The sequence below is a fragment of the Urtica dioica genome, chromosome 1, assembly GCF_054948205.1.
Source record: "Urtica dioica subsp. dioica isolate 48M chromosome 1, U.dioica_male_clone48M_v1_H2, whole genome shotgun sequence".
Taxonomy (NCBI): Eukaryota; Viridiplantae; Streptophyta; class Magnoliopsida; order Rosales; family Urticaceae; genus Urtica; species Urtica dioica.
In genome coordinates, this window is record NC_142756.1 from 58,222,492 (window position 1) to 58,294,580 (window position 72,089).

General features: G+C 36.2%; 4 protein-coding genes and 1 pseudogene across 4 annotated transcripts; 1 reads left to right on the forward strand and 4 right to left on the reverse strand.

Moving 5' to 3' along the window:
• Positions 1 to 23,013: 23,013 nt before the first annotated feature.
• Positions 23,014 to 25,102, reverse strand: LOC149408220 (uncharacterized). Its single transcript, XM_089624479.1, has 6 exons — positions 25,069 to 25,102; positions 24,764 to 24,978; positions 24,358 to 24,637; positions 24,207 to 24,269; positions 23,523 to 24,013; positions 23,014 to 23,430 (listed from the first exon to the last, which is right to left on the reverse strand). The coding sequence occupies exons 1-6, from the start codon at positions 25,100 to 25,102 to the stop codon at positions 23,014 to 23,016; spliced, it is 1,500 nt and encodes a 499-aa protein (XP_089480605.1).
• Positions 25,103 to 39,202: 14,100 nt separating this feature from the next.
• On the forward strand, positions 39,203 to 40,694 carry LOC149408221 (uncharacterized). The gene is made up of 3 exons (XM_089624488.1): positions 39,203 to 39,368; positions 40,025 to 40,367; positions 40,427 to 40,694. The coding sequence occupies exons 1-3, from the start codon at positions 39,203 to 39,205 to the stop codon at positions 40,692 to 40,694; spliced, it is 777 nt and encodes a 258-aa protein (XP_089480614.1).
• Positions 40,695 to 43,851: 3,157 nt separating this feature from the next.
• Positions 43,852 to 45,699, reverse strand: CYB-1 (cytochrome B561-1). Its single transcript, XM_089616296.1, has 4 exons — positions 45,372 to 45,699; positions 44,987 to 45,035; positions 44,664 to 44,863; positions 43,852 to 44,281 (listed from the first exon to the last, which is right to left on the reverse strand). Exons 1-4 carry the CDS (start codon positions 45,567 to 45,569, stop codon positions 43,973 to 43,975), a joined length of 756 nt encoding a protein of 251 aa, XP_089472422.1. The 5' UTR covers positions 45,570 to 45,699; the 3' UTR covers positions 43,852 to 43,972.
• A 15,856-nt stretch (positions 45,700 to 61,555) lies between these two features.
• Positions 61,556 to 62,624, reverse strand: LOC149408223 (uncharacterized; annotated as a pseudogene).
• An 881-nt stretch (positions 62,625 to 63,505) lies between these two features.
• Positions 63,506 to 67,852, reverse strand: LOC149408224 (protein decapping 5-like). The gene is made up of 8 exons (XM_089616297.1): positions 67,530 to 67,852; positions 66,699 to 66,799; positions 66,358 to 66,429; positions 65,289 to 66,257; positions 64,564 to 64,635; positions 64,248 to 64,418; positions 64,037 to 64,147; positions 63,506 to 63,960 (listed from the first exon to the last, which is right to left on the reverse strand). Exons 1-8 carry the CDS (start codon positions 67,690 to 67,692, stop codon positions 63,802 to 63,804), a joined length of 1,818 nt encoding a protein of 605 aa, XP_089472423.1. The 5' UTR covers positions 67,693 to 67,852; the 3' UTR covers positions 63,506 to 63,801.
• Between the last annotated feature and the right edge of the window lie 4,237 nt (positions 67,853 to 72,089).

The window sequence follows — 72,089 nt, forward strand, 5'->3', positions numbered from 1 at the left end:
GCAAAGGCTCTCAAGAGAAGCACAACACTCTCTGCGAAGAACAATGGAAAAATATAGTGCTTATTGTCGTCTCATACTGTGCTGCAACAACTCTCCAAAAGCTAGTGAAGCGATCCGAACTCGTTATCTAAATGTGTGAATTATTGCCCCAACCGAGGATCAGGTTGGATTTTTTTAATGTCTTTTTTGGCTTTATTGTATTAGTTTGTATAGTATCTAATTTATTTTTTCAATTTGAGATATATGGTAGAAGTATTTGAATGATTGAACACTTTGTGACGATTTGAGTGTTCTCATGGCTTTCCGATGAAATTTGGAGGAAAAAAATGACACGTGACTAATATTGTGAGTTTTTCTGGAATTTTTTACTTTTGTCTTTTGATTTTGCTATTTTTTGCGATGGGTGTAGTGTGAGCTTGAGAGTTTGCTTTCTTTCTTCCTTTTTCTCTGATTACGAAAAACAAAATAATTGACAAAGACCGAGACTTGGAGTTCTCAAGAAGAGCTAAAGATCCAGAGAGGAGTAGTTGTTCCTTTCGTGGTCACGTCGATCCTCTCTCCGGTCAAGTCGTAGCTCAGCTTGCAAGGCATGACCGTCCTGATTATGGCCGCCTTCTCTCTCACGCTAGCTCATGCAAAAATTTTCTCTCTTTTAATAGGGAAATTATTGCGGCTTCTTCAAAGTTGCGGCTTCTTCAAAGGGGTGTCTACAGCACAGGAGAGAAAAATCGTAGACGCTCCGTGCTTAGTACATAGACACGAAGGACGTGAGGTTTTGTTCTTCCGAGCCCTTTAACCATTTTTTTGCGATGTTTCAATCACAGGGGTTGCTCACTGGTACGATGTTCGGGGGACTCTTTGTTGCTGTAGGGTGACAATTGGCACTTGGAATTGTTGGAATTGATCTAGGGTTTAAGAAAAAGATTAAACGCTTCGGGAAGCGGCGGAATTTTAAAAAATTTCTTTTCAAGTAAAAACAGTTTTTACTAACCTAGACAAAGAAGCAAGTACATGTAATTAAAAACCAATATGAGCTAGAAGTTTACTAACCTTTCTTGAAGCTTGAACTTTGAAGAAGCTTGTGGAAAGTTTGCAACGCTCGTCTCCCCTCGTGGCACGTCTCTCTTTCTTTCCTCGGCACCTCGAGCAACCACGAAAGTTTCTATCACTAAATCACTCGAAAAGAAGGAATCAGTGAGTGGGCACTTTTAAACACTACGACTTAAGAACGAGTCTTGAAGTCGCAGAGCTAAACACTAGGTCGAGTGAGGACCTAGGTGCCAAAACAAGAAAAATCGAAAATAAACTAGAAAGAGAGAGAGAGAGAGGATTTCGGCCACAATGTCTAGAGAGAGAGTCTCTCAATCTCTAACTTGTGTGGGATGAGAAAACAATGAAAATGAGGGCCCTATTTATAGGAGAGGGATTACCTTCAATAAGGTAGTTTCCTCTTCTACAAAATATCACATATTCATGAGCAAAAAACTAGTTTCCTCTTTACCCATGTTGGGCGCCCAACTCATGCCATTAAAGGCTTGGATTTGTTTCCTATTTTGTTCCATTCTCTAGTTGGCCGATTCCCATGTGCATCCATATGCAAATTTGTTTCCTCTTTTTCTTTTGGCAAGTATCTAAATACATTTATGCACAAAATAAACTCTCTTCTCTTGGGTTTGGGCGTGTAAGACTTTCTAGAAGCCTTCTAGATTTTTCTTCATTTGTTCATAACAACATAAGAAAAGCCCATTAAGAATTTTCAATAAAATTCTTATGAAATGAAATTAATTCACAAGGCCCAATGATCAAGTCATGGCCGAGTGACATTAAGTCATCAAATGAACTTGTCAAAAAATTTATTGACATTCATTTCATCCTTTGTCTCAAAAGACAAAATTACCCTTTTGACTATTTTCGTTCTTGTTTTGACTTAGCTTCCAGTTTAACTATTCCTACTCGATGTGATTCGTGACAGTGACCTCATGGACCCAAATGAACAAAGCTTTAGCTAAACACTTGGACTCAAAAGTTCACAAACCTTTTCCAAGTTTAGCTTAATGCCAACTGACTCCACTAAAGAGTTGACACTGAAAAACTCTCGGTTCAAATGAATTTATTTTCTACTCAAGAATTCAACCTAATTATGATGAGCGGATCCACTGAATATTATCTATGTTTACCCTTCATGAATGTCATCAGCTAGTCGGGATTTACTAAATTACCATTTTACCCTTCTAGTTGTTATTTCCTCAACTCCTTTGTCGCTTTGTGAATAAGTTAGAAACAATGTATTGACGAGGAGCTAACAAGTCACATTGTTTCATCCAAAAGAGTCAGGACTCAATTTGGACACTGACCAGTTCATTTATTCACACTCCAAGTGAATAAATCCGGAATTCTAAAAAACTGGAGTTTCGGAACAGCCGCGCACCTCGGAGTAAAATCGCCATAACTGGCGGCTCCAATGTCCTTTTAACCTGAAACCGGTGGCATTGGACAGAGGACAGACAGAGCTTTAATTTGATTCATAAATCATTAAATTTAGATAACTGAGCAGAGAGTTATGCCACTTTTAATGAGGATTTACTCCAGCTTGAAGAAAAAGAAATAATTAAAGCTTGGTCCTCTTTAGGTGCGAAAAAGAATCGGGTGTAACGGAACGTTTTATGAAGGTTGTTAAAGCTTTTATTTGTGTTTGATTAGCAAGGTAACAACAAGGCATAAAAGAAATAACAACAAGCATAAAACGATTCAAGTAAAAATAAAAAACTAGTAAGACAAGAAAACTAGTCACAAAATTTTACTCGAAATTTCTCAAACCTTTAAAACACGTTTTTCAGTATAAAAAATTAAAAACTTTTAGAACATATTCTAATGTATTTTAATAACATCCCAAACTCATAGAAAATCGACATGATTTTTAATTTAAAGGCAAGAGCAATAAATTAAAAAAAATCTAAGATAATAATTCTAACTTGTCACAAAATTAGTAAACTTTCGAAAACGATTTTCAAGCTCATAATTTTAAATACATGTACATGCTAATCTTTGACCATAGCTCTGATACCATTTGTTGGAAACGATCTAGGGTTTAAGAAAATAATTAACGCTTCGGTAAGCGGCAGAATTTTAAAAATTTTCTTTTCAAGTAAAAACGGTTTTTACTAACCTAGACAAAGAGCAAGTACATGTAATTAATAACTATTATGAGTATAGAAGTTTACTAACCTTTCTTGAAGCTTGAACTTTGAGATGCTTTTGGAAAGTTGCAACGCTCGTCTCCCCTCGCAGCACGTCTCTCTTTCTTTCCTCGGCACCTCGAGCAACCACGAAAGTTTCTATCACTAAATCACTCGAAATAAAGGAATTAGTGAGTGGACACTTTTAAACACTACGACTTAAGAACGAGTCTTGAAGTCGTAGAGCTAAACTCTAGGTCAAATGAGGACCTAGGTGCCAAAACAATAAAAACGAAATTGAATAGAGAGAGAGAGGAGAGGGGCGGCCAAGTCTAGAGAGAGAAGCTCTCAATCTCTAAAACTTTGGATGAATGAAAAGTGTGGAATGAGGCTCCTATTTATAGGAGAGGTCTCACCTTCAATAAGGTAGTTTCCTCTTCTATAGAATATCACATATTCATGAGCCAATTTCCCTTCTCCTTCATAGAGGTGCACGTCCAAGACAAAACAAGTAAGTCCTTGGATTTGTTTCCTCTTTTGTTTGCTTCTCTCTTGACCATATTTGGGCGCCCAACATGTTTCCTCTTAGGGGAAATTTGTTTCCTCTTTTTCTTTTGGCAAGTATCTTGATACATTTATGCACAAAATATTCTCTCTTTCTATGGGTATTATGGGCGCCTATCACCTTCTAGAAGGGGCTTCTAAAAGCTTTTCCATTTTGTTCATGACAACATGAAAAAGGCCCATTAAAAATTTTCAATAAAATTCTTATGAAATGAAATTAATCCACAAGGCCCAATTAATCATATTATGGCCGAGTGTTACTTGTCATCAAATGACCATGTCAAAAAATTTATTGACATTCATTTCATCCTATGTCTCAAAAGACAAAAATACCCTTTTACAATTTTCGTTCTTGTTTTGACTTAGCTTCCAGTTTAACTATTCCTACTCGATGTGATTCGTGACAGTGACCTCATGGACCCAAATGAACAAAGCTTGAGCTAAACACTTGGACTCAAAAGTTCACAAACCTTTTCCAAGTTTAGCTTAATGCCAACTGACTCCACTAAAGAGTTGACACTGAAAAACTCTCGGTTCAAATGAATTTATTTTCTACTCAAGAATTCAACCTAATTATGATGAGCGGATCCACTGAATATTATCTATGTTTACCCTTCATGAATGTCATCAGCTAGTCGGGATTTACTAAATTACCATTTTACCCTTCTAGCTGTTATTTCCTCAACTCCTTTGTCGCTTTGTGAATAAGTTAGAAACAATGTATTGACGAGGAGCTAACAAGTCACATTGTTTCATCCAAAAGAGTCAGGACTCAATTTGGACACTGGCCAGTTCATTTATTCACACTCCAAGGAACAAAGCATGAGGTGACATACATTGCATTTCAGCAATCTTGTACATGAATTCCATATCTATGAGAACTTCACAAAGTTACTCATGACATTCTCACAACTTAGTACTTCACCAATAGGCCATGTTCGGAATCACATAGTGAGTCCGAACTCTGACTTTCTCAAATGAGAATACGTAAGCTGTGAAATGGTATGTCTCATTTCATGATTAAGGTAAGCATGATGCAATTCATACATAGTGACTTCGAGACATAAGAGGTTAAATGGTTTGTTCTTATCTTGTTTCTAGAAGTGCACTGGTCAATTCAGTACCTTCGGAAGATACCTAGAAGAACTATAGAGTCTCCAACTCGCAATGCTTCATAACCAGACATCATAGATTCTTCTAACAATCGTACTGAGGTCAATAGTCCTTTGACCCTAAGATTGCGAATATATCGTTTTAAGCAAACTACGAAGAGTTTGTTCATGCAAATCTACATTTGTCTCTTCGTAAGTTGTTAAGTTTGTTTATGGACTAAAAGACTAAGGTTTTATCATAAAGCTTCAAACAAGGAAGATTGAATGAACATTTCAACTTTTGTTAATAAATAAGCAGTTACAAGCTAGAGTCTTCGTAAGACTATATGACATCAAATGTACATAAATAGACACTACTACTCTTCTTGTGGGCCCCATTGACAACAGTTTATTATGAGTAGCTAATTGGAATTTGGAATACACAATCTTAGGGGACTAGAAAGTAAAATTTACATGTAAAATAAAGATCAGAAGTCATTTTGGTTCTATCTTCGAAACCAAAGTGATGAAATGAGTGGCTCGTGATCTTTTAAGTCATATGTACCATTTCTTTTTTTACAGTTTCCGAGAGTTGGTTCCTCTGAACGCAAGGAATGTGTTCGGAGCGGAAGACGACAAGCCGATCCCGAAATGTGAGGCAATCATCCCGAGGACTCTGAACAAGTCGGAGGAGGCGGAGAGGAGCAAGGACAAGAGCTACAAGGTGGAGATGGGTTCCTACCTGCTGGATCTTTTTGCGGCTGAGTACGATGACCTCTTCGACCTTGGCTTCGGTGTCGAGTTAACCCAAGTCCTCGCCAACTGCAAGAACCTCCGCCTGAGGCGCATCTATGGCATCGACTGCTACAGCCACCTCGACTGGCCCAAGTGCTCCCTCTATGCCATGCCTCAGGTCATCTCCTCGAACTCGTCAAAGCTCCGGAAGTCCTAAGCAACTCCACGAGGATCGGGTTCAACACGAAGTAGTTTTCGACGAACAAGACGAGGAAGTACCACCACAGCTTGAGCAATCTTGAGCTGACCTGGACGAAGCAGAGGAGCGAGGATGCAGAGCTTACCGAAGAAATCCCGGACGAAGCTTTCGAAGCAGATAAGGACACTTTCGATGAGAACCCGGACGAGGATCTTGTGGACACTATCATCGACAGAGAAGGATCGAGGTGTGGTGCGAAGCGGCGACTGAGGTATGTGACGATCGTGAGCAAGCAGAAATCCGCAAATGAAAATAAATGGAGATCTGTGTCCTGATACTATCTATATTTCCAACGGTTACAATGAAGCTTTAACAAATGAAAAATTGAAACTCGTTGCGTTTTACAATATTATTTGTTCATCTTCTCTACCTTATTCACACTTTAAAAATCCAATCAAGCTCATTATGTATGGTTTTGTGGAAGAGGAGGTTGATAAAGATCGAAAAATTCTAGAGACGAAGAATCAAAATCTATAATCTCTTACTTAATTTGAATTTTTTTTCTTTTCTATTTTTATTAAGAAATATTTTACTCCCACGATCATGGATAGTACACTTTTATATTATTTTTCAATTGAATTTTACTTTGATGAATATTGATAAAACTTTTTAACAACATGTATTAAGAAGTCATAACACTATTTTAATAATAAATTTACCAATTAATATCTATAATCACCACGTGCTACGTCCTAATATATATATATATATATATATTTATATATATATATATATATATATATGGCTTTAGTATCCACCGATTTTATATATAAATATATATTAAAGTGAAGATATAGTAAATGAAAGATGAAAGAAAATTAAAACTGGATAACTTTTAGAATATTTTGTGAAAAAATTGCCAAATAATAATGTGAAAGATATGTAATATATTACTTTTACATAAATGCGGATAATGGCTAACATGAGTGCTTGTTTGTCGCCTCCCAAATATTATCAGCTGTAAGTGCGATAATTAATTAAGATTCTTAACAAACAGAATTACAAACACATCACGTTCGCTCGGTTTTTTTTTTTTTTATTTTATTTTGTTTTTTTATTATCAAATATTTGCTAGCTGTCTCCTACTTGATGAACAAAAAGTCTTGTCGGGAACGAATCATATTAAAATAAAAAAGCAGCAAAACCTTAGGCCGTAAATTTGAACAATATATGAGCATTAGTCTCATGCACATAAACCTGGCTTACCGGTGTGTCCCGCACGTCCCGCTCCCGTCTATGCCCGGACTCCCGTTAATTGGCCAAACGGGAGTCCCGTCCCGTTAAGTAATGGGACGGAACGAGACTTTGCCTAACGGGAATTCGGGACCCCGTTAGGCATAAAAAAAAAACGTTTTAAAAGAATTTAAATAATTAAATAGAAGGATGTAATTGATAGAATTTTAAACTAAGTGGGTAGAAAAAAAGAATAAAGAAGAATGTGAATTTAAAAATGGGTCTCCTAAAAAACCTCACCGACCCCTAAAAAGGTGCGACGGCGAGGAAAAAAAGCACCCATTTCCTCGTTAATTATTTGAAAATTTATCCCGGACAAGGGCCGGGATATCCCTTAGTTATACAAGTTAGTCTAACGATTTATGTTTACATTTGCGAAATCAACTTCAAAATAGTCAAGAATATCGAAGCACATGAATGTTTCTTGTGCTCGATTTCTATGTTGAATCCAATCCTTACCACACGTCAATGCTTCGACCATCTCCGGTTTCAAGCTACATCTTCTATCGTCGATGATGCGGCCCGCGCTACTAAAATCCGCCTCAGATCACACGGTTGAAACAGGGATGGTGATGATGTCTTGTGCCATAGATGACAAGACCGGGAACCTCCTCGCATTCTGTCTCCACCAAACCAATAGGTCGATGGCTTCGTCATCCGGTTTGACCCAATCGTTCCGATCGTACTCTTGGATCTTCGGATGTGACCGTGCGTCGGTTGCGCTCGACCTCGTCTGACTGGTCCCAGCTTTTTGTTGTTGAGGCGATGGGCTGTAAGCGGGCGTGTTGACGAAGACATTCGTGTATTGGTGTCTTCTTGGATACTGCGTCTGTGATTGAGATGGTTGTGCTCGATATTGCGGTATGAGTTTCGCCTCGTATACCTTGAAAAGATAAAAAAAAGCTTGCACGATCCTCGCGAGATCAAGTGCAATGTAATCTTGGTCCACGAAATGGTTTCTAATGTACTTAAGAAATTTTTTTAAACCACCAATTTTACATCGGCAGTCTAGAATGGCTCCAAAACCGTATAATAATGGAACCTTTCCAGCCCCCCAATATTTTAAAAACTTGGCTGTCATTGCTTGAATAGAATCTAAAAAAATTGTTTCGTTTTTATATTTATCAAGATGCACAGCAATTGCGGTCATAATATGAATACCGAGAAAAGAAGTAGGAGTGTAAACAGCAGAGAGATAACAAGTTTCTTTGTAAAAAATGTCGAGAAAAGAAACAAATGATTCAGCCATCCTAATATCATATTCGGATATAGCGTTATCGCCATGCTCGCTGTTAATGTAAGAAACAATAACATCGACATAATGCTCGGATAAAAAGTTGGTCAACATGAGAAATGTAGAATTCCACCTAATTTTGTTATCTAGGTGAAAGGTGTTGAAATTGATCTAGGGTTTAAGAAAAAGTTTAACGCTTCGGTAAACGGCGAAATTTTAAAAATTTTCTTTTCACAAGTAAAACGATTTTACTAACCTAGACAAAGAGCAAGCACATGTAAATAAAACTATTATGAGCATAAATAATTTACTAACCTTTTTAGAAGCTTGAACGTTGATGAGCCTTCGGAAGGTTGATAACGTTCGTCTCCCTCGCAGGACGTCTCTCTTCTTTCCTCGCCAACACGAGCAACCACGATGGTTTCTATCACAAGAATCACTCGAGAGAAAATGAGTTAGTGAGTGGACACTTTTAAACACTACGACTCAAGAACAAGTCTTAAAGTCGAAGAGCTAAAACGCTAGGTCAAATGAGGACCTAAGTGCCAAAATAAAAACGAAATTGACTAGAGAGAGAGAGAGAGAGAGAGAAGTCTGCCATGCTAGAGAGAGAAGCTCTCAAATCTCTAAAACTTGGGATGAATGAAATGAGAAGAATAAGACTCCTATTTATAGGAGAGGTCTCACCTTCAATAAGTTAGTTTCCTCTTCTATAAAATATCACATATTCATGAGCCAATTTCCTCTTTTCCGTCATGAGTCACACGGCCAAGAGGATCCAAGTGTATCCTTGGATTTGTTTCCTTTTTTTATTTGCTTTTCCCTTGACCCATTTGGCCGCCCATATTGATTTCCTCTTAGGGGAAATTTGTTTCGTCTTTTTTCTTTTGGCAAGTATCTTCATACATTTATGCACAAAATATTCTTTCTTTTCCTTTGGGTAGTGGGCGCCCAACACCTTCTAGAAGCTTTTCCATTTGTTCATGACAACATGAAAAAAGCCCATTAAGAATTTTCAAAAAAATTCTTATGAAATGAAATTAATCCACAAGGCCCAATTAAACTAACTTGGCCGAGTGGGTTTAAGTCATCAAATGACCTTGTCAAAACAATTATTGAGATTCATTTCATCCTATGTCCAAAAAGACAAAAATACATTTTTTGACAATTTTCACAAAACTTGTATCGTTCTTGTTTTGACTTAGCTTCTAGTTTAACTATTCCTACTCGATGTGATTTGTGACAGTGACCTCATGGATCCAAATGAACAAAGCTTGAGCTAAACACTTGGACTAAGTTCACAAGCCTTTTCCAGGTTTAGCTTAATGTCAATTGACTCCACTAAAGAGTTGACGCTGAAAATCTCTCGGTTCAAATGAATTTATTTTCTACTCAAGAATTCAGCCAAATTATGATGAGCGGATCCACTGAATATTATCTATGTTTACTGTTGTCAATGGTGCCCACAAGAAGAGTTGTAATCTTTATATTGTACATTTGATGTAATAAAGTCTCATGAAGACTCTTGCTTGTAATTGCTTATTCATTAATAAAAAGTTGAAACGTTCATTCAATCTTCCTTGTTTGAAGCTTGTCTTTAGTCCATAAACAAACGAAACAACTTACGAAGAGACAAATGTAGATTTGCATGAATAAACTCTTCGTAGTTTGCTTAAAACGATATATTCGCAATCTAAGGGTCAAAGGACTATTGACCTCAGTATGATTGTTAGAAGAATCTATGATGTCTGGTTATGAGGCATCGAGAGTTGGAGACTCTATAGTTCTTCTAGGTATCTTCCGAAGGTACTGAATTGACCAGTGCACTTCTAGAGACAAGATAAGAACAAACCATTTAACCTCTTATGTCTCGAAGTCACTACGTATGAATTGTATCGTGCTTACCTTAATCCTGAAATGAGTTATGTCATTTCACACCTTAGCATTCTCATTTGTGAAAGTCAGAGTTCGGACTCACTATGTGATTCCGAACAAGGCCTATTGGTGAAGTACTAAGTTGCGAGAATGTCATGAGTAACTTTGTGAAGTTCTCATAGGTATGGAATTCATGTACAAGATTGCTGAAATGCAATGTATATCACCTCATGCTTTGTTCCTTGGAGTGTGAACAAATGAACTGGCCAGTGTCCAAATTGAGTCCTAACTCTTTTGGATGAAACAATGTGACTTGTTAGCTCCTCGTCAATACATTGTTTCTAACTTATTCACAAGCGACAATGGAGTTGAGGAAATAACAGCTAGAAGGGTAAAATAGTAATTTTGTAAATCCCGACTAACTGATGATATTCATGAAGGGTAAACACATATAATATTCAGTGGATCCGCTCATCATAATTAGGTTGAATTCTTGAGTAGAAAATAAATTCATTTGAACCGAGAGATTTTCAGTGTCAACTCTTTAGTTTAGTCAGTTGACATTAAGCTAAACTTGAAAAAGGTTTGTGAACTTTTGAGTCCAAGTGTTTAGCTCAAGCTTTGTTCATTTGGGTCCATGAGGTCACTGTCACGAATCACATCGAGTAGGAATAGTTAAACTAGAAGCTACGCCAAAACAAAAACGAGACGAGTTTTTCGAAAATTGTCAAAAGGGTATTTTTGTCTTTTGAGACATAGGATGAAATGAATGCAATAAATTTTTTGACAAGGTCAGTTAATGACATGTTTCACTCGGCCAATATTAGTCTTATTGGGCCTTGTGGATTAATTTCATTTCATAATAATTTTATTGAAAATTCTTAATGGGCCTTTTCCATGTTGTCATGAACAAATGGAAAAGCTTCTAGAAGGCCTTTCTAGAGTGTAATAGGCTCCCGACATACCCAAGAGAAAGAGAGAATATTTTGTGCATAAATGTATGAAGATACTTGCCAAAAGAAAAAGAGGAAACAAATTTCCTCTAAGGGAAATGAGGTAGGCGCCCAAGTTGAGAAAGAAGCAAGGCAAGGAACAAAAAAGGAAACAAATCCAAGCCTCTAGAAGGCTGCCTTGGCCGACCAAATGGAATGGGAAATAAGGGATTTTTGCTCATGAATATGTGATATTCTATAGAAGAGGAAACTACCTTATTGAAGTTGAGACCTCTCCTATAAATAGGAGCCTCATTCCACACATTTCATTCATCCCAAGTTCTAGAGATTTGAGAGCTTCTCTCTCTAGCTTGGCCGATCCTCTCTCTCTCTCTCTCTCTCTCTCTCTCTCTCTCTCTCTCTCTTTCTCTCTCTCTCTCTCTCTCTCTCTCTCTCTCTTTCTCTCTCTCTCTCTTCAATTTCGTTTTATTGTTTTGGAACCTAGGTCCTCATTTGACCTAGAGTTTAGCTCTGCGACTTCAAGACTCGTTCTTAAGTCGTAGTGTTTAAAAGTGCCCACTCACTGATTCCTATTATTTCGAGTGATTTAGTGATAGAAACTTTCGCGCTTGCGCGAGTTGCCGAGGAAAGAAAGAGAGAGTGCTGCGAGGGAGACGAACGTTATCAACCTTCCGAAGGCTCATCAACGTTCAAGCTTCTAAAGAGGTTAGTAAATTTATTATGCTCATATTAGTTTTATTTACATGTACTTGCTCTTTGTCTAGGTTAGTAAAAACTGTTTTTACTTGAAAAATAAAATTTTTAAAATTCCGCCGCTTAACGAAACATTAAACTTTTTCTTAAACCCTAGATCAATTCCAACATTTACCCTTCATTAATATCATCAGCTAGTCGGGATTTACAAAATTACCATTTTACCCTTATAGTTGTTATTTCCTCAACTCCTTTGTCGCTTGTGAATAAGTTAGAAACAATGTATTGACGAGGAGCTAACAAGTCACATTGTTTCATCCAAAAGAGTCAAGACTCAATTTGGACACTGGCCAGTTCATTTATTCACATTCCAAGGAACAAAGCATGAGGTGATATACATTGCATTTCAGCAATCTTGTACATGAATTCCATATCTATGATAACTTCACAAAGTTACTCATGACATTCTCACAACTTAGTATTTCACCAATAGGCCCTGTTCAGAATCACATAGTGAGTCCGAACTCTAACTTTCCCAAATGAGAATACGTAAGTTGTGAAATGGCATGTTTCATTTCAGGATTAAGGTAAGCACGATGCAATTCATACGTAGTGACTTCGAGACATAAGAGGTTAAATGGTTTGTTCTTATTTTGTCTCTAGAAGTGCACTGGTCAATTCAGTACCTTCGGAAGATACCTAGAAGAACTATAGAGTCTCCAACTCTCAATGCCCCATAACCAGACATCATAGATTCTCCTAACAATCGTACCGAGGTCAATAGTCCTTTGACCCTTAGATTGCGAATATATCGTTTTAAGCAAACTACAAAGAGTTTGTTCATGCAAATCTACATTTGTCTCTTCGTAAGTTGTTAAGTTTGTTTATGGACTAAAGACTAAGGTTTTATCATAAAGCTTCAAACAGATAAGGAAGAATGAATGAACGTTTCAACTTTTTATTAATGAATAAGCAATTACAAGCAAGAGTCTTCGTGAGACTTTATTACATCAAATGTATATAATAAAGACTACAACTCTTCTTGTGGGCACCATTGACAACAAAAGGTGCGCTCTTGGAGACCGTTTACTCTAAGGCGTCTCTTAAGTTCATCTACTCTAAAGGTTGAACTATTTATCCAACTAATGTAATTCATAATCTTGTTGATCGAAGGGTCATAACTAGCGGCTCCGGCTTGAACTATGAGGTTTATGATATGGGTAGCACATCGTTGGTGCAAAAGGGTATTGTCAACATTAAGTCTCTCCTTTAACTCTCTAATCATGGCATTGTTGCTTGTGGCATTATCTAAGGTTACAGATATAATCCTATCGGTCAAACCCCACTCAGCTATAACACTAACTATGATGTCTAAGATGTTTTCACCAGTGTGAGAACCTTCTATCCTCCTAAAGGCTATGATACGTTTGTTTAGGTTCCAATCGTCGTCTATATTATGCACTACAACGCTCATGAAATCCATCTTAGATTGACCAGTCCAGATACCCGAGGTTAAGGCTACACTATACCTACCAGATGATATTGTTTGTTTCATTTGTTCCTTTTCTCCTAAAAACCATTTTAGGATATCGGATCTCAAGGCTTTCCTAGACATTATTTGAACGTTTGGAATTATTGAACTCATGAATCTAACGAAGCCTTGAGATTCGATATGACTAAAAGATTGATCGGTGGAAACAAAATATTCTACTAAATCACGTCTAAAGCTTACAGGATCGATGTGACTTACCTGGCTTGACGAGGCTCCAGATTGATTCTCCTGGCAGTGCCTGTGATGACTCCACAATAGCGACGTCCCGACTCTTGTGTTGTGAGCGCTGAAGATTTTGCCACAACTGTGACATTTTCCGTCTTTTTCGCCGTTCGCAATCACCTCCTCAAAGAAAGTCCACAGAACGGACCTAGCACGACGTCGTGGTGGTTGTTGTTGTTGAGGTGGTTGTTGTTGTTGTTGAGCACCTTCATGTTGTTGTTGTTGTTGTTGTTGTTCTTGTCGTGCTCGTCGTTGTCGTCGTTGTTGTGTCTCCTCTTGTTGTTCACGTTGTCGATGTCGTGGAACTTGACTTCGACGTTGAGGTGGTGGTGGTGGTAGGTCTTCTTCTTCCTCCTCCTCCTCTTCCTCATTTGAATTTTGGGTTTCATCGTCATCTTCTTCTTCATTTGGATTTTGGGATTCACGATAATGTTGCTCGAATACTTGAAATTCTTGAAAAGCCATTTCGGATGACGGAATTTGAGCTTGATAAGCTTGTTCGGGATCCATTTGAGGGTAGTATGGCACTTGGGTGTTTGGAATTTCAGTGAATTCCGAATGGCCGAAAGTAGGAGCAACATAATTTGGATCAAAATAGTATTGGGTGGTTAGGTCAGGGGCGTTTTGAGACAAGTGCAACCAATTTTCTTTAAAACGGTGCATTTGTTGACCTCGTGAAGCTCTTCCCCTTCGACCTCCTTGGTTGTGGGATGAGGATGCCATGAAAAATTGAAAGCGGTAAAGAGTATTAGAGATTAAAATCGAGAGCGTTTCGAGAGTATTTGAGATTGAGATTTTAGAAATGAATGGGTAAAAAAAAATATTTCCCAGAATATGCAACGGCTATATTCCAACGGGAAAAAAAACGGCTAGTTTTTTTGGGCCGTTGGATCTTTGATCCAACTGCCGAAATTAAAATATATATATATATATATATATATATATATATATTTAGCAGGACAAACGGGAGTCCCGGTCCCGTTAGTCCCATTAACGGGACTCCCGTCTCGTACCATTATCAGTAACGGGATTCCCGGTCCCATTACTGTTCCTAACGGTAGCGGGGATCCCGTCCCGTCCCGCTACCGTTAGGCCACGTTTACATGCACACAATTCAAATAAGTTTTATCATAGCTATTAAAAGGTGATAATTCTTAAGAGCCATTTGTTAAACAAGAGAATAGGTATCTTACTTTCCCAAATAAATTTTTCTTACAAAATTGAAATCCATTTTTCTCCCTTGAATCGGATCTTTCAATAATATCACGTACTAAACATACGTCTTTATTTTTTGTTCACATAGAATTATGCTTCTTTTTATGTACAGTCAGACTCAGAGTCTTGGGTTAAAGCAACAAATTTGAATTTCATACCATCATAACAGTTATGTATGAAATGAAATATATTTCCCTTCAAAATAATCATTTTGTTTCTATTAATTGTTTGATTTCTTACACTAATTTAACGCGGACGTTCTAGCAGAATAGCCAAATTAAAATATTTAATTTCAATTTAACCAACAGTTGAAAATATTTGAAAAATAGCCATGGGTTTCTATTAACTGCCAAATTTTTACAAGAATGCCCCTAATATAATTCTCGCTCATTTTACATTTCAGTGTTTAAAGAAACTAAAAAAAATTAAAGATAATCATGTTGATGATTACAATCCCTTAAAATACGAAAGAAAAACCCTAAAAAGATGAAACCATAAAAGGAATTTCTATTTCGAATAAAAATTTCTTATTCTTCCCCACTAAAAACCAGAATACTCACATGAAAATAAATTGCGCGGAATAATAAAAGGCCAAATGTTTCAATTTGGCTATTTTGCTAGAACCAAGGTTTTAAATGTCATTTTCGTTGCTGTTTCGAACCTCTTGATTTACGGAAAACCGGTATACCGATGGAAAATCGAACGAAAAAAATGTGGAAAAGAGCAAATGAAATAAAGTTTTCAATGGAAAACCGACGTTCCGACTGAAAATCGAATGGAAATAATGTGGCAAATCAAACAAATACATACATATATATACATATATATATATATACATATATATACATATATATATATATATATATATAGATACATATATATATATATATGTGTAAATATAGTCCAAATTTCAATCCGTTTCATTTCAAAATTTTTAATCAATTTCATTTAAATTACTTTTAACTCCAACAATTTCATTTCAACATATCAACAAAATTCCATTTCGACATGTCAATAAATAGTATTAAAACTAACAATTTCAACTCAAACTCTAACCATTTCATTTCAATTCAAATGTAACAATTTAAATTCAAATTCTAACGATTTCATTTCAATTCAAAATGTAACAATTTAAATTCAAACTCTAACGATTTCATTTCAAACTCTAACAATTTTATTCATTATATCAACAAAATTCAATTTCAACATGTCAATAAATTTCAACAATTTCATATTCACATTTCAATTGATTTCACACAATCACAATTCCAACATTTCTATATCAACATTTCAATTCATTTCACACAATAACAATTACATTTCAATTAATAAATATTCCAACCATTTTGTATCAACAATTCAAACAATTTTACTTCAGTCATAAACTTACTTGAAAAACAGAAAAACACAAAAAAAAAAAAATCGTCGAAAAAAATGGTGGTTCACCGGAAGTATCAGAAAAATCTAAAATATATATATATATATATATATATATATATATATATATATATATATATATATCATAGATCACAACATTTCAAACAACTTTAATGAAGGATATTATGTTAAAAAAATCAATTTGTAGACCAAATTCACATAATACAGAATATGGGTTTTTAATTTTTTTTTCTTCTAAAAATCGCCGATTTTCTACTTTTTTGGCCGTTTTCTTCGATTCTCTGTAAATTTCATGGATAATATGACGAGTTTGGTCTTTATGCACAACGAAAACAACTGATCATTTCCTATCGAAACGACACGTCGTTTTTGGAGAATTTCGAATGACAAAAAGAGGAAAAACGACATCCATGCTTTCTCCGGCCGTTGGATGTCCGAAAACGGCTTTGCCGGAGAATGTCGGAGAATTTCGTCGGCATTTAAGACCCTGGCTAGAATGTCCTACATTAAATAAGTGTAAGAAATCAAACAAATATTAGAAACAAAATGATTATTTTGAATGGAAATACATTTAATTCCATAAACCCTAAAAAGACGAAACCATAAAAGGAATTTCCATTTCGAATATAAATTTGAATTTTGTTACTAACTAGGTCATCTTAAACTCAAGGTTTGGGATTTAGCCCACGTTTGGAGAGTTTTAGAAAAATAGCCAAGTATATTAGGTGGCACTATAGGTAATGGGTTAAAATTCCATATTTGTTCTTAAATAAATATAACGTGTTTTTTCCTAGACATATCACTTTCTCTCTCTTGTTTTTAATTCGTCACTTTCCCTCTCCTACTTTTTTTTCAAGCATATTTTTTTTTGCATAAAAAATCCATATCTATCTCATACGAACTCAGAATTGAGTGATTCCAAATCCTACAGATTCGTGGCGCTGAGATCTTAAAAAATAGACTCATTGTGTGTGATGAAAAATCATGTTTAGGTTTCCATTTATTTCCAGATAATTTCCAAAAATTTTCAGTTATTTACATGTCTAAGGCAGTAACGTGATTTTTCTTCATCTATGGCACTAAACATGATTTTTCATCAAACACAATGGATCTATTTTTTAAGATCTCGGCGTCACGAATCTGTAGAATTTGGAATCACTCAATTTCGAGTTCATATAACATAGATATGGTTTTTTGAAGTTTTTATGAAAAAAAAATTAGGAAAAAAATAGGAGAGAGAAAGTGACGAATTTGTTAATAGATAAAGGCAAATTAGACTTTTTTTTTTTTTTTTTGCTTATCAATCTGTTTGGCTATATTTCTAAAGTTTGGCAAACATGGGCTAAACAAAAAAATTGTTAGGAATTCTTGCCCACGAGAATATACTTATGTAAATTCTCGTTGAAATTATTAATAAAATAAAGTTTGACATTTATTATCTATTTGAATTGAAAGCGTTATTTCTTAGTTATTGAGATTTATTAAACATTCATTATTCCATAGCCTCTGTATCTAACTGAGTCACGTGCTGGGCACCTGAGTTCGGGCGGTGTGCTAAAACATGGTCGATGACTGATATACGCCTGGAAAACTATATCTAAAGTCATATATGCTGAACACATCGGTGAAGGATGATCACTATGTGGGAGCATTCTACACTTGTGGTAAGCGTACGACTTGGACAGGTCTTGGTGTAGATGTGTCGTTTAAGGACCGTTACGATACACTAATCGAGGCCACTATGATGGTCACAGTGAGACTTGATCTAAATCCTGAAGTGATCATGGACACTGGGTTATGTTACTGAGCTCTTTGACTCATTCGCTAAAAGGCTATTCATGCTAATCACAGCTTATGTCTTGGGAGTATTCTCAGAGCATAATTCGAGTGGGAAATGATTTACAGATACGGAATCCAGCCTTCCTGAAAGAAGGTTAATGTTCTCTCACCTAAGGGTTGATTCCAGAACCGATAGATTGCGCGCACTTTCGAAGTAAGTAACGTTCGAAAGAATCTTTCGCTAGGGAAGCAACAATGCGTAGGGCTGATATGTATCAAGGGAAGTATAACGAAATAAATTGACTTCTCTCGATACGGGTTGAACCTGAAGGATCTTGATCACGAACTGACTATATCAGTGGACACTCGTCACGATGAGTAAATATAATTCTAGTATAAAGGAGAGTTCAGTCTTGGCTTACAAAGTGGAGTATTTGACCAAGATTAGACGAATCGATTGAAAAGGGAAAGGACTATTTCGTCTTTTCCATCGGATTTGTTAAGCTTCTATTACTAGGTCCATAGTCCCCGATTCGGCTCTGATAAAGGCGGATAAGAACTTTTGTATAATAATATTTAGGGCAAACTAGCGACGTAGCCATTTTGAAACATGGTTTTTAGAATCTAGCCAACGTTTGGTTAATTTTGCAAAGTAGCCATTTACTGAAATTTACGGGTAGAAAATTCCTTATTTACCCTTTTCCTTATAATGTATGGATATAAGTACTAGCCCACGTTTGACTACTAAGAATTGTGTACACGTAATTAATATCAGCTGTTTTCACAATTTAGCCATTTAAGATGAGATTCGGCAGAGATTTCTTAAAAATAAAAGAGGAAGCTAAATCTTAATTAATGAATAGGTCAAAATTCAGAACACGTCATGGCATTAACCGTTCAATTTTTGAAATCAAATTTAAAAAAAAAAATAATTGTTATGCGTGTGAAATTGGTATATCATTTAATGCCCGAAAATTCTCTCTCTTCTAACCGTGCATTGGTAAACCCTTCCTCTCTCTTCTAAACCGTCACTTTCTCAAGTTTCCCTTTTTCTTTTTTTTTTCTTTTATCGATTCTCATCCATAAACCAGTACTCCGACGGTCCCAGAAATTAACCCCACGTACCCCACAAAATGGCTCCATCCCGGAAATAAACCCAGTAACCTTTGTAGCTACCCCACAAAGATTCTAGGATAAAAGAGTATTGAAGGCGTCGAAGATTCCAAAAGAGGTACGAAAGATTCTTATGTTTTTTTGGGGCTTTTTTGAAAGCCGGTTTATTTTTGTTTATTTTATATTATTGTATATTTAGGTATATTTAGGTATATTTTCGTGGGTCTAATCTTGGTTTTTTGTCCTGATTTTGTAAATTTTTTTTTTGTATTTGTCGGGTTATTGTTAAATGTGGGTTTTATTTGGGGTTTTTTCGATAAGCTGTTTAGATTTGTTGATGATTTGTTTATTGTATAGTTAGGTATATTTTGTATTGTTGTGTCATAGTCCTGATATGGTATATTTAGGTATTTGTCGGATTGATTTGTTTAATCTTGTAGTGGGGTTGATTTGTTTAATGGGGATGATTTGTTTAATGGGGGTTATTGTCAGTTTTTTGGGGTTGATTTGTTTTGTCGGGTTGTTAAGCTAAATGGTTGTTGGTTTGTTTTTTTGTTTAATTTCCTGTTTTCCAAACACTTTTTGGTGATTGTTGATTCTTGGTTATGGTAGGGTGTGTATGGGTCGATTCTTGCTTAATTGGTTTATTTCGGTTTAATGGTCAAGCAATTGGTTGATGACTTTTTAATTGGCTGAGAATATAATAGTTTAGTTTGAACTATTTATTTTGGTTTATTCTTGAACTGGTAATGATTTGCACTGATAAATAGGTTAATGAGTCAAAGTGTTTATTTTGGTTTATAACGCATTGTGTGAGTGAATAAACAGGAAACAATGGGCAAACGAGGCAGTGGGAGTAAATCTTCAAGGAAAAAGGGCACAAGATCATCAACTAAGGTATGCCCTTATATATAAGCTATGCCATATCTATATCATGCATAAATATACGTAATAATAAATCAATGTATCGGAGATTGGTGATTTTGTAGTGGATCAAGAATTGTGGAACCCAAAAAGAAGAATATGTCAACATTCAAAACTGGGAGTTTTGAAGGATCTACTAGCTTGCCTAGCAACTGATGACCAGAGACGGTTATATCTTGATGGACCATTTGGAAAATTGACACAATTTATTGGTGACACGTTTCCGAAACAGCTTGCACATTTGCTTGTTTTGCATCAAGTAAACAGCAAAAAAGCAAATGAACTGAGATTCAAAATTGGCGGAAAAATTTTAGTCTTCACACTCTTTGATTTTCTCCTCATGTCAGGTTAGTATTTGGTTTAATTCTCATGCACTTGTTAAATTAATGTTTATTTGCGCATATTGGTGTTGTAATTTATGTTATTATTTGATCAAGAATTGTTGGTTTTCATTTGAATACAGGGCTGAATTGTGATGAAATTCCAGTACCAAATGAAGAGAATTTGGGGAACAACTTAGCAGGACGTTTCATGCCAATAAGAGACATGCAATTACCGGGGACTCTCTTAGTACTCTTGAAATCAATCCTCCAAGCGAATGATGAAGAGAGGGTGTCGCTTGTAAATTTGGCTGTAGTCGAACACGTCTTGATGCCGAAGCAACCAAAAGTGTTGATACAGCAAGAACATCTCAGACTTGCTGCCAATCCCGGAGAGTTTGCAGAGTATCCTTGGGGTCGAGCAAGTTTCAATGCACTATGTTCTTCGATGCATAGTCTCTCGATGAAGTTTTCCTCGAAAACTTTGACAGGTTATGATATTGGAGATTTATCCGTTACTTGCATGGGCATACGAAGTGATACCAGCCCTTGTTGATCAAGAATTCACTACAAGAAACAACGACGTGAGCTATCCAAGAATGTTCAAATGGACGTACAACAATAATCCAGATTACGATGATCTTGTTGACAAGATATTTGGTAATGGGGAGGTATGGTATAACTACCTTGTTAATTTCAGTAAATTATTAATTCGTGTTAATACATATTGACTGTTGTTAATTTCCGTAAATGTAGATTGAAGTGCTTACTATAACAGCCACACGGGAAGAACAAGATATGGGTCACACGGAAAGAGAGGTAGTTGATGGTATTCCTGAACAAAACACACCAAGCCGAAAAGGAAAAGAAGCAGTAGGGACTTCAGAGAGGAATGAAGATAGTGATCCGGTGGTATTGGAAAAAATAGAAAATCTTTTTAGAGGTTATGAATACATATGTGTTAAATTTGAAGAAACAGTGAAAGAGGTAAATGATCTGAAACGAAAGCATACGGAAGATATGGAAGAAATCAAAATATTGAAGAACAAAGTTCAGCTCCTAGAGGAAGGACAAAAAGAAACAAGGATTGAGGAGGTAAATTTCTTGAACAATCGAAAAATCTTGTTTACATAACATTTTTATGTATTCTAACATGAGTATTGCGTACACAGATTTTCCAAGATGCTAGTGGAAATATGAATTTTGAAGACATCATGGCTGCTGAATTTGTAGAAGAGGTAACTTTAAAATTGTTATTTTGAATAGATGAAATGTGTTTACTTTGGTCGTTTATTTTTGTAAATTTCTGTATTTAGGATGATGGTGTCGAGGATAACGACAATATCAATTACGAAAGCAATGTCAACGAAGTTGAAAATCCGGGGTCCTCAGAAACCATGGCTGAAGTAAGTATATCCCCAACATGCTAAAAATGAGTGTCTCTATTGTTTATTGAACATGATAATGATTTTTCTAATTGTGTTTTTATGCGTAGATAAAAAAGTGGACACCAGATAAGGAGGCAGCTGCTGCAACACCAAAGGATGCAACCAACCAGACAGATGAGATAACACCTCCGGTAAGTATTCAACATTTTAAAACTTTAAAAAATATTTATTAATGTTTGGCAGTAACAAGTCTTGATATAAATAGGGTGTAGAAAAACTGTCACCATTATTCGGAAGTTTAAAAAGCGCTCAACATTTGAAGCAAGTAAGTGTGAAGTTAAACGAATTAGCCCAAATTAACCGTAATTAACGCTCCGGGTTTAGATTAACTGAAATTAACACAAAGTTTGATTATATTTACAGGCAGAGGTTACGCAGTTAAACGACGATTTAGCATTTATGATAGACAACATAAATCTTTTTGGTGTTTCGATTGACTCTAGAACTGAGAATCTTTCTCAGGTTCAACCGCAAGAGTACATTCAAGCTGTTGCGCCAAAGAGGTCAGCTAGAATTGCCAAACTTCAGACTGAGCCATCACAAGACTATGGACGGCCAAAGCGGGCTACAAAACCTTCAGCATTGACAAAGACACCTTACACTCAAGAGAAGAAGACGAAAAGAAATGAAGGAGAAGCAAGCAGCCAACCAAGTTTCAATTTGAATCTTGATGATATTTAGACTATTATGTTAACTTAATATATTCTGCTACTTATGGTCTAGTTTTTGTGATTTCAAACTATAATAAATGATCTTTATATTTAAGGTCATTTGACTTGGTTTTATTATGTAAGATTAGCATTAAACCCTTCTATTTTGGTTTGTGTTTATGATAGAGATGTTAATTGATTTCTATGAATTAAATGTGCTTTCTATATGATTCCGGAGATGGTTTATTTATGATAATTACGTATAATTATTTTTTACTTGTGTTTTCATTGTAACGTGTAGAAAGTAATGTGTATATACATAGATGAGGAAAAACAAAATACATAAAATAAACAAAAGATAGATAAACGAGGCTTATAATAAACGATTAAGGTGACAAAATTAACTGAAATCAACCAATTGAAGTTGAATAAGGTGTAACATAGTTTACAGAAATAAACCAGGTCTGAAATTAACAGAAATCAACCAAGTGAAGTTCAACTATTAAAAACCAAACTGAATTGAAAAACAAAAATCCAAAACATGGTTGTACCGAAAATGAAAGAAAAAAAATAAAATAACTACAATTTGCAAGAACGCTTATTATGTCCCGCTCGTCCACATTTTCCACATCTTTGATGATATGGATGAAAGGTCTCACTCTTAGCACGATATCGCTTCAGTTTCGGTCTTCCTGCTTGAACTTTGTGAATTGGAGGATGAATTAGTTGAGCTTCGGGAGGTAAGACCCAATCTCCGTCATGTTCAATTGGGTTAACGTCCATGGAATACGTAGCAACATTACCCTTTTGTGTGTAATATTGAGGTATAAAGTGCATTGGCTTGAGATTCAACCTCCACAAAGCAGCAAAAGCATGCGAACATGGGAACAAATCCAATTGCCAAACACCGCATGAACAGGTCTTGTTGGCAACGTCAACAACCTTGTGAATAACCCCGTCGATAACTTCAAACTGGTCGGCATTGATCGGCTCCACCTGGACAGTGATAAATTTACGATAATTAACAGAAATTTACAAAATGCATGGAATTAACAGAAATTTACTGAAATTAACACTGTGACGCTTACATTCATAGTACGTGCATCCGCTTCAGCCTTCGTGAAGAGGTTTAGAGCTTTACCAGTAAGTCCAGATACCATGAGAGGGATTAAATTTCTTTTTTCATTAAACCACCGTTGTAGCAAACTTCTAAAGCTCAAGACAAGACAAGCTACGGGCCACCCCCGAGCTTCTTTCAAGACCGAATTGAGACATTCGGAAATATTGGTAGTCATCAAGTTAAACCTTCTACCAGGAAACATGCACCTTGCCCACAATTGTGGATTAGCATCATCAATATATTTTTCAATTCTAGTATTACCAGCCACCAACAAACCCCTCCAATACTCATATTGTTTAACAGTATACGCCTTTGCACAGTTATAAAACAAAGGTTGTATGTATGATTTCCCAAATTTACTCTTCATGTTAGACCACAAGTGTTGCATGCACCGCCTTGGGAATAGAACTATTACGATCAGAAACAAAAACCATCTCATCTCGAACACCATATGCATACCTTAATTGAGATAAAAACCAATGCCATGACTTATCATTTTCAGAGTCAACAATTGCCATGGCCAAGGGAAATAAATGGTTATCTCCATCTTGGGCGGTAGCAAGCAATAAAGTGCCACGGTACTTGCCTTTCAAGAAAGCTCCATCAACCGATATGACCGGACGACAATGTTTCCATCCATGTATAGACGCACCTAGGGCCAAGAAAAAGTACTTAAAATGTTGTTGGTCATCAACCACGATACTCGTAAAAGTACCTACACACGTTGAAAAATAAACAGAAATTAATTAAAATAAACCAGAATGTATGTGTAAATAAACCAAAATTAATCGCATTGCCATTACCGGGATTTGTTTGTTTTATCATTTCAGCAACTATAGGCAAGTGCGAATATGATTGACTGAAAGAACCGCGAATCTTTGTTAAAGCTTCAGCACGCCCTTTCCAAGCCTTAAAATAGCTGATTTCAACCTTAAAACGTGTGCGCATAATATCAATAACACCCTTTGGTTTAATGGAATCAGCTTGATCACCCATGAAATCTTGCTTGACCATTTTGCTAATCAAATTGGATGAACATTGTCTGTTTGTTACCGAAGAGACGTGACTGTAACAATTATGAGTCTTCACAAAAGTACGAATAACCCAAAGCTTTGATTCACGACATACAGTTGCATTCATTTTCCAAGGACAATTTGAAACCTTACAAATCAAGTTATAGCGCGAATTGCTTGATCTAGACACTCTGACCTCAAAATTATTCCGAACGGCAAGTACGCCAAAAGCATCGACCATCACCTCTTTATTGATGAATAGATCATTAACATTCAAATCAATGTTCATCGGGAAGTTGTCGACATCAACCTGACCAAAAAGAGTCAGTTTTGAATCTTCAGATAAATCTTCTCCGTCGTTCGAAACAACTGCATGTGACTGACTAAGCCTCTGTCTCTCAAACGTTAAAACTGAGAAAATATACAAAAAAAAACAAAAAAAGTTCAAAACGTTACAATAATCTAGAAGACATATTATTGATGATTTAAGAATGGACATACTTGATTCAGACAAAGAAAACTGAGAACCATTCATGATGCTCTTTCGAATAAATCTGTGAAACAATATATTCAGCGTTAACATGATGTTTCAAATGTAAAAAATTACTCATTTTCAAAAAATAAACCAAAATAAACCATTCTCACCAGTGAAACGGCGATAACAATTCTTAAACACGAGAAAAAGTGGAAAGGGACGTTCAATTTAAGGCGGAACGAAAACAATTCAAATTTTGAATTGCGTAGCAAATTAGATCCAGTGAATAAATGTGAGCGACATATTTCATAATTTTAGCTTTAAAAAAAACAAATCTAATCCCTAAAAAATGGGATATCTTCCAAACTGAAGTAACGTTGATATATTATTCTCCTTTCCATTAAATGTGGCTACAAAAAAGGAAGGTCAACCACTTGAGTTGCAATTCCGTGAATAAAAATAATTAATACACGGAATAAATGTATAAACCGAATAAAAAAACAGAATTGGCTATATAACTCGGACTCAAACGTGGGCTAGTCATTTTGGATTGAAAGGAAGGCTAATATAGTAAATACAATCTTACATAAATATGCCACGTCATCAAAATTGGCTAGATTCGAAAAATAATGGAAACGTTGGCTAGTTTACAATTGCAACGTTTGATGTGGCTTAGATTGACTAATTTTTCTAATGTTTATCATTATTCATCTCACTTGCTGTAATTATGATTGAAAGCATTAATTCTGGAAAATGGGTATTCGCAGAATTAAATAAATATTTATGGTAGAATTGTTTATTTATTGTTTGATCAAGTAAATAAACAATTATTAATTATTTGTTTATTGTTGGACCAAGTAAATAAATGATTGATTGAGTTTTAAGCAATTGGGTCTTGCACACATGGAAAAGTCGAATTAGGGTTTTGGCACTAGGAAGTTGCGCAAATCACCTTGGCCGTAGGCCATCAAGTTCGAAAATTTCAAAATTGGTATTTACCAATATTTTCTCTTTAGTTGTTTAAATAAAGGAGAGAGAATAATATAAGATATTGTCATATATTCTCTCCTTATTTAAAGGAAAGTATTTAGGAGAATATATGAGAATATATTTAAAGGAAATAATATATTCTCCTTTATTATCTCACTAAATAAAATATTCTCTATTTAAATAGAGAATAATATCCCATAGATATTGATATGATGGATGAGAGAAAAAGTAGGATTCACTTGTTGAAATCCAATGGCCTAGATTTAATCCACTAGTGTGAACACAATAAAAAGAAATAAAATATTCTGGAAGATTCCATGAATATCTCCTTTTACTACTATAAATAGGGGTTCATGAGAAGGCAAAAATAAGCAATTAATTTGAGAAAAATTCGTGCATCCTAGCCTTCCTTGGCCGTGCACTTCTGCTTCTCTTCCCCTCGGAAATTCGTTTCCATTCTTAGTAAAATAAGAGCGAGATCTCGAAACACCTAGTTTCGTGATCTAGTGAGATAAAGACTGTGCCTACACATCTTTCTTATTCGTCTCGGAGATTACGTTTCGGAAGACTAAGGTGTCATCCTCGAGTCCTTTATCAAGACGACGCAAGGAGTACGCGATTGGTTTAGGAGCGTTCTGTAGCTGAACCGAAAATCAATGTAAGTATTCGTTTACTCTTATATCGGTTGCTTGACATATATGCTCTCATATAAGTTTAATTAACGTAAATCTAGATCTTGTCATATAATCAATGAATTAATTAGCTCATGATTAGCGTAATTAATTATTTTTCCGCATTAATATGGTTATATGGGGGAATCATCCCCAACAAGTGGTATCAGAGCTAGCCGATTTACTTAATTAATTGATTCGTTCATGTGATTAAATTTAATATGGTTTGAATGAATTTATAATTTGATATGAAGTTCATGCAATTCAATATATGATTATGTGATTTGTGATTTGTGGTTGATCGTAGATTTTTTGATTCTCGTTTTTCTAGTTTTTTGTACACCCGAAATTCAAAGGGTATGGGATTTTTCGTAAATATTTTATTATTATTATTGTTGTAATCCGACGAGCGACGTTCTTGATCACGGCGATCGGTGAGAGACGAGACGGACACACAACGAAGAAGCATGACGGACGAAGAAAGCCTCAACGACTACGCCACAAGAAAACTTGTCACAAAATTTTGTGACAAGTCTTCGTGTCGGGCCATGCCCTCGTGGCGGCGGCGGTCCGGTGCAGCATCAAGTCTAATATTGACCTAGGTCAAGATTAGAGGATTCGTCCGGGCCTCAGCCTGGAAACCCTAGTTGGCCCACGGGCCCACTCATTTAAAAAAATTAGAAAAATTAAATAATTTGATATTGATTTATTTTTCTAAAGGACATAAGAATGGGCCCAATTGAATCCATGGGCCAATATGATTGGGATCATCTTGATTTATTTTTTAAGAGTCAATTAGGATACGATCAACACAAATCAAACCATGCTTGCTATGCTTGTTTATTTAATTGATTTGCCATGCTTGTATGCTATAACTTAGATCATGTATCGTATGTTAATGGTTGTCATGAGCTTTCATTCATTAAAATTATCTAATTGGATTAGCATAGTTAATTAATGAATGAGTTGAACGGATCGGAGAGCTTTGTCACCAAGCCGATAAGAGACTAAGCTGAGAGGTACTTAAGAAGACCTAGTGTCTCACCTTCTCTACTGGGAGCTTTTCCATGAAGGAATACTATTAGGATAATCAAGACTAGAATGTCACAATTTTCCTAATCACTAAGCTATATCGAAACTTATTGTTTTTAAGGGTAGCTTAAAATCACTCGAGCTTTTAATATGATTTAGTAAACACGAGTGTATCACCTAGATTAAAGTTAATGCTAGGAAATTAAAATACTAAAAGTATATTGAGTCTTAGGCCTCCAACATTGACATAACACCGTGAGGATGAAAGATCCCCTCGTGACCGGCGGTTTTCTAAACATGGTGGTCAGTTCCATTCGGAAGGGCTTTTCTGATTCCAATACCAAGGTTGTGTCTCTGACGATAGGTTGGGGGGGGGGGGGGGGGGTGTTGATCTCTGCGTGTACTAGTTACGCTAGTGCGTATGGGCTAAATTTCTTTCACTGAAATGTTGGGTCGACTCATGCATGAACCAACCGGTGGTTGCTCATGTGGCCAACGATTCCTATTAAAATGGTAGTTAGTGAGCATAGTTATGAAGGTACATGTACTATGATTGTTCACTAATCTGAGATGGTTCTCATTTTCACTAGGTGCACTCCGTTACGTCACCAGAGTGAAACGGACTGTGACTATTAGTCGAATTACCTTGGAATATAAAAAAACTGGGTCTTTTAAATCTTTAGTATTTTTCCCCGTGCTTATGCATTATGTTTTTTATTTCCTAAATTTATATGATGAATGTTTTTTCTTTTCAATAGTAATTTATGTACTTGTATTTTATTAATTTCAGCATGACTTCGAATTATAATCTCTTGAAGTATATTATGGATAACAAAATGAAGTCTGGTGAATGCGCAGTTCTCTATATGAGAAACATGTCGGATTGGATGAATCAAGCCGCCTTTCGGGGCACAAAGATTGATGAGGCAACTCGGGTTGAAATTATTCTGAATTCACTCGCCGAGGAATACGCCGACTTTGTCATTTACTTTCGTTGTTTTGGCCCGGATTATAAGATGACGAAGTTTCAAAGAGAACTTCTTTCTTGGCGTGATGGTTTGATAGTGTATGCTTACCATCAGGTGCAACCGAGTTTGGCACCACAGCCTCGTCCACCTTCACCAGAAGATTTACCATTAGAGAATGTTCTCGTAATGGAAAAGCCATCAGTTATAGTGATTCCTGATGATGATGACATCAGCTCTGAGTCGTGTGAAGGTAATGTACCATTTACTCACTTACATGTATTAGAAGCATTATATGCTGGAGATTCTCTCTCGTCCTGGATAATTGATTCGGGGACAACTAATCATGTTTGTACAACCTTACAGGTGTTTGACTCGTGGGAGGAACTGAGGGGAAACGAACTACAGCTTAGAGTGGAGAACGGAGAGTCCGTCACGGCTAAAGCTTTAGGAATAGTTCGATTCCGATTTGGAAATAAATATTTGATATTAGATTCAGTTTATTTTATACCTGGGTTCTGTAGAAACCTAATTTCAGTTTCTGAATTACTTAAACAAAATTTTTCTTTATCTGTGAATGAGAAAACTATGGGTGTTTCTTTAGATGGAAGAATAATATGTGATGCCTTATTATATGATGGTTTATATGTATTAACTCCTGAAAATAAATGTTCATTTAATGCTGAAATGTTTAAAGTAGCTAAACCCACATCTAATAAGAAAATTAAACTGTTTAGTGATGAACAACCTATTTATGGCACTTAAGACTTGGTCATATAAATATAAAGAGGCTTTCAAGGCTTGGGCCGTTGAAACACCTTCAAGTGGGAACTCTACCTGTTTGTGAATCTTATATTGAAGGAAAAATGACCAAGCGATCTTTTGCTGGAAAAGGATTAAGAGCCACCGAAACTCTGCAACTTGTTCACTCTGACGTCTGTGGACCAATGAGTGAAGCTGCGAGAGGCGGTTATGAATACTTCGTCACATTTACTGACGACTATTCTAGATATGGTTTCATTTACCTAATGCAACGAAAATCTGAAACATTTAGTAAGTTCAAAGAATTCATGCTTGTGTTGAAAACCAATTGGGTAAGACTATTAAGACCTTTCAATCGGATCGGGGAGGCGAGTTCTTAGACACTGAGTTCACCGATTACTTGCTTGAGCATGGGATTGAGTCGCAATTATCGGCTCCTGGTAACCCTAAACAAAATGGGGTTGTTGAAAGGAGAAATAGAACTCTATTAGACATGGTAAGATCCATGATTAGCTACTCTTCACTTTCAACATCTTTCTGGGGTTATGTATTGAAGACTGCCATGTATATCTTAAATCAAGTTCCTTCAAAATCTGTATCTGAAACACCCAAAGTACTATGGAATGGAGCACCTGAAGGTTTGCGTCACTTCCGTATTTGGGGTTGTCCTGCTCATGTCTTGAAAAAGAAATCGAGCAAGCTGGAACCAAGAACAAACGTTTGTTTCTTTATTGGTTATCCAGAAGGGACAAAATGAGGTATAATTTATGATCATATTGATAGGAAAACATTCGTTTCAACTCATGCTACTTTTCTTGAAGATGATTATGTTAAAAGTCATAAACCTCGAAGTACAATTATACTCGAGGAAACTGTTAGACCAACCCTGAAGACTAACGTCCAAGGGAATCCATCTCCACCTACAATTGTTGTGAGAGTGGGAGATGAAGAAGAAACCATAAACGTTGGTCCAAGTGCTACACTGCCTCGTCGTAGTGGGAGGGTCTCTAGAGAGCCCGACCGATATCTTGATTTTGAAGCAAACGTTGTTGCCTTGGATGCGAACGACGACGACCCCGTGTCATTTAATGACGTCATGGTCGACTTGGACAAAGAAAAATGGCTAGAAGCCATGGATCTAGAGATAAAGTCTATGCACTCGAACTCAGTCTGGACTCTTATAGATGCACCCGAACAAATTAGACCGATTGGGTGCAAGTGGATCTATAAGAGGAAGAAATGAGCTGATGGACAAGTCGAAACCTTTAAGGCTAGACTTGTGGCTAAGGGTTTTACCCAAAGAGAAGGAATCGACTACGACAAAACCTTCTCTCCTGTAGCCATGTTTAAATCCATCAGAATTTTTCTGGCCATTGCCGCTCATTACGATTATGAGATTTGGCAAATGGACGTAAAGACGGCATTCTTGAATGGCTATTTGGAAGAAGAAATCTATATGGCTCAACCAGACGGATTCATAGATAAAGGTCAAGAGCACAAGGTTTGCAAATTATTGAAGTCCATTTATGGACTCAAGCAAGCGTCTAGATCCTGGAACCAAAGGTTTGATGAGGTGATCAAGACCTATGGTTTCGAACAAAATCTTTCTGAGCCTTGTGTTTACAAATACTCGAAGAAAGTAGTTGTTTTCTTAGTCCTTTATGTAGACGATATCCTCCTTATAGGAAGCGATATTAAAGTAATGTCTGACATAAAGGAGTGGCTGGCAAAGCAATTCCAAATGAAGGATTTGGGGAATGCTGCCTTTGTTCTAGGAATCCAAATCATTCGTGATAGGAAGAACAAACTACTAGCTCTGTCTCAAGGTACTTATATAGATAAGGTACTTTCTCGCTTCTCGATGCAAAATGCCCATGGGGTGTTGTTGCCAATTCGTTCAGGAAAGTTCCTGTCGAAAGAGCAGTGTCCTAAGACACCGTAAGAAGTGGAGGATATGAGTCAAGTTCCATATGCCTCAGCAGTTGGGAGTCTGATGTATGCCATGTTATGTACTAGACCCGACATATGCTATGCAGTAGATACCAGTCAAACCCTGGTCAAGAACATTGGGTAGCTGTTGAGCATATCCTAAAATATCTTAAGAGAACTAGAGACATGATGCTTGTATACACAAGTAATGACTTGGTGAGACAAGGATACACTGACTCTGATTTTCAGGCAGACTGTGACATGTTGAAGTCAACATCTAGGTCAGTGTTCACTCTCAATGGAGGAGCGATTGTCTGGAGAAGCGTTAAGCAATCTAGTATCGCAGACTCTACTATGGAAGCTGAATATATTGCAGCTTCCGAGGCAGCCAAAGAGGCTGTTTGGCTTAAGAATTTATTAGCCGAACTGGAGGTAGTTCCTAACATGAACGAGCATGTGCAACTCCACTGTGATAACACTGGAGCCATCGCAAACTCGAAAGAACCTCGCAGCCATAAGAGAGGAAAGCATATAGAGCGAAAATACCACCTTATAAGAGAAATAGTTCGAAGAGGAGACGTGGCAGTCATGAAGATCTCGACGTTGGACAACATCGCGGATCCAATGACAAAGGGACTATCTGAACATGTGTTCATGAAACACGTGGGAGAAATGGGCCTTAGATACCTGGCATATCTTCTCGAGGTCAAAGTGGGAGATTGTTAGGAGTTCTTGCCCACGAGAAGATACTTATGTAAATTCTCGTTGAAATTATTAATAAAATAAAGTTTGACATTTATTATCTATTTGAATTGAAAGCGTTATTTCTTATTTATTGAGATTTATTAAACATTCATTATTCCATAGCCTCCGTATCTAACTGAGTCACGTGCTGGGCACCTGAGTTCGGGCAGTGTGCTAAAACATGGTCGATGACTGATATACGCCTGGAAAACTATATCTAAAGTCATATATGTGGAACATATGGGTGAAGGCTGATCACTATGTGAGCGCATTTTACACTTGTGGTAAGTGTACGACTTGGACAGGTCTTGGTGTAGATGTGTCGTTTAAGGACCGTTACGACACACTAACCGAGGCCACTATGATGGTCACAGTGAGACTTGATCTAAATCCTGAAGTGATCATGGACATAGGGTTATGTTACTTAGCTCTTTGACTCATTCGCTAAAAAGCTATTCATGCTAATCACAGCTTATGTCTTGTGAGTCTTCTCAGAGCATAATTCGAGTGGGAAATGATTTACAGATACGGAATCCAGCCTTCCTGAAAGAAGGTTAATGTTCTCTCACCTAAGGGTTGATTTCAGAATCGATAGATTGCGCGCACTTTCGAAGTAAGTAACGTTCGAAAGAATCTTTCGCTAGGGAAGCAACAATGCTTAGGGCTGATATGTATCAAGGGAAGTATAACGGAATAAATTGACTTCTCTCGATACGGGTTGAACCTGGAGGATCTTGATCACGAACTGACTATATCAGTGGACACTCGTCACGATGAGTAAATATAATTCTAGTATAAAGAAGAGTTCAGTCTTGACTTACAAAGTGGAATATTTGACCAAGGTTAGACGAATCGATGAAAAAGGGAAAGGACTATTTCGTCTTTTTCATCGGATTTGTTAAGTTTCTATTACTAGGTTCATAGTCCCCGATTCGGCTCTGATAAAGGCGGATGAGATTTTCGTATAATAATGTTTATCATTATTCATCTCACTTGCTGTAATTATGATTGACGGCATTAATTTTGGAAAACGGGTATTCGCATAATTAAATAAATATTTATGGTAGAATTGTTTATTTATTGTTTGATCAAGTAAATAAAGAATTATTAATTATTTATTTATTGTTGGACCAAATAAATAACTGATTAATTGGGTTTTAAGCAATTGGGTCTTGCACACATGAAAAAGTCGAATTAAGGTTTTGGCACTAGGAAGTTGCGCAAATCACCTTGGCCGTGTGCCATCAAGTTCGAAAATTTCAAAATTGGTATTTACCAATATTTTCTCTTTAGTTGTTTAAATAAAGGAGAGAGAATAATATAAGATATTGTCATATATTCTCTCCTTATTTAAAGGAAAGTATTTAGGAGAATATATGAGAATATATTTAAAGGAAATAATATATTCTCCTTTATTATCTCACTAAATAAAATATTCTCTATTTAAATAGGGAATAATATCTCATAGATATTGATCTGATGGATGAGAGAAAAAGTATGATTCACTTGTTGAGATCCAATGGCCTAGATTTAATCCACTAGTGTGAACACAATAAAAGGAAATAAAATATTTTGGAAGATTCCATGAATATCTCCTTTTACTACTATAAATAGGAGTTCATGAGAAGGCAAAAATAAGCAATTAATTTGAGAAAAATTCGTGCATCCTAGACTTCCTTGGCCGTGCACTTCTGCTTCTCTTCCCCTCGGAAATTCGTTTCCATTCTTAGTAAAATAAGAGCGAGATCTCGAAACACTTAGTTTCGTGATCTAGTGAGATAAAGACTGTGCCTACACATCTTTCTTATTCGTCTCGGAGATTACGTTTCGGAAGACTAAGGTGTCATCCTCGAGTCCTTCATCAAGACGACGCAAGGAGTACGTGATTGGTTTAGGAGCGTTCTGTAGCTGAACCGAAAATCAATGTAAGTATTCGTTTACTCTTATATCGGTTGCTTGACATATATACTCTCGTATAATTTTAATTAACGTAAATCTAGATCTTGTCATATAATCAATGAATTAATTAGCTCATGATTAGCGTTATTAATTATTTTTCCACATTAATATGGTTATATGGGGGAATCATCCCCAACAAAAATGACGTTTGCTTTTGACCATATTTCTAAAACACCCTAAAAAGTACTTATTCTTCTCAGTTGAAAATCACAATAACCACATGGAAATAAATCACGTCAAATAATAAAAGGCCAACCTATTTTTGTGGTCTTATTTTAGATAGAATATTATTGTAGTCTTTTTGGTATGTATGAACTAAATTTAAATCACTTTGTAATCGTTATGTGATCATCGCTTTGACATTTGAAATTAGAAAATAAATAGTTCATATTTATGATAAAAAAAAAAATAACAATACTTCTAAACTTCAAAAAAAAAAATTATGTTTGATATGCCTCGAAGTGCATGTTTTTCTGTTATGCCACCTATCTTAAAATCATGTTGATAATTACAATCCCTTAAAATACGAAACAAAAACTCTAAAAAGATGAAACCATAAAAGGAATTTCCATTTCGAATAAAAAATTATTATTCTTCCCCATTGAAAACCAAAATAACCACATGAAAATAAATCGCACAGAATAATAAAAGGCCAATCTATCACCAATTATTAACGAGTATTAACCGTAAATTTTTTCTATACTAATAAAAAAAATCAAAAAATTACTAACGATTATTTACAATTATTAACATAAACCTAAAAACCTAAAAATCATAAACCCAAAAACGTTTCAAACTGTAAATTATAGAGAAAAAAAGACTATTAACTTACACGATTCATAAGAAAAAAAAATTTAAATCATCGAAATCCTAGGTATATAACCACACGGCTATAGGGATTTTGATTTTAGCCAACTTTCTGTTAATTTCCTGTTAATAGCCACAGTAATCTATTTACAGCATGTTAAAAGACTTGAATGACCTCAAATAACTCCCGTCCATTTTCACCCTAAATATTAAAAAAAAACTCGTGCATTAATTAGAATCCCGTAAATGAGGCTAAATTGTCGAACCATTAATAACCACTTACACGCTTTAAAAACCCATTTTTGAAACTGAAAAAAAAAACCAACAGCGATTCAGAACAAATTCTCGACCCTTTCCGACCCATTCTTGCCCCAGCCCCTCAACTTTCTTTCCCCGCCTGGAGGCTTTTCCGACGACGCTGCGGCCGAGGATGACGATGATTTCGAAACCCTGCGGCGATTCAAAACGCTTCGCTTCCTATGGAAACGGTAACGCTTCTCAATTTTGTGGCTCTCTTTTTTCTTCTTTCTGAGTTTCATGTTTCCATGTGGATTTAATTTTCATTTTGGACTCAGTTTTATGTTTCCATGTGGATCTACCCCAAAAGTTGTTGTCCAAACCTTATAGCCCAGGTTACGTTAATCGATTGAATGTTGTGTAAATTTGTGTTATTTAGATTTAATCTCGTCTATGTGAAAATGTTATGTATATTTAGGGTTTATGAGTTTTTGAAGGCATGCGTAACTCAAACAATCTGTTAATTTTTGTTGTTGGAGATTGAAAGGGAGTTCTTGACTATATTTTTGTGTTGATGATACTGAGTTTTTGGAATTTTCAATTTTTTCTTCATGTTAAGGCTTTATTTATGAGATTAAAAATATTGGGGTTTCTGGTTTTGATTGCATATTCTGTAATATGTATGTTTAATTCATTTTACTACGTATGTAGACTTGTTGAAAATGATATGTAAATATCTGTAAATAAATTTACATTATATTTACAAAAATTTACGTATTGTATCTCAGATGAGAAGGAAGGAAAGAGCTGTTCAACATACTCAAGAAACAAAAGGGGGCTACAAAGACTGGATTGGAGGCACCAACGATATTTACATGTTGTATCTGTTGAATTTCAAAGTGTGTTGAATTTGGTTAGATATTTTACATTTTGATTGTGTTGAATTTCAAAATGTGTGCGTGTGTGAAATAAACTACCTATGCACAACAATGAAGGATTACTTAAGTACCTATTATAACCAGCTGAAATCAGTATTCCAGTGGATATTTACAACCAATTTACAACATAAATGTAAATTAGGACGTATTTTCTTCTTCAAAATCATGAAAAATCGAACAAAAATGAAAGAATCCAAAAAATGAGCGTCATCCAGTTTGAAATTTGATACCACACAAATACAGGCAACAAAATCGTTAATAATTTAGTCACAATTAACGAATAAAATCAACGTAACCTGATTCTCATAACTAATTGCTAATAAATAGGAAAATATATTTTATTAAAATCACATTTCAGCAATAAATGAAGAATATATTTACAGATTGTATATTAATGTTTTGCCAAAAAAATAGAAACTAATTAGCTAAAGTCAACCGCTGAAATTTTTCAAATCCACACGTCCAAAAATTAAAAAAAGAACACGTTAACTACTTTCCTAATCGGTTTGATTCAAAATTAAAAAAAAATCTAACTAAGATATAATTAACGGCCGAATTAATAAGGGCAAAGGTGTAAAACGGAGTAAATTAATGTGATGCCATGTAAGCAACTTTGCTATTTACAGATTATTAACGAAAGGTTGGCTAAAACACAATTGTTAGCGTTTATGTGGCTTACGTAGCCAATTTTTTTTTTTTAGGTTTGTCGCTTAATAATTGGGCGAAGCTCTAGATCTTTGTGTTTGCGGGAAAAATATGGTAATAAGGTGTGATATATACAGTGACATAAACTTATTGGGCGGGTTGCGATATATAGAACAACAACAACAACAGACGGAGAGAGAGAGAGAGAGAGAGAGAGAGAGAGAGAGAGAGAGAGAGAGAGAGAGAGAGAGAGAGAGAGATTTTTATTTTCCATACGGTTAGGAGAGAGAGAGAGAGAGATAGAGAGAGAGGTACGCTGGTTAGGAAAATAAATCAATTCAAATTTGATTCAGTTGTAAATATCCTATTAATTAGGAACTTTTTTTATTTAAAAAATAAATATAATTAGTTATGTTATAGGGATAAATTAGGTATAAAATAATTTTCACATAAGTCTGAAGGATATTTTTTTAAAGAAAATCAAAACGTTAGCTAAAATAAAATTTCAACGTTTCAAGTGGCTTAGTTACTATGAAATCTTAATATCTTTAATGTATGCATAAACAAATTATTTTTATAAATTGTTATCGTGATTATTCTAAATACTTGCCCTTTTTTTATTTCCATCCGAGTTTTAATTACATTTATTTATTTATAATAGAAGAAATTGTATATTTGCCCCCTGATTTAAGGCCTCACTTCAAAATGCCCCCTATCTTTTTAAAACTATTTGTTAACCTCCTGTTATATAAAAAAGTAGTAGTTGGGTCCTTCCGTCAAAAAACAGGCCCAATCGTCAGTTAAATAATCACGTGGAATGCACGTGTTCTGGTAAATAAGGGTAAAATCGTTATTTTGTTAGTCGGATGAGGGAGTGTATTTAATTGATTCTTAATTGTTTTGTTTATTCATCTAAATTAAATAAGTTGAGGTGTAAAAGTAAATTAAATAAAGAAAAAATAGTAAAAAAAAACAGTCGGATGTAAAAATCTCAAATTGCATCGAGTCTTAACAGTAAAACCCTATAACTGAAAAACCAGTAATGGCGAAAGGTAAATCTCCTGGGAAGTTGTCACCGGCGCGAAGGTCTGTGGCATCTTCTCGCTCGAAGTCGAAAGGGAAAGAAAGTGCGAATAAGAAATCGACCGCACTGCCTAAGAAATCACCGGCTCGAAAACCAAAACAGAAGCAAAAATCGCCTGTTCAGACGAAGAAGTCTCCACCGAGTGAGAACGAATGTACATGTATGAACATTTTTGTGTCTTTTAAATGTTATTTAAAGTCGATAACATAGTTGGGGACCACAATGCTTTTGTCAAATGGGTCTAGGGTATGAAAAGAAGTTTTTTATTTGTTTTTTTTTTTTATGGTTTTAGTGTGTGCGATGTTTTTTCCCCTTTTAATATACAGTGGGTCCTTAGTGTCGGTAAATAAAATTTATGCTTAGTCTTGGTTGGTTGGTTGGCTATATTTAATTGGAAGCTGGGTTTGTGTTGTTGTTCTTTTATGTGGTTTTGTTTTTCTATTCATGTACGAGATTTGGTAGTTCTTTGAAGCAGTGATATCCCTTTGCACTAATAACGGCTCTTTGTTCGACTTTCGTTATTTTTTTTTTTTTTGCAGTTGAAACATTGAACTGCTTTGTCTTGAACGTCCACCATGGAGGTACGCTCTTGTGTGCAACGGCTGATCGTGATTGGAGCTATGAAGGTGGAGTTGTAGAGCGCATCGAGAGTGTAGACATAGATAGAATTTCGATGGTTTGTTTGGACAAGCTATTGACGGTGACGCTTCGATACACTACGGGGCCGCTATACTTCATGAAGTCTACCTTGTGTGACAAACTAGAGTGCATATGCAATGATGAGTTGCTCTTAGAACTGTTGTCAGAGACTCTCAAAACGAAATGGGAAGTGCACATCTATTGTGATCACCCCGCTGGTTCTCACCCAACTGGACCAGCAATGGTGGAGCAGGACGATCAGCAAGTACAATCCGACCACTTTGATGTTCAAGTTGATGCAGTGGATGTGATTCACATGGAGGAGCTGATCCAACTAGAGCAATATCACAATGAAGCTGCTGAGCCACGTGAAGCTGCTGAGCCACATGAACTTGAAGAATTTGAAGGCTTTGAGGATTTTGAAGATGCTGAGGGTGACGTTGAAGATGCCGAGGGTGACGTTGAAGATGTTGGTTTTGAAGCAAGCGAAGACGACGTAGAAGTTGATGATGATGCTGTTGACCTTGGCCTGGCGTACATAGGTAAAGGAATGAACGTCGTTAGTGATGAAGATGATGACTCAGAGGACAGTGACTTCGACATGGATGCGTACATCGGAATTGAAGATTCATCGTCTGAAGAGGAGGTCAGACCACCCGGTGAAAGCTCTAGTGCCCCGAGGAATTTTGAAAAAGAAACTCCCCAACTTCGTGGAGTTTAAAGAATCTGAATTAAAAAACCCGGTCTTCAAGCTGGGTATGACATTCCAAACCGGCAAGCTCTTCAAGGAAGCCATAAGGGAGTACTCAATACGCAGTGGGAAAGCCATTTATTTTAAGAAGAACGAATACAACAGAGTCCGTGCAGAGTGCGAGCATCCGAGCTGCAATTGGACGTGTTTTGCTTCATTGTCGAGGCGTACAGGTATGTTCATAGTATGCTTGAGAACATGTCCGGCTGAAGTGGGCCAATTGCCCAAGGCCCATTATCAAGGCCTGCTAATATAAAGACTCGATGTTGAAAGAAACGGGCCAATTTCAGTAATAAATAATCCAAATATACAAATGTCCTTGTATTTAAACTCCCCAAAGACTATATAATAATTAAAAGGCCCAAAGACTATATAATAATTAAAAATCAAGAATTATAAGCATTTCTACTTAGAATTATTGCTTTCTCTCAGTAGTAATTATCAAATAAAACAGTAGTAATTAATTAATTATCAAAACAGTAGTAATTATATATCAAAACAGTAGTAATAATTGCTTTCTCTCAGTAGTAATTATCAAATAAAACAGTAGTAATTAATTAATTATCAAAACAGTAGTAATTATATATCAAAACAGTAGTAATTATTGCTTTCTCTCAGTAGTAATTATCAAATAAAACAGTAGTAATTAATTAATTATCAAAACAGTAGTAATTATTTATCAAAACAGTAGTAATTAATTAATTATTTATGTCACAAATAAAACAGTAGTAATTAAATATAATAAGCTGCTATATTAATGTTTTCTATTTGGATTTGGATTTGAAGAATGTTAGTTAGTTAGTCGCTGACCTGCTGTTGGTTAAAACAGGTTTTTTCCAAATCAAGACGTGCAGGAGTGAACATACATGCCCACGGGTTAATGTGAACAGGTTTGCGACATCAAAATGGATGTCACATACGTACATGCAACAATTCAAAGACTGCGATTCATGGTCAGCAAGGGATGTGATGAACCAACTGCAGAGAGACTTTTTAGTTGAGTGTAGTCGGGATAAAGCGTACAGGGCAAAAAAGCTTGCTCTGATGGAAATTGAAGGGAGCTACAAACAACAATATGCCAAGCTATTGGACTACGGGGCAGAGTTAGTGGCTACAAATCCCGGTTCAACTGTCAACTTTCAGACTGAAAATGGTGAGAACGAAATAAACCGGTATTTAAAAGGATGTACGTGTGTTTCAAAGGCTGCAAAGAAGGATTTAAATATTGTAGGCCTGTTATTGGGTTTGATGGCTGCCACATCAAGGGTCATCATACCGGTCAACTGTTGACGGCCATCGGAATTGATGCAAACAACGGCATATTTCCGATCGCGTATGCTGTTGTCGAGTCTGAATGCAAATCTTCTTGGGCCTGGTTCTTGGACTTTCTCAAAGATGACTTGAACATTGTGAATGGCCACCAATGGACATTTATATCTGATAAGCAAAAAGGGCCACAAGAAGCTTTATCAAGGACATTTATATCTGATAAGCTTTAAATGCAAAATAGAGACAAGCGCGGACCACTCGGCAAAGTCATGATGAAGGACAACCATCACAACCGACACAACCAACACGGAGTCGAGGCAGAAGAAACAATGATGACGGACCTCCACTACCATCTCAGCCGACACAACCAACACCCAGTCAACCAAGTCAAAGGATTGGCATCAGGGTAAGCAAATTAGGACCATTTCATTTCAATTGAAAATATGGTCAAATATGTATTTGGTGGCAAATTCTTCTTCCTCATTGTTTTTGGATATTTCAGATGAGCCCTCGACTTAGGAATCTCAGGACGGTCAACACCAACAATGAAGTTCAACGCGGGCGTAAAAGATTGTTCACCGAGTAATTTGTTGTGTGTATGAATATGTAAAGCCCTAACCCACTTTTGGAACATTTTAGAACTGTGTAAAATAACTTTGTAAAGCTAAGTAAGGGTTCATATTTTGAAACATTGGAATTCGTCCTTAATTTACCTAGATGTTTCAGTTTGATGTATGTAAAAGCTGTAAAATGCTTCAAATCCACTCTTTTGTGACATTGAAACATTGTGATCCACTTTTTTGTGACATTACAAGTTATGTCTTTTTCTAAATGTTATTTCATTTTATCTCTTTTTTTATGTGATATTACTCTTATTAAATCCACTCAATTTAATTAGAACACTGAGTGGATACTTGCATACATATATCAAAATACATATATCTCTTTTTCTAAATTAACACATATTCAAAATACATCTGCCATAGAATACTTGCATACATATATCATTACACTGTAATTTACATAACGTACCTAGTAAAAAACAGACCACATTTTACTTGTCATATTACTTGAATAACAACAGACACAAAATCAATACAATTACACATAACAAGAACTTGATTTGAAAAGCTTCACTAGCTAATCCGACCAAATTCTCTCTAGTATGAACGAAGGTAGTTGGACTCTCAGCTTCTGATTCCCCATTTTCGTTCATTTTGTTCATCATTTCTGTAATTGTATCTGTCGATGGGGTACAACTAGGAGGGTCAATCCATCTAAAATATCCGCAACCTGGGTCATTTTTATGCTGAGAAACCAAACAATTCCCCCACAATCAAACACGCAAATTATCCACGTTACCCAAACACACAAATTTAAGAAGAAGAAAAACAACACTAACCTTATACAGAGCACAACCAAAAAAAACGTCTTGCTGGGTTACGAACTGTCCTTGACGTCCTCTCCACAGTCTTCAATTCGCACGAACACGTCGGCGGCTCGCGCGTGGACGTTTCGCCAACAACGACGTCGGATTTCTTGCGATTAGACGTGTTATGGCTTCTCTCCATACCGACGACACCTAAATTAGACGTGCAGAAGTTTTGAATTTGAATTTTAATCGGAGATGCTAACCCTAGCTCAATCGATTTGGGGCTCAGTCGATTTGGGGGTTCTCTCTTTTTCTAATGGTTTTTTATATTCTCAATAAAAATGAGAACTGAAAATAAAATGAAAATCAAAGCAATTTACTTGAGTCCAAGGACATTCTCGTAAATTCATTTACCTCTGGTACCATGTGACTACCACGTGGCCATTTATATGACGGAGTGGGCTTATAATACACGGAAGGCCCATCAATTTTGTCGGTCGTGATATTGAGGTCCAATAACCTCGACTTTATATCATAAGTCATCTTCTGTCAGTGAGGCCATAAATCAGGGGGCAAATATACAATTTCTTCTTTATAATATTGGAGCATATGATATTTACTATTATATTTATAAATCAAGCCGAATAAAACTTTTTTTTTGTTTGACGAAAAATATTAACACATTGCCGTGTATGATTTTTAGGATTTTAGTCAACAAAAATTTAATTTATCATTTAGAATTCCTTGTCGTTAATATGAAGAGATTTGTAACTAACTAGGTCACTTTAAACATGTGATTTTGGATTTAGCTTACGTTTGATAATTTTTAGGGATATAGCTAAAGGCCTTATGTGGCAATAATTAAGATCTGATTTGTCCTTATGTCGCAATAATTTTTATGGATTATATGAATTGTCACATGAATATATTTGTGCTAAAAAGTTAAATTATGGTTATGCTAATCTGAGAAGTGGATGATAATATTGCCATCAAAGATTGAATGATTTTTTTAAAAATTGTATTTTATGTTAATACATTTTAGCCAGTGTTTTATTTTATGTACGTATCTCGTACGATATGTATTAGTTTTATTTTCAATCACTTTCCAACAACGTTACTTATGATTGTATTGGCCTGATAGGGTTCATCCACAAGGAGCTCTACCACGTGCAATACATATATATATATATATATATATAATATATATAATACATATATATATATATATATATATATATATATATGCTGGTTAACAGTGAAGTTGCTTTTTTTTAAAAGTAATTTCATATTTTCAAGATATTATAGTGGTTAGAAGATTTGTTTTCTCAAAATACAAAGCTATTTCATTGGGACATTTTGATCTTTTTAAGTATAAACTAACTTTATGAGCAAAATAGTATCAAATTGAGAGTACTGATATCCATCATTGATAAGCTGCATCAGCAAATTGAAATAAATACAAAAAATTGGTGAGTCCCACTATAAACAACATTGCCTACAATTCTCAGCGATGATTTATGTTGATCGGCTGGTTATTAGCGATTTCCTCAAACTACTGATTTTGTACCATTAGTTTCTTTATTAAATATATTAAACCTTGTAAATGAACCCCAATGCTTCCTTTTTATTCCCTTGCAATGATCCCCCATTATTTAAACAAATTAAACACATTTACAAATTTACTTACTTAATTGTCATTTTGAAAAGTTACACTAATACACAATCATAGTCAAATAATTAGGTATTGTTTTTAAAATTTATTAAGTTTTTTATTTGTTAAATTCTTATAAATTTATTCTATTTATAATTTTGAAAAGTTATTTATGTTTCTTAGACTATAGATTTCATTGAAAAGATTAAAATTCCAAAAAAAAATCAATTGTGTTCGAGTGTATTTTGCTGAGCAAAATTGAATTATATTCGCACCTTCGTATTAGTACATGGATTATGCCACCAATAAAATCTTCCTATCATTTCTCATTCAACCAAAAGTATAGTTGAATGAACATCTAGTGGAGCAAGAACAAACAATTTATGCATAGAAGTATAGTTGAAAGCAACGAACCATATAAGTATAGTGAAATGGTTGTATGTGAGTTTCTATATCGAAATCCTCTGCAACACCCAAAACCAACCCTACTCTGTTGCTTCTCTAACACTCTCAACCTTACCATCATTCAAATTGGTAACAACAGCAAGAATAACAAGCCCTCCCAAAGCAACCACCAAAATCCCAAGTGTATTTACCATCATAGCCTCGACCGAGTAGCGAGATATCACCTCTTTTATCTGCAGAAATGTAGCTTTCTCTAAGATGCCGGTTGTCACAGTGGCAATGGCAAGGGCGTATATGTAAATACCCAAGAACACGTGCCATGGAAGCAACGAAGCTCTGTTGTTTGCCGACCTGCCTGGGTACCAGAACGTCACAAACCCGGCCGCCCACTGCAGTAGTTTCACAATAAGAATTTTTTTTTTTTTTAATTTTTTTTACCGCAATTAGTTCCTAGACTATCAATTTCTTTTTATTTATTCATGAAATTTAAAAATTTGATTACAATTTTAAAAAGTATCATTAAAACAAAATCTCAAGCTAAATGTATAAACTGTTATTTAGTGTTTTTAAGGTCCAAAAATAATTAGGTCTTGAATTTCATGCATATTTTCTTTAGAAAATGATTATAATGCTAGATAATCAATAGTTTGAGGGGATTATTTTGCTCCAAACATTAGTTCAAAGATCAAAATCGACACTCTTACAGTGCTTCGAAGACTATTTGCACTAAAAAAAAAACCTTTTTAAAAATCTGAGGATTAAAGGAATTACCTGGAGGGTGAAGAGAAAGAGACAAGCTAGGCCTAGCCAAGAGTGGAGGCTGTAGAAATTGTCGATGCCCTTGTCGTTGTGGAATTTCAGGGCAGCCCAAACGCCGACGATGCTTAAGCAACAGGCGAGGAATTGAAGCCCGAGATGGACTAGTTTTTTAAAGCTTTTCGTTCCCGAGACCGTCTTGTAAGCTAGCATGGCTGCAAAACCCGACAATAACTTTTCGAATCGATTCCATTCTTGATTTAAAAAGGAAAAGACAAACGTAGGAATATGGTTACGTTTAAATGAATGTTCGAGCATTGGAGAAGCGAGAAATTTACCTTCTCCATTTAGGAGTACTAAGCCAATGACCATCAAAACGGGGTGAACCTACAAGAACAAGCGACAAAGGGTGAGTTTTTCACTGCTAAAAAACATATCATAACTAGAAAGGAAAAGGAACATATGTAGTCTATTTGCGCATTCTATCTTCTTCTCTTAATCCTTGATGGCCTCAGAGAAGTTTAACAGATTCCAAAAACAAAAGGAAACTATATAATGAAGTACCCAATCACGAATAGCCCCCAAAAGAAGGCACGCGATGAAGGTCATAACAAGAGTTACATTAATACACAATCTTAGGGTATTAATGTCACGAAGAACACATTCTTGATCTCACTGAAACCCCCATAAAACCTAAACGCATAGAGAGGGAGAGAGACGAACATTGAAGATGAGATCTTTGTTGTCGGAAATGAGAGCCAAACCGCCTCTGAAATGGGTGGCCCAAGTGAAGACGAGAGCAGCGACGGCGAGGCCCAAGGCTCTGATGAAGAACATGATCGGAAAACCAACCACCGGAGCCGATCCCATTCGCCGGCCTTTGGAGGTTCTTGGCAGTACGGAGTTAGAGAAAGCGTCCATGCCTCACCGATCTCTTTCCAATCAAATCGAAATACAAAACCATCTCTCTCTCTCTCTCCTTCTTAACCTTCCGATCTGCCTACTATTTGATCAGTATCTCTCATCTTGTATCACGTTTGACTTTCTAGCTTTTAATACTTTATTTTTATTTTCCAATTTTTATTTTCGAGTTATTTTTTTATGATTGGGCCATGTAAATTTTATTTTATTTTTGTTCTCGCAAGTAAAAGAACAAGTAAACATCTTTCACTTTTTTTTTTTTTTTGCTATAAACGTCATATCTTATTCGACACATTTTTTTACATGTAATAACTCTAACGAAATAGCTTGTATATGAAACATTACAAATATTCTAATATGATGAGTAACAAACAAATGGTATAGACTATAGAGTATAAACTTTATTTAAAAAAAAATTAATGTATAAACGTCAAAATGGTAGGGAAATGGGTTGCCCTAAAGAAAAGCATTTGAAAGGGGAAACTGGATTGGAACGAGTCCGGTTCCCATTTTTTTGAAGAGTCTGGCACTGGAATGACCAAAACTGGAAGTTTCCGGTGATTCCGAGGAAACCGCCGCGATCCAGTGCAAATCTTCTGCAATTTCGCCACATTCCGAGCTTCCCGTCAGCTTCCCGACGCTCAGAAGGCCAAACTTCTCCAGATCCCGCCGGAAGGCACTGGTATTGGTGAGCTTCCCAACGTGAATTTGTATTTTGATGATTTTGAGTTTTTTTTTTTTTTTTTTTTAAATTTCTTGATAATTCTTGAAGATTAAGTATAAATTGATAGTTGTGAACATGAATCTAGTGTTGATTTTGAGTTTGTGTTCGTGTTTTCTATTTTTTTTTATTAATCCGAATTAATTTTTGAATTTATTGTTAGTTTGTGATGATTATGGTTAAAATCATATATTTAAAATCATTATTGTTTTATTCCAAATTTCTTATGAATTATTTTCAATTTTCATTTAGATCCGGGAATATGTTAGTTTAGAACTTTAGATCTAGGAATATGTTAGAGTTTGTGAATATGATTCATGATTGTTAGTCTAATTTAATTTAGTAAAGGTAATTATGTTGATGATTGTTAGTTCAGTACTTAATTTGTAGGCTACAAGAATGTCGACCCCCGACCCAGCTAGGAAGTATTGTACGCCTGTGCTGGAGGTTCATATGGTGATGTCGGAGGTGTTCAAGTTGGATACGCACCATCGGAAGAAGATTACGATTGTCTTTATCACCCTGTGTTTTTTTTATTTCGGATACGGGCGCGGATGTATGAATGATGTCATGTCATCTACGTCTAGCAATGACGTTGATGACTAGTCATACAACTTCGGATCGGTATCAATTGGTCCTCAAGGCACTGAGTCCTTGTATGATGACAGATCTTCCAGTTACAACCAGGACTACTATCCACCACCAACTCTAGCTCCCGACATGGTGCGACCATTTTCAGGTTATCCCCTCCACTCCATGTCTGTTGCTGCAACTCAATATGGGTACGACTATCACTTGGACAGGTACTTTCGTGCACATGCTCATTACATGAGTTGGTATAATTACTGTATGACTGCTGCATACGGTCGTTATCCAGAGTAATCTTTTTATTTCTTTTATGTTGAATTTGAACTATGGTATTTGGTGAATTGTGTTGAACTTTATCATTTTGGTTTGTACTATTGAACTTAGTTTTTGTTGTGTTTGTAATTTGGTAATGTATAGAAATATTGTACACTATTTTTAATTTTATGAATTTTATCTTACGTACTTTGTATATTTTATGTATATTTCTTTTCTGGATTCATCTCGATAAATATGGTATTTGACGGTATTCCTCAACGGTAACGGTAAGTTCAACGTTACCGGTTTTCTTTTTTTTCCTGCTTTCCCCGGTATTCCTTTATGATATCAGCGGTTACCAGTAAATTCTGAACCTCGGAACGGTAACGATAACTGTATTTAAATCCTTGCTCGCAAGTAAAAGAACAAGTAAACATCTTTCACTCTTTTTTTTTGCTATAAACATCATATCTTATTCGGCACACTTTTTTACGTGCAATAACTCTAACGAAATAGCTTGTATATGAAACATTACAAATATTCTAATATGATGAGTAACAAACAAATGGTATAGACTATAGAGTATAAAATTTATTAAAAAAAATTAGAGTATAAACGTCAAAATGGTGGGGAAATGGGTTGCCCTAAAGAAAAGCATTTGAAATGTGTTATTGTTTTCTTATTGGCTCGTCACTCGCCTTTCACGAGCCAACATATATTTTGAAGAGAAATTGTAAAAAATAAGACTGTTTTGAGGCAAATTTCCAAATTTCTACTATTTTAAAAAAATTTACCGACCTAAGACCACTTCAATTTTCCTGGTGTAGACTATTACATAAATGCCCATTTGTAACTATGTTGTTCATTTAAATTTATGCATTGAAAACCGTTCCCACCCTTTCACAGTCCCTTCAACCGTCACTTCTCTTCTCCACTTCATTTTTTTTATTTCTCCATTTCTTAAATTTTCTCGCTTCTTCTCCACGAAACCAGACCCATTTCGGCTATTAACACAAACAAAAAACCATTTCCATTTATTTCTATTATTCTCCACGAAACTAGAAAAATCCGGCAATTAACCTAAACAAAAAGCCATTTCCTTTTTCTTCTTCTCAGGATCCACCAGATGCCCAAAAAATTCCCAACCGAAACTAGTTTTCTTACCCATTTCCGATTCCGACCACCATTCCCTAAATTTCTCCAGAATCCATCTTTTTGTGTCTCCATTAAACCGGAATGACGAAGACTCGCCCTTAAACGAAACATGCAAACCTTAAATCGCTAATGGCAGAATCTTCACGCCGAGTTACAAGATCGTCGCTGAACAACAAGCCACTTGCGAAGAAGAAGGTTCAAACAAAGCCTGGGTCCAAGCGCAAGGGCTTAGCCTCGAAGTCACCACCTGAAAAACGTCCTATACCCGAGAGTGAAGAATCAAACTCTGAGGGTGATGCTACAACGTTTGCTCTGCAGCCTCGCTAAAAAAATCCCAACCTGAGAAGGTTTTTGGTTACACATCTGGAAGTTTTTGTGACAAACCGCTCACCAAATCTATAAACATCTGAAGCTTTAGTTACATACAACAAAATAAGTGATTCTGTTTGTTTAAAATGATATTATGGTTGGAAGATTTAGTGAACCTATTGTAACTAAATTTTAAGAAGTTTGATGGTTACATGCCACTGAATTAGTTACAATAGTGTCACTAAATCAAGTATTTTTCATATAGTTACACTGGTGTCACTAAACCATATAATGTCACATAAATGATAACTGATGTGATTGTGGTTTTTATGTGTTCTTAAATGGAAGCGGTTCGTGACTGATGAGTCCATCGGTCAATATAATTTCAATTTCTATGGGAACGTGGAAGGGTTCAAAGAACAAGTTCAAATGACGAATGAGCAATTAGCATTGTTCAAGAAATCGTGTTTTGGGCAATACCTGTCTATGCCTACTATCACACGGTCTTCAAATCTCATACGCAATCTTATGTTGAGAACTGGGTACTTTGAGGTACAACCACAATCGCCAGACAAACTCATGATCGAGATCGCCAACACTCTGAGAGTTCACGAAGTGGCATTTCGCCAATATTACGGAATTGAAGCTGGACGACGAGTACGACTTCAAGGGGATGGAATATATGCAAGTCCGATAAAAAGGCCTCTACGTGTCTGTTGTCAATGGTGCCCACAAGAAGAGTTGTAATCTTTATATTCTACATTTGATGTAATAAAGTCTCATGAAGACTCTTGCTTGAAATTGCTTATTCATTAATAAAAAGTTGAAACGTTCATTCAATCTTCCTTGTTTGAAGCTTTATGATAAAACCTTAGTCTTTAGTCCATAAACAAACTAAACAACTTACGAAGAGACAAATGTAGATTTGCATGAACAAGCTCTTCGTAGTTTGCTTAAAACGATATATTCGCAATCTTAGGGTCAAAGGACTATTGACCTCAGTACGATTGTTAGAAGAATCTATGATGTCTGGTTATGAGGCATTGAGAGTTGGAGACTCTATAGTTCTTTTAGGTATCTTCCGAAGGTACTGAATTGACCAGTGCACTTCTAGAGACAAGATAAGAACAAACCATTTAACCTTTTATGTCTCGAAGTCACTACGTATGAATTGCATCATGCTTACCTTAATCCTGAAATGAGACATGCCATTTCACAGCTTAGTATTCTCATTTGAGAAAGTCAGAGTTCGGACTCACTATGTGATTCCGAACAGGGCCTATTGGTGAAATACTAAGTTGTGAGAATGTCATGAGTAACTTTGTGAAGTTCTCATAGATATGGAATTCATGTACAAGATTGCTGAAATGCAATGTATGTCACCTCATGCTTTGTTCCTTGGAGTGTGAATAAATGAATTGGCCAGTGTCCAAATTGAGTCCTGACTCTTTTGGATGAAACAATGTGACTTGTTAGCTCCTCGTCAATACATTGTTTCTAACTTATTCACAAGCGACAAATGAGTTGAGGAAATAACAGCTAGAAGGGTAAAATGGTAATTTAGTAAATCCCGACTAGCTGATGACATTCATGAAGGGTAAACATAGATAATATTCAGTGGATCCGCTCATCATAATTAGGTTGAATTCTTGAGTAGAAATTAAATTCATTTGAACCGAGAGATTTTCAGTGTCAACTCTTTAGTGGAGTCAGTTGGCATTAAGCTAAACTTGGAAAGGTTTGTGAACTTTTGAGTCCAAGTGTTTAGCTCAAGCTTTGTTCATTTGGGTCCATGAGGTCACTGTCACGAATCACATCGAGTAGGAATAGTTAAACTGGAAGCTAAGTCAAAACAAGAACGAAAATTGTCAAAAGGGTAATTTTGTCTTTTGAGACATAGGATGAAATGGATGTCAATAAATTTTGACAAGTTCATTTGATGACTTAATGTCACTCGGCCATATTGAAATAATTGGGCCTTGTGAGTTAATTTCATTTCATAAGAATTTTATTGAAAATTCTTAAAGGACCTTTCTCATGTTGTCATGAACAAATGAAGAAGCTTCTAGAAGCTCCTTCTAGAATGAGTTTGGGCGCCTACCCTATAGAGAAATAGGAGAGATTATTTTGTGCATAAATGTATCAAGATACTTGCCAAAAGAAAAAGAGGAAACAAATTTGCATGATGATGCTTTAGGGTAATCGGCCAAGAGAGAGACAAGGCATGGCAAGGAACAAAAATGGAAACAAATCCAAGCCTTCTAGAAGGCATCCTTGGCCGAGCATCTCAAGTGGGAAAAGAGGTAATTGGCTCATGAATATGTGATATTCTATAGAAGAGGAAACTACCTTATAGAAGGTGAGACCTCTCCTATAAATAGGAGCCCCTTTTCTTCACAATTCATTCAATCCAAGTTTAAGAGATTTGAGAGACTCTCTCTATAGAACTTTGGTCGAACTCCTCTCTCTCTCTCTAGTTTATTTTCGATTTTGTTTTGGCACCTAGGTCCTCATTTGACCTAGATTTTAGCTCTGCGACTTCAAGACTTGTTCTTAAGTCGTAGTGTTTAAAAGTGCCCACTCACTAATTTCTTTTCTCTCGAGTGATTTAGTGATAGAAACTTTCGTGGTTGCTCGAGGTGCCGAGGAAAGAAAGAGGGACGTGCTGCGAGGGGAGACGAGCGTTGCAACTTTCTAAGAGCTTCTCAAAGATCAAGCTTCAAGAAAGGTTAGTAAACTTCTTAGCTCATAATAGTTTTTAATTACGTGTACTTGCTCTTTTGTCTAGGTTAGTAAAAACTGGTTTTACTTGTTAAAGAAAATTTTTAAAATTCCGCCGCTTACCGAAGCGTTAATTATTTTTTTAAACCCTAGATCGATTCCAACAAATGGTATCAGAGCTATGGTCAAAGATTAGCATGTACATGTTTTTTAAAAATACGAGCTTGAAAATCGTTTTCGAAAGTTTACTAATTTTGTGACAAGTTAGAATTGTTATCTTAGATTTTTTTTTTAATTTATTGCTCTTGCCTTTAAATTAAAAATCATGTTGATTTTCTATGAGTTTGGGATGATATTAAAACACATTAGAATCAGTTCTAAAAGTTTTTAATTTTTTATATTGAAAAACGTGTTTTAAAGGTTTGAGAAATTTCGAGTAAAATTTTGTGACTAGTTTTCTTGTCTTACTAGTTTCTTATTTTTACTTGAATCGTTTTATGCTTGTTGTTATTTCTTTTATGCCTTGTTATTACCTTGCTAATAAAACACAAATAAAAGCTTTAACAACCTTCATAAAACGTTCCGTTACACTCGATTCTTTTTCGCACCTAAAAAGGACCAAGCTTTAATTATTTCTTTTTTTTTCGAGCTGGAGTAAAAGCCGCAGTAAAAATGGCATAACTCTCTGCTCCGAAATCTAAATTTAATGATTCTTAAATAAAATTAAAGCTCTTTCTGTCCTCTGTCCAATTCCATCGGTTTCGGCTCAAAAGGACATCGGAGCCGCCAGATATGGCGATTTTACTCTGAGGTGCGCGGCTGTGCTGAAACTCCAGTTTTTTAGAAATCCGGATTTTCAAACCCCACTACCATGAGTTATAGAACTCTAATGAGAAAATTTTCTTGAACAAAAGTGTTTTTCATATGATTATAAACATGATGTGTAAGATTAAAATGTTTTGTTTTTTGAAAGTTTAATTGAAATTGAGTTTTTACAAAACTAGTTTGAATTTTGAAAAACCGTTTTCACTTTCAAACTTGAAAATATTTTGTCATCCAAATCAATTAAGTTTTCAAAATGTTTTCAAAACTATATCTATATCACATATGTTCAAAATCTATATGCTCTTGAAAACTTTGAGTGGGAGGTCTCCTTGTAGACAAGCCCAAAAATAAAAAGATGTGTAATCTCAAACTTTCAAGTGTTCGAGTGAGTTGAAGTTCACACTTCCCTCATGCACTTTCCCGAAATAGAAAATAGGAAAAGATCGAGTATGTACCTTGTGCCTTTATGCACTAATACTACTCTGAACATGACGATCTAGGATTCTCTTCTAGTTGTCCGCTCTGTCGCTCTCTAACTAGGAAATCTATTTCCGAACTTATAAGAGTCGATGAACCAACTCCAAAAACTAAGTGGGAGGGTTATACTTGTTTTTTGTAACCCACGATCTCCAACACTAATGAAAAGTGGAAGTGTCGCCAGACTAAGAGTCACCCTCGTGGCCCTCTCTTAAATGAGAGTACTCAAGGGCGCTTTGCTCTGATCATTGCTCAATGAGCTAAGTCCGAGAGTGAGACAATGAGACAAGACCTCCCCTCGGCGGATTGTTTTTCAAAGTCGATCTCTTGGACTAAGTGGTTGGTTACATGCTTAGACTCAATCCCTAGTAATCCTCCCTCGAGGCCCTGCGAAAGGATGTGAGTGATCAAACCAATTTACAAGGTGGCTAGTAAAAAATGATGTATTGACATCTTGGCTAAGCATTAATGATGTGTCATTTACTTATAAATGGAGATTTTTTGCGGCCTTCTCTTGAGGGAGTAAATTATCGTTTGGTTTATAACACCTTTGGATTTTATAAAGTCTTAAACAAACTTAAATCCTAAACCAAAGACTAATCATAAACTTGTTTCAACTTAAATAGGCAACATGTCTCGCAAACATCCCTCGATCATCCTTTCCTCGAACAAACTCGAAAACAAAAACTGCGTAGATTCGAAACATAACCTCGACATAATAGTTACCGTTACCAAGCACAAATGGGTACTCACCACCCCGTGTCCTCTTCTGACGAATGATGATTCGACTCAAGAGGACAAGGACGCCTTGGCGGCCTGGCTCTGCTCCAATGAGATTGTGAGGTGCTATATCTTAGCATCAATGAACAATGTGTTGCAACAACAACATCGTGACATCGAGACTGCCGCCGACATGCTCACCAATCTCCATGAGATGTTTGGAGGGCAAAGGCGTCAAGCAAGGCAAAAAGCAGTCCGACAATTTATGAACTGTCGCATGAAGGCTAGGACTCCTGTTGGAGACTTTATGATATTGATCATTAGTCATCTGAGTAAAATGGAAATTCTAGGATCGGAGATTGATGGGAAGAATGTCATAGATGTGATCTTAGAAACTCTCCCCGCATCTCTTGATACCTCCAAGATGAACTACTCCATTAACAAGCTAGAGTACACTGTTACCAAGCTTATGGAGGAACTTCACACTGCTGTAGCTCTCACTAAGAGAAAGAGGAATCAAAGAGAGGCACATTCTACTGGGCAAAAAGCCTCCGCCTCTGGAACTAAGAAGAGACTTTACAAGGCCGATAAAAAGAACTGTCATGCCTATCTCAAAGCAAAGGAACATAGTATTGTACTAGTTACCGAAGCATGCTTAGTAGCTGATAATGTATCAAACTCGAAAACGAAAACTACGTAGATTCGAAACGTAACCTCGACATAATACCTACCGTTAACAAGCACAAATGGGTACTCACCACCCCGTGTCCCCCTCTGACGAATGATGATTCAACTCAAGAGGACAATGACGCCTTAGCGGCCTGGCTTCGATCCGATGAGATTGTGAGGTGCTATATCTTGGCATCTATGAACAATGTGCTGAAAGAGCAACATCGTGACATCGAGACTGCCGCTGACGTGCTCTACAATCTCCTTGAGATGTTTGGAGGGCAAAGGCGTCAAGCAAGGCAACAAGCAGTCCGACAGTTTATGAACTGTCATATGAAGGCTAGGACTCCTGTTAGAGACTTTATGATACTGATCATTAGTTTTCTAAATAAGATGGAAATCCTAGGATCTGAGAATGATGGGAAGAATGTCATAGATATGATCTTAGAAACTCTACCCGCATCTCTTGATACCTCCAAGATGAACTACTCAATAAACAAGCTAGAGTACACTGTTACCAAGCTTATGGAGGAACTTCACACTGCTGTAGGTCTCACTAAGAGAAAGAGGAATCAAGGAGAGGCACATGCTACTGAGCAAAGAGCCTCCGCCTCTGGAACTAAGAAGAGACCTCACAAGGCCGATAAAAAGAACTGTCCTGCCAATCTCAAAGCAAAGGAACATAGTATTGTACTAGTTACTGAAGCATGCTTAGTAGCTGATAATGTATCAACGTGGATTCTTGACTCCGCTGCTACTAACCATATTTGTTGTTCCTTGAATGGTTTCAAGAAAACCAAAAGCTTAGAGGAAGGCGAGTTCTGTTTCAAATGGGGTGATGGGAGCCTGGTGTCTGTGAAGGCTGTGGGATCCGTGACACTGTCTTTTGAAGACCGTACTTTAAACTTGAATAATGTTTATTTCGTTCCTTCCTTTGGAAAGAACTTAATATCTGTTGCTCGTCTTCGTGAGCAAGATTATTGTTTAAAGTTCATTAAGAATGGAATTCGTATTTCGTTTCCTGATAATTCTTTTGTCACTGATGCATGTATGAAGAATGCTCTTTTCTACATCTATCCCACTCAACCTTCTCTTTTAGGCACCGAAATAGATAATGATCTAATTAGGGAGCCAAAGAGGATCAAACTTTCTGAATCCTCCGATCTAACAAAATCAACACACCTATGGCACTTAAGACTTGGTCATATCAGTCTAGATAGGATTAAGAGACTTGTGAGGGATGGTCCACTCCAAGCCTCTGCAATAGGTTCACTACCTACTTGTGAATCCTGCATAGAAGGAAAAATGACTAAGCGACCTTTCTCTGATAAGGGTCGAAGAGCCACTGAGTTGCTGGAACTAATACATTCTGATGTATGTGGTCCGCTCAGCCAACAGGCACGTGGGGGATACGAATACTTCGTTACCTTCACCGATGATTACTCACGATATGGGTTTGTCTATTTGCTCAAACACAAATCCGAGACCTTTAACGTATTTAAGGTCTTTAGGGCTTTAGTGGAAAATCAAACTGGCAAAGTGATCAAAACCCTTCGATCTGATCGAGGTGGTGAGTATATGTCTGGAGAGTTCGATGACTTTCTTAAAGAAGAAGGTATCGCTTATCATCTTACCGCACCTGGCACACCTCAACAAAACGGAGTGTCAGAGAGAAGAAACCGAACTCTTATGGAGATGGTTAGATCAATGATGAGTTACTCATCACTCCCTCCTTCCTTTTGGGAATATGCCCTCGAAATAGCCGCTTATATTCTGAACCAAGTTCCGTCAAAGACGGTTCCTGGTACTCCCTATGAACAATGGACTGGCCGTTAAGTAAGTTTGGGCCACATCCAAATTTGGGGTTGTCCTGCACACGTGCTAAGGCAAAAGACTAGCAAGTTGGCTAGTAGGTCAGAATTGTGCTTGTTTGTGGGATATCCAAAGGAAACCAAGGGTTTCATCTTCTATAGTCCCGAGGACGATAAGACTTTCGTTAGCACGAATGCTCGTTTCCTTGAGGAGGACTTTATGAAGGATGCAAAACCTAGAAGCAAAATTGTGCTTGAAGAAAAGTTGGGTGAGGAAGCTTCTACCTCATCTGTTAGAACTGTTCTTACCCCAACTGAAACACAACCTAACTCATCAGAATCTCGTCAAGTAGTACTTAGACGTAGTGGGAGGGCTACTCAAAAGCCTGACAGGTACATGTCTTATGGAGACTCTCTTGTAGCCGTCTCTGACATGGATGATCCTGTTTCCTATAGCCAAGCGATGGCTTGTTCTGAATCAAACCTTTGGCTTGACGCCATGAAAGTTGAAATGCACTCGATGTATATCAACAAAGTCTGGAAACTTGTAGACCTTCCTGAAGGGATTAAACCCGTAGGGTGTAAGTGGATATACAAGAAGAAAAGGGGTCCTGATGGGAACGTCGAGACGTTCAAAGCACGACTTGTGGCGAAGGGTTATACCCAACAAGAAGGGATTGACTATGAAGAAACCTTCTCGCCAGTCGCGATGCTTAAATCCATCCGCATACTCCTATCCATAGCTGCAGCTCTCGACTATGAGATCTGGCAAATGGATGTCAAGACAGCCTTTCTGAATGGCAATCTTGACGAGCGCATTTACATGGCTCAACCAGACGGTTTCATAGAAGAAGGTCAAGAGACCAAGGTTTGTGAGTTGCTTAAGTCTATTTATGGATTAAAGCAAGCATCTAGGTCATGGAATATCAAATTCGATGAAACTGTGAAAAGCTTCGGCTTTGAACAGTCAATAGATGAGCCTTGTGTTTACAAGTTAATACACGAAGGCAAAGTTGTGTTTCTGGTACTATATGTCGATGATATACTACTCATTGGTAATGACGTGGGTAAGTTATCTGAGGTTAAGGTCTGGCTAGCAAAACAATTCGATATGAAGGATCTAGGAGAAGCCGCGTACATTCTGGGAATCCAAATCTTTCGAGATAGGAAAAACCGGACCATGTCGCTCTCTCAAGCATCTTATATTGATAAGGTGATGGATCGCTTCTCGATGCAAGACTCCAAGAAGGGTCAAACACCCTTTAGGCATGGAGTTTCACTCTCTAAGGACCAGTCTCCCAAGCCTGCACAAGAGATTGAAGACATGAGGAAGATTCTTTACGCCTCTGCCGTAGGAAGCCTCATGTATGCTATGCTTTGCACTAGACCTGATATATGTTTCGCCGTTGGCGTAGTTAGCCGTTTCCAATCCAACCCTGGACCCGAGCACTGGATTGTTGTTAAGCATGTTCTTAAGTATCTTCGGAGAACTAGGAACTTGATGCTTACATACTCATGTACTGACCTGACTATGACGGGATATACCGACTCCGATTTTCAAGCGGATAAGGATTCCAGGAAATCCACTTCGGGATCTGTGTTCATCCTTAATGGTGGAGCTGTCGTGTGGAGAAGTATTAAGCAATCTTGCATTGCTGACTCCACAATTGAAGCAGAATATGTGGCTGCTTGTGAAGCATCCAAAGAGGCTGTATGGCTTAGAAAATTCCTTAAGTATATGGAAGTTGTTCCAAACGTCGACGAGCCCATGACCCTTTATTGTGATAATAGTGGGGCTGTCGCTAACTCAAAGGAACATCGAAGCCATAAGCGCTCTAAACATATTGAGAGGAAATACCATTTGATTCGAGAGATCGCGCAGCGCGGAGACGTGGAGGTGAAGTAGATCTCTGGCAGATCCATTCACCAAGGCCCTAGCTAACAAGGTCTTCGACCAAAATCGAGAGGGATTAGGCATGAAAGACTACACACATCTTCTTTGAGTCAAGTGGGAGTTTGTTGTCAATGGTGCCCACAAGAAGAGTTGTAATCTTTATATTCTACATTTGATGTAATAAAGTCTCATGAAGACTCTTGCTTGAAATTGCTTATTCATTAATAAAAAGTTGAAACGTTCATTCAATCTTCCTTGTTTGAAGCTTTATGATAAAACCTTAGTCTTTAGTCCATAAACAAACTAAACAACTAACGAAGAGACAAATGTAGATTGCATGAACAAACTCTTCGTAGTTTGCTTAAAACGATATATTCGCAATCTTAGGGTCAAAGGACTATTGACCTCAGTACGATTGTTAGAAGAATCTATGATGTCTGGTTATGAGGCATTGAGAGTTGGAGACTCTATAGTTCTTCTAGGTATCTTCCGAAGGTACTGAATTGACCAGTGCACTTCTAGAGACAAGATAAGAACAAACCATTTAACCTCTTATGTCTCGAAGTCACTACGTATGAATTGCATCATGCTTACCTTAATCCTGAAATGAGACATGCCATTTCACACCTTAGTATTCTCATTTGAGAAAGTCAGAGTTCGGACTCACTATGTGATTCCGAACAGGGCCTATTGGTGAAGTACTAAGTTGTGAGAATGTCATGAGTAACTTTGTGAAGTTCTCATATATATGGAATTCATGTACAAGATTGCTGAAATGCAATGTATGTCACCTCATGCTTTGTTCCTTGGAGTGTGAATAAATGAACTGGCCAGTGTCCAAATTGAGTCCTGACTCTTTTGGATGAAACAATGTGACTTGTTAGCTCCTCGTCAATACATTGTTTCTAACTTATTCACAAGCGACAAAGGAGTTGAGGAAATAACAGCTAGAAGGGTAAAATGGTAATTTAGTAAATCCCGACTAGCTGATGACATTCATGAAGGGTAAACATAGATAATATTCAGTGGATCCGCTCATCATAATTAGGTTGAATTCTTGAGTACAAAATAAATTCATTTGAACCGAGAGATTTTCAGTGTCAACTCTTTAGTGGAGTCAGTTGGCATTAAGCTAAACTTGGAAAAGGTTTGTGAACTTTTGAGTCCAAGTGTTTAGCTCAAGCTTTGTTCATTTGGGTCCATGAGGTCACTGTCACGAATCACATCGAGTAGGAATAGTTAAACTGGAAGCTAAGTCAAAACAAGAACGAAAATTGTCAAAAGGGTAATTTTGTCTTTTGAGACATAGGATGAAATGGATGTCAATAAATTTTGACAAGTTCATTTGATGACTTAATGTCACTCGGCCATATTGAAATAATTGGGCCTTGTGAGTTAATTTCATTTCATAAGAATTTTATTGAAAATTCTTAATGAGCCTTTCTCTTGTTGTCATGAACAAATGAAGAAGCTTCTAGAAGCTCCTTCTAGAATGAGTTTGGGCGCCTACCCTATAGAGAAATAGGAGAGATTATTTTGTGAATAAATGTATCAAGATACTTGCCAAAAGAAAAAGAGGAAACAAATTTGCATGATGATGCTTTAGGGTAATCGGCCAAGAGAGAGACAAGGCAAGGCAAGGAACAAAAATGGAAACAAATCCAAGCCTTCTAGAAGGCATCCTTGGCCGAGCATCTCAAGTGGGAAAAGAGGTAATTGGCTCATGAATATGTGATATTCTATAGAAGAGGAAACTACCTTATAGAAGGTGAGACCTCTCCTATAAATAGGAGCCCCTTTTCTTCACAATTCATTCAATCCAAGTTTAAGAGATTTGAGAGACTCTCTCTCTCAAACTTTGGTCGAACTCCTCTCTCTCTCTCTCTAGTTTATCTTCGATTTTGTTTTGGCACCTAGGTCCTCATTTGACCTAGAGTTTAGCTATGCGACTTCAAGACTTGTTCTTAAGTCGTAGTGTTTAAAAGTGCCCACTCACTAATTCCTTTTCTCTCGAGTGATTTAGTGATAGAAACTTTCGTGGTTGCTCGAGGTGCCGAGGAAAGAAAGAGGGACGTGCTGCGAGGGGAGACGAGCGTTGCAACTTTCTAAGAGCTTCTCAAAGATCAAGCTTCAAGAAAGGTTAGTAAACTTCTTAGCTCATAATAGTTTTTAATTACGTGTACTTGCTCTTTTGTCTAGGTTAGTAAAAACTGGTTTTACTTGTTAAAGAAATTTTTTAAAATTCCGCCGCTTACCGAAGCGTTAATTATTTTCTTAAACCCTAGATCGATTCCAACAGTGTCGACGTTCCAGAAAGGGGCACTTGCCTCGCGGGGCAATATAGCTGCTTTGATTGAGGCAAGCAAGGATTGGGAAGACAATGTCAAATGAGTCCGGTTCCTTCTTATCCACTTCTTGTACAATTTGCTCCTTTCGGGCTAATCTAAAGTTACGATGTCGACTCTCTCATACATTATGATGGTGGATGACCCTGAGGCATTTAACGACTTCCCTTAGGGAAATGTTACGTGGGATTACTTCATGGGGGTTGTAATGTCATTCGTGACGAAAGCCAAAAGCAAGCTGGGGACCAAGGCGAATGCGCATCTCACTGGATTTTTACACCCGCTCTAGGTGTGGGCCTATAAGTGCATCCCAAAACTTTGCCAGAGAAGTTTATGTACCATACTGAATGAAGCTGCGAGACCATTAATTTTCAAATGGTCCTCAAGCTCCAAAGTTTCTGAGTCGGCCATCCAAGCAATTCGCCTTCATGAGGTAAGTAATGAGAATATGTTGTTAAATATGATATGCCAAGTTTATAACTTTTTTTTTGTTTTGTTGTTATCCAAGTGGATTTCAGAGCCTTTGGAAGTGATCCGATGCAGGATGAGCCCTCTCAGCCCTCTCCACCAACTCTAGATTTCCCTGCCTCCCAGGGTCTTCCTCGACCTAATCAAGATCATGAAGAACATCCTCAAAGAATGAGATAACTATTTAGACACAAATTGATAACTATTTAAAATTAACAGGCTAATATAATTGACATAATTGTCACTAATTTGTGATGAGTGAGAATAAAATAACTAAAAACGGACAAGTTTGTAACTATCAATTAGTTACGAACTTGTCAATAATTTGTGAAGTGTCACCTTGTAAATAACTAATTAAAGACAAGTTTGTAACTTTCAATTAGTTGATAAGAAAGTGTGAGGTATTAAAGTTGTTTGGGAAAAATAAATGAATTATAATTAAAGGTAAAATTGAGGTTAAAATGAAGAAAAAAATAGTCATAAAGTTTTTTAGACTAGTCCCAGTATAATAGATTTTTTAAAATAGTAGAAATTTGAAAACTTGCTCTTAAACACTCTTAGAGAAACTCCAAGCGCACGCTATATCATCAAGTTTGATGTCATTTGTTGCTCCAATCGTACTGTAAAACATACGCTATATATAGCGTGATATACAGTGTCACGCCATATATAGCGTGGCACAGTATCACGCCAATTTTTTTTTAAAGTATTTTAATTACACATTAAACAAAATTTATATATATATATATATATATATATATATATACTTATATATATATATATATACTTATATATATATATATATATACTTATATATATATATATATATATATATATACTTATATTTACCCTTATTAAAATTTATAGAACACCAAAACTCATAATTTGATTACAAAAACACATTAAAATAAAATTCAATAAAACTTAAAAGTTTAAACATAGGTTACAAAGTCCAAATTAAACAAACAACATAAACTAAAAACAATAACATAATTTCAAAATATATAGTAAATACATAAAAACATAATTTAAAAGCCTGAAAAATTATTTCCGGTTCCACCCAATAAATTATAATACTGAGTAAAATTTTCATTTTGATCTCCTTGAACTTGTTCTCCATTAGCTTGATCTTCTTGAGCTTGATCTTCCTGAGCTTGATCTCGTTGATAATTAGATGCTCGATATTGAGATCCATAATATTCAGAACCTCCTCCTTGTTCTTCATCTTGGGTTGTCTGTGCTCTTTTTTTGCATAATTTTTTGTTTTTCTTTTTCAAGAAATACACGCATATTTGGATCGGATACAGTATCCAAATTCATAAATAAAATTTTATTCTCTTCCTTCATTTGAACTAGCTCAATCTTTTTCTTTCGAAGTTCATTTTTTTGTCTTTGAAGCTCAATTCTATCAAAACTAGTATCTTTAATAGATCAAACAAGATTATTGTTTTTCTCCATCATTTTTTTAAATTCTTCTCCCACTTTTTGTTGTCTCTTTGCTTTTTTTACACCCATTGGCCTTCCAAATAAATTGCAAGTGCCTTCTTGATCGTTCATGTTAAGATCAAAAGAATTCATACCTGGGTTGCCGGTGACTCGGTAGAAAATGATGACGATGAAGGAAAATTAGGACCCGGTGACTCGGTGTTTGAGCTGCTATTAGCAAACTTCTCAATTCCTTTTAGGATGGGCCTGACATGATCGAATTTGAAGCCTTTCTTGTAATCTTTATCCTCTACCAATAACATCTTCGCTTGAGTTAACTATTACATATTGATAAGAGAATAATGTTAAAAAAGTTAGTAAGTATAAATAAAAAAAATGTGAGTTCATATTATCCACAAAATATATACTTACAATGTCTTGTTCCGAAGCACCGTTGGGATTCTTATTTTCAATATGGTTAACAAATCCCCTTAGTTTGGAAACAGCTTTAAGAATGGTTGCCATTCTACTTTCTAAAGATCTTCGTGGTCTAACTTTGTGGATTCCATTTGAGTGGTAATCTGCTTCAATTCTTGCCCAAAATTGATCTTTTTTTTGGGAAATCTCTATGATTGGGTTTTGAGAAATATCAAGATAGATATGACACAAGTGCATATCTTCTTTAATATGGGTTATTATCTAGCTGATGGTATATACCCAAAATGGTCGACCCTTGTTCAAACTATTCACGATCCCCGTGGCCCAAAAAAAAGTTATTTGCAATGAAACAAGAAGCATGTAGAAAGGATGTGGAGCGTGCATTTGGAGTATTGAAGTCAAGATTTGCAATTGTGGCCGGATCATCCCGCTTATGGAGTAAGAAAGTGCTACATGATATCATGACATCGTGTATTATTATGCATAATATGATAATAGAAGATGAGCGCGATGTTTGTCCAACCATTGAAGAACGAGCCGAAGTCCCAAATGTAGAAGTTGAGATGGCAGACGATGAAGATGTTCGATTTCAACAATTCTTAACTCGACACCGACAAATCAAGAATAGAGAAGCTCATATTGAACTTTGAAATGCATTAATTGAGCACTTGTGGAACGAATATACTAATTCTGATAATTAGTATGAAGTAATCTGTATTTCAAATGTATGTTTTTTTTTATAATTATTTAGATGTAATATGTTTTTTAAGTAATGTAATTTTTATTTCAGAATTTTATTATTTTAAAATTTTGATTTTTGCTAAATATTAGCTAGTAATAAATAATTTAATCACTTAATTAAAAATAAAGACACTATAATTATTTATTTAAATATTTGTTAATAAAAGGTGTAGAGTTTTAATAATATAATAATGGTGAATAGTATTTTTAGCATAAAATTTGGTGTTGTGGTTGGAGTTGGAAAAAAATTTGGTGCTAAATCAACATAAAAGTTGTGTTGATTCAACATCAAATACAGTGCTATGGTTGGTAATAATATATAAATAATTATAAAGTAAGATGGACGTGGACCGTACGGACGAAATACTTTCACATCACACTTGATGCCGAGAAAGAAATACTTGAGAAAAGGTCACACAGATTAGTCCTCTATTTAAAAGACAAGTATGGAATACATTTCAGGGGTTAGAAGCTCTTCTAAACGTTATAACCCAACTCAAAAATAAAAATAAAACGCAGATAATGAGACAGTAGTAGTAGCACTACTACTAAACCAGCTATGTACAGCCCTTTCAAAAAGAGCATATACATAATAGCCTTATTTCTTCTTCTGCTATATCATATAGTTCACACGTGAATAGAAAGTAGAAAACTGAAGAGCCAAACATTACTAACTGGCACGGCCCGGGCCCGGGGAATCGTGACCCCGACCCCGACCGAACTGCCCGTTCCCGCCCCGTCCATAGTAGCCGCCACCTGACCGGCCTCCTCGGCCCTGCCCGTAACCTCCTCGCCCACCCCTGTTGTGTCTTGGCACAAACCCGAACGTCTACCAAAAAAAATTAACATAATTTTTCAACATGATCCTATACAGACTAAATATAGATCTAAAACGAAAGGCATACCTCGGTATCTAACTTCCTCTGGTGAGAGAAATTAAACCGTCCGTTTTGCGAATTGCGCCTCTGAGCATTGTTGGACAACGAATCAAAAAAGTCGTCCTTCACATAAACAGGCTGCGGAAAAAGAAAAAACACAAGAGGGGGGAGAATCCATGAGTAAGCAAGATATGTAACGGTTCATTTCAAATTGTAGAAACGAATGCAAAGGCAATACGCTTGACTCTGGCTTTGTTGAACCAACATCTTTCTCCTCTTCTGGTTCGTTCACGTCTTCTTGATCCCTTCTGCTTTTGCCGATATCACCCCAGACTTCGTCCTTGTTAAACTTTTCGTTCATCGCTGTGAAATCAAACTCCTCGGTAAATCTGGTTACAGGTCGTGACATCTGTAGGAAATCAAAAGCACATGAACTATTTTTCCAATCCACGAGAATCTATTGAAACAATCTCGCGAAGACTAGACAAAACTACGCAATGGATCCCAAACGAAGGTAAAAAAAAGTATACATATACACGCACACACACACATACCCCATTTCCTCTTCCCCTATGGAACCCTCTATTGTTGTGGCGAGGAAAAGGATGCCCATGAGCTCCATGTGGCTAGAGGAAAAAGAAAACAGTGATAAATTAGTTCGCAAGAATATATAACATATCTCTGAATATAGAAATTCTAAAGCCAACTATGACTTATTACACACACACCTCGCTAGGGGTTTCCCGATTCTATATGGATTCCATTCTTTCCATCGTTTTAATTTCACATCAAGATGATTGTTCTCCAAGTTATAATTTAGTTATTTTAAAAGCAAAGACTCTAAATGGATGGAATCATCAGCAAAAACGATTTCGACAAGCTAGAGTTTTTTGTTTTTTTTTTCAATTTTAAAATCTTTATGCTCATCTGATCACATAATAACAAACGTTTTGTACTTCTCATAGCACATAATTACCAGTAATGTATAGATAGAGAATCTCTTTTATATGGTCTCACTTAATCACACAATCATGAACATAACCATGACTCCTAAGTTAAGGAAAAAAGAAAGTTACAACCGTAGTGTCCGGATTAGACCCGACTAAAATCCACGATGCCCTGGCTTTATCGACTGAGAGGCTACCCAATTGTTGCGTCTTGGATCACAAGAATCGGGCTGGGACTGACAAGGTCCCAAGAATCGCCCTAACTACTAGACCAAGCCCTTGGGTTCTAATAAAAATTATGAACCACACAAAGTAATTTCATAACAGCATACCCGATATTCAGCTGGTGAAGGTAGCGGCAGCAATGGCTCCTGTGCTTGGGATTGAGGAGGAGCTTGCAGTATATTAAGCACCGAAGCTTCTGCCGTCCCATTGTCTTCCCGAGATTTGTTCAGATGAGTCTGTGCTGCTGAGCTGGTTCCGGGTGGCAGAAGCTGGCCAGGGGTTATCAAATTTGACGCCATGGATACATACAAGGGCTCGGAAGTTTTCGCGGCCACATCGGAATCAGAAGCCAAGACAGGCTTGTTCAAAGAGCTTAACAGAGGTTTGTTCAGCGACGACTCCGAAACTACTGAAGAAGGCTGGGAGGGGAGCGCAGCCGACTGGAAATTAGAAGTGTCTAGACTAAGAGAAGTGGGTTGCGCAGGAAAACTGGGGTATTGAAAATTCGGGATCGGCAACAACCCGGAGGGAGACTCGGAGAGAGCCTTATATCGGTGACCATCTAAATCTGGCGCAGTTGAATCATGCACCGTTTGTTGCATCATAGAAGGGGTCTGAGCAGAAGTATCAAGAGGTGGTTTGAAATTGGGCTTCGGAAGGAAAAGAGAAGGTGAATGGGATTGCGAAAACTGTGTTTGTTGCGCCGAAGATGTTGGCAGCGACCAGCTGTGCGGTGGTTGTGGGGTCTGAGTGAGCAAAGATTGCTGAACCGCCGCCGGAGACTGTGCTGACATTGGGAAGCCGAGTGTCGGCGTGACCAAAGGTTGCTGCTGGGTCTGCGACCCGTTCGGAAGCCCATAATAGCTTTGGTAATACATTGTCGGAGCAGCACCGCCGTAAGTGGTTGGAAGAGAAGGTGATTGGGTCCACGGGGCTGGATTGCTTTCAATGGGTTGGTACAGATGAAGATTGCTTTGAAATGTTGGCCCAGGAAGTCCTCCGCTCTGTGGATTTTGTGTGCTGGGATCCGGAACCAACCCGTTACTCGGAGGCTGAGCACTCGCAGAGTGGTGACTCTGTTTACCAAATGGTGAGTAATAACCAGCAACTTAGAACACAAGAATTCAGAGGTAACTGAGTTTGGGACGGTGAAACATTTAGAAACAGTTGATTAACCTGTATGATAGCTGGATCGGTGAACACAGGTGTTGTAGTTGTAGTTGTGGCCTGGGATACCACCCTCAGATTCTGCAAGAGGATAACAGGTTAAATTGCTGAGGGAATCAATGACAATTTGAAAACAATTAGTTACAGAAATTTCAATTATGCTTACACATAATTGAAAATAAAAGCGTTAAAAAAATTGAAAATAAAATAGCAAATCTTTTTGTCTTCTTTCTTTTTCCTCAATTTTATAGGCCACAGCGCAGAATGTATATTCCATCCAAGAGAACATGTAAATGAACATTTGCAACATCTTTGTAAAAATCAAGCTTTGGAACTAGCCCTATGCATACCTTAATGTCACTTCCCCTGAATAAAATATATTCATAAATTTTATCGCTCGGACCGACTTGCGGACCATCCTGTTTACGTCCTTCAGTACCAAAGGATCTAACTGCAAAAAGAAAAATAATAAACACAATAAATCCTAGGACTTCATTTCAGACAAGAACACAAAAAGAAAAGGTCAACTTAGCTTTTGACCATAGTCAAATTCAAGAAGAAAAGGGTTTCTTGAGTTTGAATAAATCTTCTAACACTATCGAGGTATTGTATTATTTTATTACGTCAGGATGGCAATAACCAAACCATCTTAGTTTGGCTGAACCATAACATCGATAAGATATCATACAATTTTATACAGCAATTACAAGGAAAATTTTAAAGCAATTAAACAATGAGGATATTGCATTTTTGTTTACCAAAAATGGTAAAAACACAGACATTATCACCTCAAGGGGAAAGTAATTAAAAATCTCGAGACAATGTTTATTACTATGCCCTGATACTGAAACTCTTTAAACCCTAGAAACAAATAAACCAATCTTGAATCTCAAGACCACGCATCGAAACGACTTCATAGCTTACTTATCTACGAAAGTACATTTAAAACTTACAAGACACACACACAAACCTCTAAAGTGTTGCGGGAAAATATCCTTATAATATCAAACACAACATAACAAGAACAGAATGCAGAATAGAATCACTTTATAGAAATAAATAAAAGCAAACAAACAAATCCCGAATTTCGTAGACGACGCCAAGAGAAACAGACCTAAAACATAGAAACCTCTATTTTACAAAAGATGAAAATGAGGTGGTTCTGTTTTGTTCCTTTTTACCATTGGTGAGACCGATTGTGGAATCTTCGCTGTTGATGTCGCAGAATAAGCCTTCGTAGCGAATTTCTGACTTCGAGGTCAAAGTAATCAAGCTTCCGATATACGAATCTACGGACTCAACCGAAGGGGAAGATCTCTGGGCTTCTGGCTTCGCCGACGCCATGGCTAACGCCTCTCTGAAGCTTTCTTTGCCTTTGTGTCCTCTTGGCTCTCGTAGAAATATTACAAACAATAAATATAAAAACTGCGGAAAAGAAAGAAGAGAAGCGAAGAGATGAGAAAGAAGAAAGGAATGAGGGAAATAATGACATGAAGCAAATATAAGCGATGCCGTTTGGGGTTCCCATTATATTTTTTATTTTTTATATTTTCGATATATCCAAAATAACTTATCTATAATACCTAAATTTTCTTTTATTTTTACTCGCTTATCAGAATGACCCCAATATTTTTTAAATGTTATAAGTTTAGTCCTTATCGCCTTTTATTTGTAGCATTGTCGCCGACCTATTTTCTACTGTGAACCATAAAAATTAAATTTTTAATATCAAAAGAACACCTCAAAGCTCAAATAGTCCATTGTTTATGATTTAGTAACAATTCGTTCCTGAAGGTTTTTTTTTTGTTAAATCAAAGAAACTTCTTGGAACATAAGCATCCAGCTTGGTGTCCTCTAAAACATTAGGTGGACCAGTTCTTAAAACAAGAGTGATAACCATCAAATTTTAGAGCCACTTTCGGTAACAAGTGTGTTTGCTTGTCACACAACTTCTCAATAAACTCAAATCTAACACAGCTGAGAATTTACTCTTTGTTTTTCCTTTTTCTTTTTTGCTTCAATTTTTTTTTTTTTTTCGATTAGAAGCGCACTAAAGGCTGTAATATAAGAGAGTGCACAAACTGTGGTGTGGGGTTAGCAGAAGCGCCATACAAAGCAAAGGATTTATACCTCAAAGCCCACCATACTTTAGAATGTAGGAAAAATAAATTAGAGAAACAAACATACGATAAAAAATAAAAAATAAAAAATAAAAAATAAAAAACTAAGATAATTTCAAATTTTGGAAGCGCCTTCAAAAAATTACCTTCATGGCGGGCCATATCCACCTCTTGTTCGTCTTTGAGCTTGGTGTCCTTTGTCTTCTAACAAATTTATTTAGTAATCTATTTAAATTTTTGTATTTTGATTAAAAACAGAGTTTTAGAAGCAACGGCGCTTCTTATTTTTAAATAAATAATTAACTAATTATTCCACCAAAATTTGAGAATTTGCTAATTAGTCAACTTTTAATAAATTTCAACTAAATAGTCAATTCAGTGACATGGCATATTGTGGATGATTTGGGCGAGAAATTTCATTTTATGGACCAAAAAATTAACAAAATATCGAGATTAGACCTCATATTTTAAAAATATCTAAAAATGGACTTTTGTCCCAATTTCGGACACAAATACATTTTTGAACAAATAAATTCATTTCACTTTCACTTTTTATTTTCTCAATCTCTCATTCGGTCTTTCACGCTCGATTTCGACGTGATATAACTAAATTCGACGAGATACGAGGGAATCCTAGCTATGATGACCTAGAATGACAAAGTTTCACGTGAATTTGATTTTTTCAGCTTAAAATGCTCAAAAAGTATGAATTTTATCGTATAACATCGTACATCATCGTACACTATCGTATATTATTGTACATTATAACGCAATTTCATTTGTATGAATTTTAAAGTGCGATATTGGATCAGGTCGCATTCATGTATTTCGTAACTACCAACTTGCGGCAAACCTAACTGATTTTGAAAAAAAAAATGGTTAGTGGGGATGGGCGATCTTGTGGTGGTAGTTGAATTCGAGAGGGGGAAGGGGTGAAGGTGTTTTAAATTTTCACTATCGAAAAAAATCCAACGAGAAGAGATAAAAAAGTGTATAAATTAAAATTAAAGATATATATTATAAATTTAACTATATTATAGCTATAAATCAATATTGTACATTACAAATAAGGATATGTATTTAACCAAATTTATAACCATATATAATAATTATATATTAATAGATAGTACGAGGACTTGAGAGATTTTCATGAAATGTTTATATTTGGAAGAAAAGTGAGAAAATATTATTTACAATACAAAAAATTTAGGGGTTAAAAATATTGTCGTCACCAAATAGTTAGATTTTGACAAAAAAAAAAAGGACTAGCTCGTAAAAAAAAAAGAACCTTCTTCACCCTGTCACTAATTATTGTTCTCGTATAATGTACGTTTCTCTGACACGTGAAGTACATGCTATGCATTTGAATGAAGTTATAAAGAGATACAAAGTAGCCAGGATCGGTCCATCAAAATCCGAGGCCTTAAGCGAGAATTAACAATTAGGCCAAAACAAGGAAATAGTTATATATAAAAGCTTATACAAATTTTATTCAATCGTCCCGAATCATAAGTATTTATATGTTCATCGTTCATATTACCATTAGTTTCTCCTTCTATTTCTACCATGTCATCATCATCGTCATATTCAAGCGCTTTTTCATCAATTTCTTTGTCTATAATTGCTAAAAAAATGTATATGAAGAATTCATCAAAGTCTTTTTTTATAGTTAACCAATTTATCTTCTATCCTTTTTTTCATAATCGGAAACAAATTTTTTACTAGGCATAGTCTTATGTTTTTTTTTTAAATAAAGAAGAAAAAAAGAACAAAAGTACTAAATAACAATCTAATAATTATTAGTCTGAACAAAATAAAATACCTTAACGAAACAAATAAGAAGTCTAATACATTTAGAAAAGTGTTTGGTTTTCATTCAAAAAAGTGTGTTTGACTTTTTGAGATAAAAAAAATTGAAAACAAAAAGTGAAAGTTGCGTTTGGTTTAATTTTTCGGAAAAAAATTTCAAAAAATTTTGAAGTTGTTTTGTAAAAGAGTAAAGAAAACTGAAAAGAAATAAAATGTGTTTTGTAAAAAAAAATTATTCTCTTCTCTCCTCCTTCTCATTCAAAAACAAAAATGAAAACTGTACCAAACAGTTTTTTCATTTTTTTCAATTTCTCAAAAACAAAAATGAAAACTGTACCAAACAGCTTTTTGAAAACAACTGCAAAATAATTTTTCAGTACAACTACAAAAATTAGAAAATAGAAAACAAAGGGGCCGTTTGGTAGTTCACTCAAAAAGTTTTTGTTTTCTATTTTCTAATTTTTGTAGTTATACTGAAAAATTATTTTGCAGTTGTTTTCAAAAAGCTGTTTGGTACAGTTTTTATTTTTGTTTTTTATAAATTGAAAAAACTGAAAAAACTGTTTGGTACAGTTTTCATTTTTGTTTTTGAAGGAGGAGAGAAGAGAAGAATTTTTTTTTTTTTTTTTCCAAAAACACATTTTATTTGTTTTCAGTTTTCTTTACTCTTTTACAAAACAACTTCAAAAAAATTTTAAAATTTTTTTCCAGAAAATTAAACCAAACGCTACTTTCGTTTTTTGTTTTTGAGATGAGAACCAAACAAGTCCAAAAACTTTTTGAGTTAACTACCAAACATGCAAACTTGATAATTTTAACAAAAAAATTGCTTGAAGACTTTCAAAGGAATGTGTCGTTCTCCTTGTTTTTCCCCCAAAGTCGTTGCTATTTCAAAACCTCTATTGACACGTTCAAACCATAATTGCGTCTGACTTTTGGAATTATAATATAGCTTCCTTGCTTTCTTGTTTAAGTAAATGGGCTTATTTACAAGAGTTTTCTAAGTAAGTAGGCCACCTATAACATTAAGTTTGAGATTTTGCCTATGTTTGGAGTTTTTTTTTAGGGAAATAGCCAAACGTATTAGGTGGCAAAATATTTTTTACTTTTTTGTCCTTCAATAATTAAAGCAGTTTTTTAAAATCACGTTATTTTTTTTTCTTTTTTTGTGCATGTTAAATTCCTATTTTGTAGAAGGTAGTTACCAGATATTAGAATCCACGTTCTCTCTCTCTCTATCTCTCTCTCTCTCTTTCTCTCTCCACAAAATCAGATCTGGGTTTTTTTTAAACCTTCAACATGCCAAGATGACGAGGAAGACGCCGAGGTCGCAGGCCAAGGGGATAGTCCAGCCGAAGAAGTTGTCGCCGATGACGCAGATCGGCCGGAGGCGGCGGAGGAGGTCGACGAAGGCTCGTCGGAGCCAGATCAATGCCCACATGAGGCGGTTGACGAGAGCGTAGGGGAGGGAGAGCTTGGAGACGGGGTCGCGACGAGCCTCACGGTGGTGGTTAGCGGGAGAGACGATTGGAGCTTGGTTAGAGGTGGCCCGACTCTCACTGTTAATTTTTTTTTTTAACAGTGAAGATTTTCGAATGTCGGTTTTTGGAAAAATGTAGAGGTACAGATTATTTATTTACAGCTATTTCCATTTATTTCTATTCAAATTACTGAAATGTGGAGAATGAGATAATTTTCAGTAATCTACGTTTATTATCTGTGTTGACAGGTTCTTACACAGTAACGTCAGTCTTGGTGAAGCCGTTCTAGATTAGCGCGCCGCGTGATTAATGATATCTTTGATAAAATATT

Excerpts from the sequence above, each read along its gene's own strand:
- LOC149408220 (XM_089624479.1), bottom strand. The coding sequence starts at position 25,102 with ATGAATGGTTCTCAGTTTTCTTTGTCTGAATCAA. Across the intron at positions 24,979-25,068 it reads GTTTTCTTTGTCTGAATCAA|TTTTAACGTTTGAGAGACAG; the intron begins GTATGTCCATTC and ends ATATTTTCTCAG. Across the intron at positions 24,014-24,206 it reads GTACTTTTTCTTGGCCCTAG|GTATGCATATGGTGTTCGAG; the intron begins GTGCGTCTATAC and ends ATCTCAATTAAG.
- LOC149408221 (XM_089624488.1), top strand. The coding sequence starts at position 39,203 with ATGACATTCCAAACCGGCAAGCTCTTCAAGGAAGCCATAAGGGAGTAC. Across the intron at positions 39,369-40,024 it reads TTCATTGTCGAGGCGTACAG|GTTTTTTCCAAATCAAGACG; the intron begins GTATGTTCATAG and ends TGGTTAAAACAG. Across the intron at positions 40,368-40,426 it reads GGTGAGAACGAAATAAACCG|GCCTGTTATTGGGTTTGATG; the intron begins GTATTTAAAAGG and ends TAAATATTGTAG.
- LOC149408224 (XM_089616297.1), bottom strand. The coding sequence starts at position 67,692 with ATGGCGTCGGCGAAGCCAGAAGCCCAGAGATCTTCCCCTTCGGTTGAG. Across the intron at positions 66,258-66,357 it reads CCGATCCAGCTATCATACAG|AGTCACCACTCTGCGAGTGC; the intron begins GTTAATCAACTG and ends TTTGGTAAACAG. Across the intron at positions 64,636-65,288 it reads CTTCACCAGCTGAATATCGG|CCACATGGAGCTCATGGGCA; the intron begins GTATGCTGTTAT and ends TTTTTCCTCTAG.
- CYB-1 (XM_089616296.1), bottom strand. The coding sequence starts at position 45,569 with ATGGACGCTTTCTCTAACTCCGTACTGCCAAGAACCTCCAAAGGCCGG. Across the intron at positions 45,036-45,371 it reads ACAAAGATCTCATCTTCAAT|GTTCACCCCGTTTTGATGGT; the intron begins GTTCGTCTCTCT and ends TTGTTCTTGTAG. Across the intron at positions 44,282-44,663 it reads TCTTTCTCTTCACCCTCCAG|TGGGCGGCCGGGTTTGTGAC; the intron begins GTAATTCCTTTA and ends AAACTACTGCAG.